The 55,331-nt window shown below is 32.6% G+C and overlaps 5 protein-coding genes across 8 annotated transcripts; 1 reads left to right on the top strand and 4 right to left on the bottom strand.

The window, feature by feature from the left end:
• Nucleotides 1-1,046: 1,046 nt before the first annotated feature.
• Nucleotides 1,047-10,884, bottom strand: LOC131848918 (nucleolar MIF4G domain-containing protein 1 homolog). The gene is made up of 13 exons (XM_059198878.1): nucleotides 10,590-10,884; nucleotides 9,578-9,800; nucleotides 8,698-9,030; nucleotides 7,811-8,115; nucleotides 7,339-7,429; nucleotides 6,422-6,634; nucleotides 5,420-5,541; nucleotides 4,706-4,902; nucleotides 4,011-4,186; nucleotides 3,332-3,516; nucleotides 2,564-2,728; nucleotides 1,561-1,692; nucleotides 1,047-1,343 (listed from the first exon to the last, which is right to left on the bottom strand). Exons 1-13 carry the CDS (start codon nucleotides 10,788-10,790, stop codon nucleotides 1,047-1,049), a joined length of 2,640 nt encoding a protein of 879 aa, XP_059054861.1. The 5' UTR covers nucleotides 10,791-10,884.
• A 908-nt stretch (nucleotides 10,885-11,792) lies between these two features.
• LOC131848920 (outer mitochondrial transmembrane helix translocase) lies at nucleotides 11,793-20,183 on the top strand. Of its 2 annotated transcripts, none has more exons than XM_059198880.1 (8): nucleotides 11,793-12,100; nucleotides 15,257-15,365; nucleotides 15,862-16,006; nucleotides 16,577-16,744; nucleotides 17,363-17,491; nucleotides 18,245-18,384; nucleotides 19,031-19,144; nucleotides 19,762-20,183. In XM_059198880.1, the coding sequence occupies exons 1-8, from the start codon at nucleotides 11,934-11,936 to the stop codon at nucleotides 19,918-19,920; spliced, it is 1,131 nt and encodes a 376-aa protein (XP_059054863.1). In that variant the 5' UTR covers nucleotides 11,793-11,933; the 3' UTR covers nucleotides 19,921-20,183. The 2 variants fall into 2 exon arrangements, with proteins under 2 accessions (XP_059054863.1, XP_059054864.1); XM_059198881.1 differs by having other exon boundaries at nucleotides 15,269-15,365.
• Nucleotides 20,184-25,172: 4,989 nt separating this feature from the next.
• Nucleotides 25,173-39,132, bottom strand: LOC131848910 (uncharacterized). 2 transcript variants are annotated; one of them, XM_059198867.1, is made up of 5 exons: nucleotides 39,077-39,132; nucleotides 31,770-31,951; nucleotides 30,652-31,184; nucleotides 27,055-27,179; nucleotides 25,173-26,534 (listed from the first exon to the last, which is right to left on the bottom strand). In XM_059198867.1, the coding sequence occupies exons 2-5, from the start codon at nucleotides 31,949-31,951 to the stop codon at nucleotides 26,517-26,519; spliced, it is 858 nt and encodes a 285-aa protein (XP_059054850.1). In that variant the 5' UTR covers nucleotides 39,077-39,132; the 3' UTR covers nucleotides 25,173-26,516. The 2 variants fall into 2 exon arrangements, with proteins under 2 accessions (XP_059054850.1, XP_059054849.1); XM_059198866.1 differs by lacking the exon at nucleotides 39,077-39,132 and adding an exon at nucleotides 37,561-37,595.
• A 4,388-nt stretch (nucleotides 39,133-43,520) lies between these two features.
• On the bottom strand, nucleotides 43,521-50,993 carry LOC131848911 (uncharacterized). Of its 2 annotated transcripts, none has more exons than XM_059198869.1 (6): nucleotides 50,919-50,993; nucleotides 48,941-49,098; nucleotides 48,131-48,236; nucleotides 45,387-48,063; nucleotides 45,159-45,302; nucleotides 43,521-45,071 (listed from the first exon to the last, which is right to left on the bottom strand). In XM_059198869.1, the coding sequence occupies exons 2-6, from the start codon at nucleotides 49,086-49,088 to the stop codon at nucleotides 44,829-44,831; spliced, it is 3,318 nt and encodes a 1,105-aa protein (XP_059054852.1). In that variant the 5' UTR covers nucleotides 49,089-49,098; nucleotides 50,919-50,993; the 3' UTR covers nucleotides 43,521-44,828. The 2 variants fall into 2 exon arrangements, with proteins under 2 accessions (XP_059054852.1, XP_059054853.1); XM_059198870.1 differs by having other exon boundaries at nucleotides 45,009-45,085.
• Nucleotides 50,994-51,758: 765 nt separating this feature from the next.
• On the bottom strand, nucleotides 51,759-52,974 carry LOC131848930 (uncharacterized). The gene is made up of 3 exons (XM_059198890.1): nucleotides 52,926-52,974; nucleotides 52,150-52,370; nucleotides 51,759-51,902 (listed from the first exon to the last, which is right to left on the bottom strand). The coding sequence occupies exons 1-3, from the start codon at nucleotides 52,972-52,974 to the stop codon at nucleotides 51,759-51,761; spliced, it is 414 nt and encodes a 137-aa protein (XP_059054873.1).
• Between the last annotated feature and the right edge of the window lie 2,357 nt (nucleotides 52,975-55,331).

Consider the following 55,331-nt stretch of genomic DNA (forward strand, 5'->3'; position numbering starts at 1 on the left):
AAAAAATTCTTGGTAATAACGGAATTAGTGATGTGCGGAATTGTTGAATGTCCACTGATACAGATAAAAATAATTATAGTCAAGATACGCGAATAAGGATATTGTACTTTGCCTTTTTACTTAACAGGTGCGCGTGTACGTAAAACAAGAGTTGTCGCTTATTAATTCACATTATTAATCGCTTGCTTACATTTCAAACTCACTACAATACATCTTTTATATATATTTTTTTAATGTAACTAGACATGAAAAAAATATTAATTTGCAAAAATTTTTATCGTATTTCATTGCTGCCTATAAGCATTTCAAAATCATATAAACGGATTTTTAATAATATAAAAATTCGTTGAAGAGTAAATAAAGGATATAGAGACATGTTCTTTCTCTCGATATCCGGTGGGATACTGTACGGATACGAGTTGAAAAATTCCAGCACATCACTATACCGGATATAATTAATGAAAAACGTGAAACTGCTACTAAATTAATATTAACTGTTAATATAATAAATATATTATACACTCAATTATAAAAAAAAATTTGAAACATTGTCAATTTAAATTTTCTATACATACAAATATTTATTTATATGACGATAATGCTATGGTCCATACCCTGCGCTAACGATGTACGCAGGAGGGTAATCATCACCAGTGGAAGATAATAGGATGAGGATGGAATCAGGTCAGTTAGCCTATAGTGGCAAATTGACCAGGTATTTTACAGAGGAAATTGCTTGGAGGTCTACCTGATATTGTAAATTGCTATCTATGGGGTCATAAGCCACATTACTAAAACCTCCTCCCCTCAGGCCGCCCTTTGTTACGTCTGGTTTGCACAGCTTTGTTTTTTATTTATTTGTACTATTTATGATACTTCATTTCTTACTTCATCATTACATTAAAAATATTTAAAAAAAATGGGCGCCCTGAAAAATGATCTCTTCCAGTTCCTTTTTACCACATCTACCTCGTTCGACTATATAGTCTGATGTTTACAGAGAAGGAATAAAATAAAATACCCTATACAATATATAAAACACTTTATTAAAGTCGTAACTTAGATTCGTGCATCGTTAATATCTTGTCCACTTCGAGAGCTCGCTCTTTCAGTGTTGCCATTTCTTCTGCGTTCAATATATTGCTTTTTTTATTTATATTCTTTATTAGGAAGTGTTGTATAAATAGCCTTATGCTTTCCCTGAACATGTGGAGCTTCGGCGGCTTGGATATTCTGTGGAAGACTTCTAGAGACGATTGTAGATTTTCATTCATTATGATAGCTAATAGTATTTGTCGCATGAACCGGACGCTAGCTTTATTAAGGTCTGAGAATTCGATTATCTGTAAAAGATTTAATTTCTTTTATTATATTTATATTAAAAGAAAAAAATTATTCATCTTTACATATTATAAAACAAAGTCGCCGCTGTTGTCTGTACGCTTATATTTTTTAAATTACGCAACGGATTTTAGTGCAATTTTCAGAAACAGATAGAGTGATTTATGTAAATATGTCATTTATATAATGCATACAATGGGATTACTAGGAAGTTGTTACCTTTAAAACGGAAAGCGGCAGTCCCTTCTCCATGATCAGGTGTATGAGAAACTGCGCCAGACTGACGCTGCTCTGTTTCAATAAACTGTCCAACTCCTTTATCTTGTCCCACACTGAATATTGTATGGAGAGCTGTAATTAGAATTATTGATATATATGAATCATTGTTAAGAAACTCTTTTGATATTAATATATTTAAAATTTATTTTTGTATCCTATAATCAAAAATATAAAAACAAAATTATATAAGATGCCACTTTCACTGGAAAAAATGTGTAATTACAATATAACACACACATTTTTACAACAATTATACACTAGAATGTGTGTAGCTAAACTTCTTTTTGTTGTAAATAATTTTAATTGAAATTCTTCAATTTATTGAACTTTACATAGTATAAAATTAAGTAATTTCCGCTTTCTGTTCGCTTATATCTTTTAAGTGCGCAATGGATTTTAATGTAATTAGCAATAGATAGAGTGCTTTAAGAGGCAAATTTGTATATATAATACATGTGCACCCGTGCGAAGCCCGGGTGGGCAGTTATGATATTTTTTACAGATTAATTACCCATAGTGTTAGTTACAATTTCTTAAAAAGTTAGCAAAACCTAAGAAATCATTTGGAAGTTTCATTGTAATGGGATTGGATTAACAATAATATGACACCTGAAATACAAACAATTTTTTATTTTTATATATATAAAAGAACCTGTATAGAACTGCACTATGTTCTATTATAGAACGTGTTTCTAATACTACACTTACAGGCTCCTATCTGATTTGTCAGGGCAGGGAGTTAATCACGAGTCGTGAAGGTGAGTGTTGACGTACATTGTCAAGAGCCCCTTAGATATACACCCGGTTCACAAATCCCGGGAAATGCTCGCAGTTTACCTCTCTACCACACGGTGAATACCTGGAATACTCAGTACTTCTTTTGATTGCATCAGGAGGTACAAGACTTACTTTGGATTAACATATCATGAATTAAAAAACTTACCTGATATTTCCTATCTGTGTCGCATAATTTTTGTCCTAGAACTGCATAATAAGGATTATAAGTTCTCTCCTGTAGGCAGCAAGCTAGAAGCACATGGACTATCTCTCTCTCTTGTTGCCCCCTTAGGCCTAAGTGCTGGAGCTTTTCAAAGGCATCCATATAGTCCTAAAAATTGACAAATATAAAAATCTTGACTTAAAGATATACAAAGACGGCCTCGGTGGTCTAGCGGTTTAGCACACCGCTTCTGATAGTTGCGAGTTCGATTCCAAATTCCAAAGAAAATTTCATTATGTTTAACAAGATTTACTGCGTCAAATTTAGAGATCAATTGAAGCCTTTTTAGTCATCATTGTAATAAAATCTTTTACGGAATAGTAACACTTATTCAATAAAAAAAATGTTTTCAGACTAGTTGAATATAATAAGTATGTATAATTCTAGGGATTGTAAATGATAATAATATATTCTGTAGGAAAAAAACTTTAAATTCATAGCGCTCACAATATTATGTGATTGCACTAAGAATGAGGGCGTAGCGATTTCTATATTGATTATCGCATGCCTCTTACTTGTTATTGTGTAATTATTTATTTAAAAAAAAACATTTATACAAAAGAGCAACACACAAGTTTCTTGCTCATTCTTCTTGTCAAGACTCTGCGTTAGGAATGAGTGGTAGATTAAAAAAATATGACTATTCAAAAGTGCTCATATTGAGTTTATTTTAATAAGGATTATTTCTATTTCTATAATTTATAATAATACCTCAGCAGACATTATGACACAGAATATGCTTCTCCTGACGTCGGTATTCATCCTCTGCTTCCTTGCTAGTTCTAGAAGCTTCTGGTCTGTGCTGCCAGGTGGTTTCACAGTTGATTTATCTTCTGCCCGCGTGTGATTGCCCTCCCACGCCGAGCCTACCACCCACCATTTTCCTTTCTCGTCCGCTGTAATTTTTATATACAAAAAATCAAGTTACTAAGATTTAATATACCATTAAAAATATTCATGTTATCTACACGTAAATCTCGACGGCCGCAATGGTCTAGCGGTTTAGTACACGGCGTTAATTACAATGGTCGCCGGTTCGATCCTCGTATGGTGCAAACATTTGTATTCATGGGTATGATTGTTTCTATCGGATTGGGTGTTTTCTATGTATATTATGTATGTATTGACAAAAAAAAATTATGTCAGGTGTCTAGTACCAATAACACAAGTTTTGCATTATTTTTTGAAGAAAGAAAAACATTTATTGTCAACTATTATTAACAAATATACCTATTAAATACTTATACGTATTTTACTTTACTTTCTATATAAACAATATACATTATACATACATATACATGTATATATACACGCACATATATACATATATGTATGTATATATACACTGATATTATTTATTGTTATTATAAATAGCAAAGATTTTCCATACCTAGCAACAAATCGTGTAAACTGATCCGCAGAGGCGCTCCGTAGTTGCCTCTTCTAATGGCCACGCGTGCTTGCTTCCGCAGATGTTCGCCATACGTCGGCTCGTAGCCGGGTATTTTGTTCAGGTTATTATTCTTAACCGCCATCAGTACTTCGAGCAGGAATTTTATTCGGGAACTGAAATAAATTCATCATCATCAGTCCACTGCAGTCCACTGCTGGACATAGACCTCTCCCAAGGCCTCCTCTGCCAACCTCTCCACTAGGCACGATTTTCAGCCGTTCCAATTATTACCCGCAACTATATGTATGGCGTCGCTCCACCTAGTTGCAGGGCGTTGTATACTACGTTTGTCAATTCGCGGTCTCCACTCTAGAATACGCCTACACCAGCGAGCATCGGTTCTGCAACTGATATGACTGGCCCACTGTTAGTTCAACTTACAGATACGAAGAGCTATGTCAGTGTCCTTAGTTCTCTGGCGAATTACTTCGTTTCGGAGTTTTTCACTCAGAGGAACTCCAAGCATAGCTCTTTCCATAGCTCGTTGATCGATTTTGAGTTGATGAACCAGTCGTATCGTCAGTGTCTACGTTTAGGCTCCGCACGTCATAACAGGTAGATAAGGTACCTTCAAATAATAATCTAACTCATAGATTACCGTAGCTACATGAACTCTATGAAGATGACGTTACCCATCAGCAGAGCTGGCAGTCAACTTGGCCACCTTCGCCTGTGTCTCGTGTATGAAGTTCTTCAACGCCAACGGTTCTTCCTTCCTCAGCACGCCGCCAACGCTCCGCAGCGCTACCAGCACGCATTCTATATTCTTCTCTGATATTTCATCCAGGAGTCGTCCGAGGATGTCGTATAGTAAACTCGCGTGGTAGATCTGTAATTAAGCTTTTACTTATATAGATACAGCATACATATTACACATACAGCATTCGTTCGCGTGGTAAAAAAAAGCATTTGCTATCTGTGAGTGAAAATACCGTCAAAATAGGTCCAGCCCTTTCAAGAACAAACAGACAGACAAAACTTAATTTTTTTTTTTATTAACTACTCTTTTTTTATTTATTATAAATAATCTCAGGACAATTCACACAGAGCCATCTAGTCTCATGAATACAAATGTTCGTGTCGTGCGAGGAATCGAACACGCCACCATCGGAAGTAAGGCGGTATGCTAAACCGCTAGACCACCGAGACCGTCATTCGTTTTCCCAATATATAAAAGTCGCTGTTGCTGTCTGTCCGTCCCTATGTATGCTTAAAACTTTAAAACTACGCAACGGATTTTGATTCAAGAGGAAGATTTATATATAAAATACATGTACACACGTGCGAAGCGAAGAGTAGATAGTACACATATAAAATAAAACTACAACATTATCCAATTGGTTTACCTTGAAACAATACAAATGTCCCAAACATGAGACTAAGTTATCTAATGTCTTGTCCTCCACAGGTTGCGGTTTTTGCATCATCACGTCAAATTTCTTACACAACTCCTGAAGGAAATGAGCACCTGAAATATTGATTAATAATATATATATATAGAATACAATATATAGAAACTATGCCCGAGACTTCGTCAGCGTGTTGTAACCTTGACCAAATTAAGAAAAAATATTCAATAATATCCAAAAAACTCAAACAAAAAGTTTCATCATTCTAGGTTCAAAATTGACGATAATTTTTATCCCCTATTTTATTTTACCCCCTTAAGGATAAAATAAAAATTTTCAAACTTTGAATGTAATAATTATTTATATCTACTCAACAACCTAAAAAATAAGTTTCAAGATTATAGCTTTAAAAATGACGATAATTCCATACAACCTTTCAAAAAAAGGTGGTAGGAAGACATAAGGGCAGTGGAGAACATGGAGAAGGAAAGCGTTGGTCATAGGAACATGGAGTCTTTAGGAGGAGGCCTATGTCTTAGGACAAGCTGATGAACGAAGCAGTGAAATAATAATAAATGAAACCAACTTCAATTTTACAACAGAATCCCTGTTAAGGAGCTCCGTAACCGTAACCGCAACTATCGGATATCCGATATAAAAAATATCCGTAAACGTAACCGAATCTGAAATAAAAGTTTCGGATAATATCGGATAGGGGCGGAGCCTAATTGAGACATGTTGTGTAATAATTTTATTAGTTATTTGTATTTTACTTTTGAAATTCCTTAAAAAAATAATATTAGCTGAAATTATCCGACACTAACGGATAATCCGAAATAATTTCATATCCGCATCCGTATCCGGTATAATAATCATTCCTATATCTGAAACCTATCCGTATCCGAAATTTCATATCCATAACATCCCTGCTTTACAATCAGCTATATATAAAATAAAAATAAAATAGATAATAGATTATATTTTTATACAGTTACTTACCAATTTCAGTGGCAACATTAGCGTGAAGTATAGACACCAGAGCGGCATGTTCGGCAAGCATTCTGTCGGGCGTGTGAGAGGGCGCCACCGTTGCTTCCATCCACAACTCGGTCAGGGCCGTGTTCACAGAATTTCGACTGTTATTCGAGTATAAGTTCTCTATTGATGTGCACGCCCAGTGGAGATTTGTGCCGGCCAGCTTGTTGAGGACACCTGGAATATAAGGATTTTATACATTACCAGCTGATCCCGCAAACGTTGTTTCGTCATATATTTTATATACATTATTATAAGTCCACGCGATTAATATTTTATTAGTAAACAATGTGCATGGATAAATGAAATTAAAGTGTCTGTTTGTAATTTCAAATTAACAGCTTTACACTACGTGTATATGAAAGTATATACGATAGTTACATAAAAAAATAATAGTTAACATTTTTGTCTGTCTGATTCATTTTGCTAATATCTGAAACAGATCTTAACGGGATTTTCATTTGATATCTAATATTATAAGACATACATAGACAACTTTCATATTACAAATTTTAATAAATAAAAAAAAATAATAAATTCATCTGCTTTTTTGAGATAGAAATAAACAAAATATCGCAGAAATAATAATTTCTGTGATATTTTGTTACAAATTTGCGTTCCGAGCAGGGCAATTCATATAGCGCTATTTAGTCCCAAGTTAAGCAGAGTCTGTATGACGGGTACTGAACAACAAATATTTAAATATGACTATTATACATATTAATAGAAAACCTGGGTGTTTTCTAGCACAAACAATTGTTCTCATGAATACAAAATGTTTGCATTGTGCGAGTAATTGAATCCGCAACCATCGGAAGTAAGTCGGTTTGCTAAACTACTAGACCATGACCATCGAAACTATAAAAGAATACTTAGCATACTTTTGATCTGTCGTTTCAGTAGCGCCAAATCTTTTGCAGACGTTGCATCTTTATTCCTTAAGTGTGGTGGTATGTAAATACCCTTTTCTTCCTGAAATTACATTACAAATATTTGCTACTATAATTTATAAGACAAAATTGAATTAATATGCAATAAATTATACCAATATAAATTCTATTTTCTTTAAAAAATATAAAATCTAATTGTTTTAAGAATGCAATAGCAGAGTTTCAGATGCCTTTATTCCCATAATAGTCTGTCCAATTACTGAGCCATTTACGTTATTTTTTTAATATAATAAGAATGGTAAACAAGGGTATGTATATGTCACATATACATACACTTGTTATCTATACATGCTGTCAATTTAATTTTATGTATGCTATCTAATGCTTGTTAGTGTCAACAATATCTGACAGACAATATTTTACAAAATCTGCCTTGTTTAGATATATCTATAAAAAATATCACCTTTATAACATTTCCTTCTTTGTCCCTCTTCCTACCATAAATATCTTCCCAGACATCAGGTTTTTCTTTTGCACTATCATTATTATGATCAATGTCATCATCACCAGAGAAGTCACCCATGTCATCATCACCTGATAAATGTGACACTTCATCATCACTGAACACTTTACTTAGTTCCTCCTCCGAAATGATCTTCTGATTACTACTAGATTTTACTGATTTTGAATTCTTAATGTTATTTTGTTTGCTGTCTTTAGAAGTTTCATTTTCATTTGGCTTTTTGGACTTTTTTGATTTAGTCTTCACTGAAAATAGAGAGAATATACATTACACATTATACATTACATTCTCTTTTCTGTATAATACAAATACACATTTTATTTGCATTATACAGAAAAGAGAAAAAACATATTTGAACATTTATCAATACATCTGCATAAAGACAATAATAATAAGGCAGCATTACTGCTACAATTTGGGAATAAAATAAATACCAAAATGAGACAAACATGCAATGTTACATTTAAAAACAGTATTAGAAAAATAATAATATGGAATTTCATAATAATATGGAAACAATAAATAATATTCAATATAAACAATACATTCATTTTCTAAAGCTTTTTGTGAAGGTTGAAACAAAAATTAAATTAATTTAAGATGTTATGTATGCTATTGGAAGTGGAAAAATGACATGACAAGCTATGAATATGATTTTTGTTGTGAATATTTACAAAAATGAGGAAATTAATGTGAACACAATAGTTTCAAGGGTAGGTTTTTCAATATATTGCATACAGCCTTACATAATTTAGTTTTGTAAATTAAAGTCAGGATTTTGATAATAAATCAAGTTATGTAGTTTCAATCAACTGTATGTTAGTTACCTTCTGATTCATCAACAGACATTTCTTCTTCCCCTATATCTGACAAATCATCACCACTGTCATATTCACCAATATCATCATCACTATAATCTGATTCCTCATCATCATTGTCAACATCAGATTCTTCACTTGAACTCTCCATAGATTCTTTATCCTTTTTAATGTTACTTTTATTTTTTTCTATTTTATTATTTTCCTTTTTTGTATCAGGTTTATTTCCAGTTACCATTGCTAGATCCTCATCAAAATCGGATTCTCCTTCAACATTAGCTAAATGCTTCTCAGCTGCCACAATCTGCTCTGATGTTGTTCTATCACATATTTCTAAAAGATCTGGCGATTATATGGTTAAGATTAATTAAAATAAGAGTTACAATGATTCATAGAGAAACATTTTATCGATTCACAAATACAGTCCAAGGAGGATTCAAATTTGAAAATAAAGCAAAATTCAGCTATAGAATACAGAAATAAAGGTTCAATTAAGAAAAAACCAGTGTAAGTTAGCACTGTTTGTACCCATTATATTGCACAATTGGACTACTTTTTTTTGTTAAGACTAAAAACAATTTAGTTATTATCTTTGCTTTACTATAATAATAATATACTATCCCTGAACAATTCACACACCGCCACTTAATCCACGGTAAGCAGAGCTTATGTTATGGGTACTAGACAATTGATCTAATATTTTAAATTTTTTTGTATAATATGTACCCAGACCAAAATGTTTGTACCCTGTGAGGAATCAAACCAGAGATAATCACAAGTAAAGTGGCTAGAACACCGAGGCTGTCAGGCAAAGTATTTGACCATTAATAATAATATAAATAAATGATTGATGTTCTACTAACTATCTATGTATGTTTGCAAAGGATACAATCCAGTCCATCATCAGTAAAACGACTAGTTTTATTTTTAGACTTATTAAGTCCTAACTGTTTTTCCAATTTTTTTATGATCTTGTCCTCTTCCTCATTAGCATTAAGAAGTATTTTCCTTCTCTGTTTGTCCATTTGGTCTTTAAGGCGAACAGTTTGTTTCTTTTCTTTTTCTATCTCTTTAGTGAGAATGTCTTGGATGGAAGGTTTATGTTTCTTTGTCTGTAAAAAATAATACTTTTAGATCAGAATAACTATAGTATAGGATTATTTAGATTGCCACCGTACAACTAGATAACTCCGTATAATAATAATAATAATAAATGCCTTTATTTACTGTTAACTTTACAAATTTATACATGTGTTTAGGCAGTACTGTGGTCCTTAGTTTAGTTATTAGTTAGTCTATATTTATTTATTTATTTTTTTCTCCACATCTGATTGTCAACAGTCTGTCATGTGACATAGGCCTCCTCCAAGTATTTCCATAGCGTTCGGTCTCTTGCAATCCAAACTTTCCCTGCTACCTTCCTAATGTCATCTTCCCATCATCAGAAGCAGAGGCAGAAAGACAAAAAGATGGGAAGATATCTCAGAATACAATATCATAAATGAAATAAGAGAAATCTAATAGGAACACCATGGTTACATCTACAACCCTATTTTTAAAAAGGCAATTGTAGTATTATGGTGTCTTTATAAATTTAATAATAATAATAGATTATTGGATTACATACTTAAAATTTCACTCAATTTACGTTTTAAAAATGTAATGATAATAAGCGTTTTATATTTTTCAATATTTTTTATAATACAACAATATTTATTTAAAATTGTAATTTCAAAATATGTACATAAAATAATGGTTAGCTAATGCAATTAGTATATACTAATATAGGCTGAAAACATAGCACAATAGCAGAAAATGTTGATTATAAATAAAAAATTAGGAGTTTATTCAACAGGTATATAGAGTTTAATTTTTTCAATTAAATAAAATTGCTTTATAACCTTGACTTGCTGAACATCTTGTTCATCATCTGCTGGTCTTTTCACAAATCTTCCCGGTTCGTAAGTCACTTTTTCTTTTAGAGTTTTCTTTTTCAAATAATGTTCATGTCGGTGTAACTTTTTCACTTGTCGCTTTTGTTTACGTATAGCTTTCCGGGAATTAACTAAATTCTGATGTGACCCTTTGTTATTGTTCTTCATTTTCTATTATATGTATCATTAGAAAATCTTAAATTAATTAAGTTCATGGAAATAAAATTATAATGTGTAAATAAAATAGAATTGGAGGTTAGGATGTCAAACACCAATGTGTCAGAATTGACAGATTAGAAATGACTGACTGACATATTAATACTATCACCACAGATTATGTAAAGATTTAACAGTGTACAGATATTGACGCTCAATATCGCACAAATATTTCTTTTTTTTTTGTAGTGTATATGATGCTCTGTGATTCCAGATCGGGAAAGTCCACCCAATATAGGGGATTTTTGTGACAAAGAGATAAATTTGGAGAGATAATCCATTTAAAAATAAATAAAAAACTTTAATCATGCTTCATATTAAATCAATAATTTAATAAGAATGATAATGTTTTTATTTCTATTGAAGTTCGTTAGAAGCAATTGAACATGATAGCGCTTTCTAAATTTTGTACAGCGACACCTAGTGAGCACTGAATAAACCAAGTTATCTATTATCATAAATTTCCTACAAACAAACAGAAATTGACTTTAAACTTTTAGTCTACTATAAACTTTATAATTTTCAAACGCAATTTCACCGTTTTGATATAGCCAGCTCACCATTTTATTGATTCAAAATCTCTATTAGACTAACATCAGTCAAATTTTGGAGGGAGAGGAACTGAGGAAATAACTTACTTTTATAATAAACACTATGCTATAAAAAAATAGCGGCTGGCATTAAGCCGCTATTTTTTTAAATATCTAAATTTACTTATGGTTTAATAGCAATTTAAACCAGGATGACTGAATTTCGTCTGTAAGAAGTCATGTTCTGTATGCTAGTACTACTAGTACAGACATTCTTTATTAGGAGAATTTTTCTATTCTAAATGCAAAATTGAGAGGAGTTTGGTTTTGGTAGAAACATGATAATCTGGTAACACTGAGTTTAAAATTTAGCTAAATTTACATACACAACCCTGGAAATACTTAAAAAAAAATTACATTCATCGTGAATTGTCTGATAATGATGAAGAAGAATCCTACTTGAAGGAATATTTCGATAATCTTTAAAAATCGAGGAGTACTTCATCACAGATAACAGTCCACCGATTTATTTTTTGTAATCTTTTTATTTTTATATCTCATTGCGATGGAGGGCTCGGCTTTTACGCGGAATGATGTGTTCCAAATGGCAATTCGAGTTGCCTTTGTATCGGCAGTGACATATTTCTCTATAAAATGGCTTGTGAATCAAATGGACCCGACGTCGAAGAGTCGAAAGAAAGCAGAGGAAAAAGCCCGCGAACAGTTACGCAAGTGAGTATTGATCGTGGAATTACCTCACCATTACCTATTATTACATTTCAAAGAAACATTATAGTAATAAGTTTTTAATTATTAACTTTTCTTTTCTTGCTTGCATTCTATTAACGTGCTTGTTGGAAGAAAGAGAGGAAACAAGATCATTTTATTTTTACTAATTTTCTAACCTATCATAACACTCTCCTTCACAATTCTTAACTTTTGCTATATAACGTTGCTACCAAATTATATTTGTTCACTGCTAGTTATATATTTTGAGATAATAAAGGAATTTCATATCTTGGTAGCAATTATTTATGAAATATAAATTATACTGTACTACATTTTAATACATGTAAATACTGTCTTAGTTAATAAATAAAGATCTTATTTAGGAATTAAAATAGTTTATTGTTTCTGTACAATAACTACCAAACCATGCTGTGACAGAGACATGTTTTTGAAGTCCACTTTACACAAACTGGAGTAATCACATTTATAAGAGTTTTTTATATGAAAAAAAAATTGTGACGTTGTTGACACATTTCAGACAGATAGATATAATTCTATGATTATTATAATGTATATGTATAATTCTATACCCTGTATGTAGTTTGGTTGCTCCCTATGTATTTAAAATTGTATAACTTTATTGTTTATAAGTGAAATGCCTTTAGCATTTCATCTCAACATTCACCTTCACAGCTTGTGTTTCTCTCTCATCCCCAAAGTACAGATCAACTAATAATAGATATCTTCTGGATAATCGCGCTACATCCTAGGTCTTGCCATCATTTACCATCAGATGAGGTAAGACCAAGCGTAATCCCATTATTAATAAAAAAAAAATAAGAATATCCGACTAGTGCAGTCAAAATCATATTCTATCATAGCACTTACTGCAGTTCTAGGCAGGTCAAGATTTTTTAGAAGGTTCTAGACAGTTTGCAATTCATTCAGGAATAGTTGTGAATTATATTTAATCTATTTTGTTGCTGGCTGTAGTGTTGTGTTTACTTAATATTTGATTGCTACATTCAGCAACAAAATATAGTATCACATCACAAATTTCATTTTATTTCTATAGTAATTTTATCATAATATAATTGTATTTTAACATGTTAATCGCCATGTCAATCATGTGTGTCGGAGGCTAAGAAGTTCTCCATGAGCCATGTCCGACATACGCAATTTGGTAGAAAGCACTGTGTTCATAAAAATTTGTGACAATAGGTCAATACTTGTTGTATCTTGTTTGGATGCATCAGACATATAAGATTGACATGTTTGTCATGAAAAAAAGTTTTAATATAGGGTCATGTTAGTCATATATGTGACATAAAAAATAGTGTATTTCTGGGAATTTTGGCAAAAAAAAAATTCTGAGATAAATTAAGTTTTCTTGATAAAATTTTAACTAAATTATCTAATAAACTTAACACAGTCCATGTGAATTTTTTTCTGATATTATCATGGCAATTAACATGTTAATTCTCATGTTATTGTAATTTGTGTTCTATTGGCTACAGTCAGTAACAAAGATCAGTATTAAATAATTTGAAATATTATGCAGTTTAATCATGAATTGCTGTGAAGTATTTCCAATCACTTTTCTTACTGGCTGTAGTAGTTGTCTCTAATTCATATTCTTACTAACTTCAAGGCAATTCTTATTTTTTGTTTGTATACTCACATTGTGGCTATTTTACTAAAAACATTTGCATGTAAACATATGTGTAGGAGTGCCATGAAATCAGTTTTGTAACAAAAATCATTTCTTTTATTTGCTAGTCTTACTTATAATGGGAAGGGTATATTGTCTCTGATATATATATAAGTATAGCTGATAACCTATACTTATATTTCTGTATCTAAATCTATTGTCTATTATTTCTTTTTAATTTCCAATTTAATAATATAATTAAAAAAAAAGAAATCCTGATTTAAAATTAGAATTTTACTGTTCCATAAATAAAAATATTTATTAGCTCATTGGCAATATTGTGTGATTGACCCTTAAACTAGGTAACCATTTAATTATTTTTGATACTTGATAATGAAGATATTACACAACATAGATAGTTAACATGCTTATCTAATATAATTGATATACATAACTGTTTTAAGTAAATAGAAATAAAATAAAACTTATTTCATAATAACAATTTTTTATTGTTCATCTCTCTATTAAAGTTGTAATATAGAGGAATACAAAATATGTTTATATTTATTTATTTATTACATTACATGTGCCTAAAAAGTTTATGTGTAAGTTGTATTTGTGTATGATACTGGCACTTGTAGTTTTTTTATTAGTTTTATCAAAAATGTTCTCTAAACTGTTTGGAATATACTTTTATACTTTATCACCAAGATAACCTAATGTGTGAGTGTGATATAGGTCATTAAATTTCCTAAAGAACTTAATAATGCTTTACTATGCCTATTATGCTCCTACTACTTCAAATTACTCACACTCACTGATAATATAATAGCGTGCAAGCTAGATTGGACCTTATATCCTTTCTAGGAGAATTGATATTTATTCATACTGTGTTAATGCGGAATGCGGTTTTTTGGAAGTAGTTACTGTTAGGTAGTAAGATAGTAAGGATAAATTAAGATATCATGGCATCCTTATAGGAATACAGTTATTATTTTCTCATAGGCTTTTATTTTCAAGTTACTGCAAGCTTTATTGTAGCCTATGTCCTTTGTAGGAGAGTTACTATTTATTTATACCGCGTTATTACGGAATACGGTTTTTTCAAAGTAATTATTGTTAAGTAGTAAGATAAATTAAGATATCATGGCGTCCTTATAGGAATAGAGTGATTATAATTATTTTATTGTACCTTATGTCCTTTGTAGGAGAGTTGCTATTTATTTATATCGCGTTATTGCGGAATGCGGTTTTATGGAACAGTAACTACCTATTATGTAGAGAGATTGCGGTCAAACGCGCTCAAATTTTAATATAAAAAAAAGATAATAAACATAAATTAAAATATTATGGCAATCTTACAGACTTCTTATAAGAATAGAGTCATTTACTCACAACTTATTATTATTTTTGAAATAATACTAAATTATAATTTTACAACCATTATTTATGAAGGAAATAGTGCAATGTTTTTAGAATGGCCACTATATGAGTGTGCATGTGTTAAGATTGTCTTCCAGAGCCGGCCTGGGCGGCAGACACTCGCTGGAGTTGAACAAACTTACTGACCACGAAATGATGATCGCATCCCAGCTCGTGGTGCCTGATGAGATCAATGTAAGTACTTATATTTAAACTGACGCGTTTAGTTCGCGCGCCCGGGCCTTCACCTGTGCTACCAGTCCCCCCTCCGATCGATCCCCCGTCCAATTCACACGGGGTTCGAAATTACGACGGCCTGAGCCGAGGTTCGAACCCCCTACCGGTGCCTTTAGTCGTACCCATCAGACGGAAGTTGGCCTTCAGCCGCTCCATAAGTCCTTTCGCGGGTTTGGAGTCCTATCTGCATTCGTCCCCTATCGTCCGCTGAAGCTGTAAAGGCCAGCTGCGGCCAACAGCATTAGAGTAGTCAGAAAAAAAATCGTTTTTTTATATCGACGATGTGCTCTTTAACCATTTCAGCTATCTAATTATATATAATTGACAATTGTATAAAAAAAACTTGGAAAGGGTTTTACATCAGGAGTTCATAAATAATAATATTATAGTAAAAATCTTGTAAATAAGACCTTCCTAATGACGCCTTATTAAAATTATAATTGAACATCCGCAGGTAAATTGGAAGGACATAGCTGGTCTGGACCACTTAATCCAAGAACTACGGGAGACGGTGATCCTGCCGATACAAAAGCGAGAACTTTTTGCGGACAGTCGCCTCACGCAGCCACCGAAAGGAGTCCTGTTACACGGCCCGCCTGGTACAATTGGTTACTCATAAACTCAACAAGCAAATCAAATCTAACTATCGGTATTCATGTAGGTCTATTACAGACTCTTATGATATGTCAAATCTACCATCACTGGAGTGCTATTAAGCTACGAACAACTGACAAGAAACTCAGTTCTTATGATAGCCTCTTTGTCAGCCTCTGTGGTCCAGCAATTTAGCACACAGCTTTACATCCAATGGTCGCGGGTTCGATTTATCGTTCGGTACAAACATTTGTATTCATGAATATGATTTTTTGTATCGGTCTAGGTATTTTCTATATATATTATGTATGTATTTACAATATAATAAGTATTTATATTAGTTGTTTAGTACCCATAGCACAAGCTCTGTTCATATTTGTTCTAGATTAGGCTGGGTTAATTATCCTGGGTTATTTATTTGGGTTTTTTTATTATTCATAATTTAAAAGAGCCACTCTCTTGTCGGTGAAATTCTTGCCAATTGTAAACGGTTATAAACGAGGCTAGGAAAGAGGAAATAGAAGCATAAGATAATTAGTATCTCTTTGTATATCCTTAAATTGTGTTTTCACCAGGTTGCGGGAAGACCCTGATAGCCAAAGCAACAGCAAAAGAGGCGAACATGAGCTTCATCAATCTGGACGTGTCGCTGTTGACTGACAAATGGTACGGGGAGACTCAGAAGTTGGCTGCCGCTGTATTCAGCCTCGCTGTCAAACTGCAACCCTGCATTGTGTTTATTGGTAAGTTTTCCAATTAAATATAATGAATTGTGGTTTAAGAGAAGCTTGGTGTCCCGCCAGTGTAAACCGTTACCGCAGGCGGGAGCACCATACTGTTATTATCCATAAAAAATACATCGTTAATGTCGGAGTGAAGTTTGAAAGTTTGCATTAATACCTGATGTGTAAAATTAACGAATAATTGTATCTATGGGGCGTAGTTTCGATGAGCTTCCTCCCGCGTACATTTAGATTTTGGAATAAACTACCAGCTGAGGCTATCTAGAGTAAATGTATTTAAGTATTACTATCGATTGTCTAGTACCCATTATACAAGCTCTATGTTAGCTTGGGCCTAGATGGCGCTGCGTGTATTATCCTGAGATATTATTATTATTGTAGTATTTACAAAAAAATATCTAAGTATTTATATCTCTGGTCTAGTATCAATAAGATAAGCTCTGCCTAACTTGGGACTATACGGCGCTGTGAGAATAATCCAATTTTAGTTTTTTTATTGAATATTGATAGCTTATTATTGTTTTAAAAATATTGAAGATAGTGTTGACCATAACTAAGTTTTACATCTTCAGTGGTAATTTTACTCTTGAGTAACGAGTTTGCTATATGTACATGCAGATGAGATGGAATCGTTCCTTCGTACCCGCAATCAGCACGACCACGAGGCGACCGCGATGATGAAGACGCAGTTCATGTCACTGTGGGACGGACTCATCACCGACCCCGGCTGCACCGTCATCATCATGGGTGAGTTTGATTTGATACAGAGATAACACTTGTGACTAACGAGCATGTAAATCTCTTAACCAAGAACAATACGACATCGACCTATTTTGTTTCAGAAAATCCTTGCTTTCTAATATCATTTATTAATGTGGGAAATTTTAGCCGCTTATGAGCGTAAAGTATTTATATAGCATGTAAAATATATATAATTAGCCTTCAAAGGCTAAGTACCTCAGGTATCTTCAAACTCGAATACCTACTGCTATTGGGTGAACTAACGCACAGTCTCTACAGCGAGAAGAATGAGTATGTAAATGTAGATAAAGGAAACGAGAAAACCGCGCGTGTCGTCAGATCGCGCATTACTGCGTCTATCAATCCTGCTTTGGAGCCTTTAATAATGAATTAACATTGCAAATGGCGGACATTTGACTATGGAGCAAAAACAAAATTATAGAGTAATTGATAATTTATAAATCTTAAATGTGTCTCTGGAAAAATAAAATATGTGAACTCTAAAATAGTATTATAAGAGAAACTAAAATGGCATGAATAATGAAAGCCAAAGCGTACACACTACTGATTCGTTCGGGATTTTTTCATCGGACTACTATAATGCTAGGTTAGTTAGCCGCTCCGTAAGTCCTTGCGCAGGTTAGGAGTGCCATCTGCAATCGCCCACTATCGTCCGGTTAAGGTTACAGGCCTGCTGCGTCCAACATCAGTAGAATAGTCCGCAACAAAAAGTAATAACATATTTTGTCTGTGTGTCAGGTGCAACAAACCGGCCTCAGGACTTGGACAAGGCGATCCAGCGCCGCATGCCGGCCACGTTCCACGTGCCGATGCCCAGCGAGACGCAGCGCGAGCGCATCCTACACCTCATACTGCGCTCCGAGCCCGTCGCACCAGACGTACGTACACGCACACTCGTATCTTGTCTCCTCTTATCTCATCTAATATCATCTAATCCCATTTAATATAATCTAATATGAGATTAGTAAAGAAATAAAAATTGTACCCGAATTATCGTAACACGTTTTTTCTAGCTACAATCATATAGTTATTTTTAAGAATATTATAAATAAATAAATTATTCTCCTCATATTTATAAAATAACGTGCATAAAATAAACATTAAAAATGATTACCCTATTAGAAAAAATAGTCGCTATTGAGCGGCTATTTTCTAGCAAAAAAAATAAAGTAACCGCGTTTCATTTAGGCCAGATTAGCAAAATCCCAGATGAGAACTTATAATTTTTAAAGTCACCGGCGGTGTTACCGGTGAAGGATGTTACTAAAACTGGGTATGCTAGAATTAATCTCATGTAATCTCATCTTATCTAATATCATTTAATCAGGGTGAAAGGGGATCGTTAGTAATATGTGCTAATAATCCCTGGACAGTTGTGCCGGGGACCCAACAGGATAAATTTGCTAGTATGGGACTGTCCTGACCTCCTGCTCATCTTATCATCCTCAACTGGTGCCCCGCCAGCGTAAACCAGGTAGTGTTGTGTGAATTGTGCAGGTGTATTATCGTTATTATTATGAACAGATCGAGCTGAAGCGGTTGGCGAGTGCGACAGAAGGGTTCTCCGGGTCGGACCTCCACGAGCTGTGTCGGCAGGCGGCTGTCTACAGGGTGCGGGATCTCGTCAGAGAGGAACAGGTTAGTACTCGATTTAACTGCAATAGATAGATTCAAAAACATCGTGACCGGTATAAACAACCATATTCATTAATACAAATGTTGGTATCGTGTATAACATCGGAAGTCGGCGTACTAAACCCTTATACCATCGATGCTGTCATGAGAAATGTAAAAATTATTGGAACACACATTTTTTATGATAAATATTCATTATACATTTTTCTCAAATTGTAGCCGAATATGAACTGAACTATGTATTTATTTCTAAGAACAATGTAACCTATTCAAAACAAATAAATAAATAAATTATTTAAAATTTTGATTTGCCTAATGGTTTACGCTAGGATATCGACCGGGTGTTTAATATGCATTTAATTACGAAAAAATATATCTATGTGTTTGTATCAGTTAAATAGTACCTGTAACACAAGCTTTAGCTAGCTTAACTTGTATGGCGCTGTGTTCATTGTCCAGGGTTATTAAAAAGCCACGTCCAGTCCTCCCTATCCCTTTTATTTGTACATGTATATTTTCTGTACCTATGTATGCTACGTGTTTATAATAGGTGAATAAAGAATTTATCTATCTATATATGCTAAAAAAAGAGAATAAATATTTTTTAATTTGATTTTCAGTCCAAAACCAATGTGAACGCATCGGACTCCGATGAGGAGTATGTGGACGCAGTGCGCCCCATCACCATGGAGGATCTGCGGCTTTCCCTCAACAAACTCAAGGAGTCCAAGATACAGTGCGGATCCCTCGCGCCCTCCACGCGGATAGAACTCGACTAGGTGTCAGGCTAGTCATTATAAAGATTATAATCGTTAGATAAGGTCACGGATTCAATTCTCAAATGGATAATTTAAGGGATTTTGTCCCCTAAATTATCTGTAAAGTAAACGTAAATGGAAACGATTGTGCGCTAGATTTTTTTAATTATAGCTGGTTTATAAAACCTGAAGAAATCGATCACATAATTAGGGGATTTAGTTCCCTAAATTATTTGTAAAGTAAACGTGAATAGAAAATATCGTCCAGTCAGTTTTTTATTATTAGCTGGTTTTTATAAATTGAACAAATCGTAAAGAGGTGTTCTAAACCTGTTAGCTTATTTCCTTATGTTAAACAGTTCGGTAGATAGGAACACGGATTCAATTGTCGATCGTAAAACTTAGGTGATATAAATGGGAAATACTCTGTTACGTTCTGTTTTTTTTTTATTTTTAGCTCATTCTAGAAACTAATCGTTTTATACTAAAGAAAAAAAGGAATGTTTAAAAGTCTGTTGCAGTTACATAGTTTCTTATTCTATCACAAATTTCGATAACATAATTTAGGGGACAGAACTGTTAAATGGAAAAGACTGTTTACGGTCCGGATTTTAAGTTAGCTGGTTAATAAACTGTTAACACACACAAATCATCGTCCGGTGAAGCTGTAAAGGCCAGCTGCGGCCAACAGTATTAGAATACTCCGACAATAAAAGCATACAAATCGTAGTACTGTTAAAGTATACAGATGTTTTAGACTTTGCTACCATCGTTTGTTATTTACATCAGCTTTTTTTTATTTATTAATATTTTACGGCTCTGGATACAAGTCCTTTTTATAAAGTACATTTCATCAACTTTAAATTGAAAGTGTTGCCACTATTTACTATATATTTGACAACCATACAACTGTTCTATCTGCTTTACTTGCAAAGTAGACAGTGTTTTTTATGGTCGTATCTAACGATTCCAATCTTGATTAAAGTATCTATACATGAAGCGATTACCATAGAATTATGTTATGAGATTATATAAATAATAGTGCATATATAATAGTAGACATACAAGTGAAATTTGAAAGAAACAAAGAAAATAAAGAAACAAAGAAAGGAAATAAAGAAAACATACAATCGAAATTTGCTATCCCTTTTGTCTTACGAGCTGGTTCTCTACGATGATAGTTTCTGTAAAAGTTTATAGTTATAAAAGTATGTTTTTATTTATGTAAATGGGCTTTTTACATAGCTTTTTTTCTTTAAATCAATAATTATAAATTATAAATGACCCAATTACATTTTTTCTGAACAGTTTACTGTCGAATCCGACACTTTCATATTAGCGCTGAAACTGGGCGAAATATCTTTTGGACGATAACCATAGACTAGACATTAGTATCGAGTAGTTTCGAACATAGATGTTCGAATTATCTTACAGATACTAATAAATTGCTCCAAAAAGTATTACAAAGCTTTGTTCTTTAAATAAATAATTATCAATTATTGATCGATAATAAATGACCAAATTACGATTATTTCGACTAGTTTACTGTCGAATCCGAATCTTTCATATTTGCGTCGAAACTGGCCGAAATAGCGTTCGGACGATAACCATAGACTAGACCATAGATGTTCAAATTATAGATACTAATAAATCGCTGCGTGTATAGAGGTCTTTATATTTATTGTTCTTCATGTTTGTCTATTTAATAGGTTAAATATGATTCCTAATGGTGTATTTGTTTGTATATGGATGTTCATCAGTGATACTATCGTGATGCTTGTTGATTCTGGGCCCCGTTTCATGGGTCCATAGTGACATATCGCAGTGCAGTGTATAAGGACTAAACATACATAGGTAAACATATAGATTGTGAATGAGTTTAATATTTGCAAATAGTTTTTTTTATACTACGATAGCGGCGAGCAAATATACGGCCCATAATTAATTTTATGTAGCTTTTTGTACGCAAATCACTGTCTAGGGTGTGACAGTTTAACATACTGCCTCATCTTAAAATGTTCAAAGGTTTGATCCCTGCAGAATACAATCTGTATTTAAATATGACTGTCTGTAACGGTCTGAATATTTTTTTTTTGTAATCTATAAAGACCAAATGTTATCGTTTATTGATGAAAACCTAACGGTAATTTCGCTACTTAAAATATTTTCAAATGAACTGAAATGAAAGTTTAGTCTGGACATTCATAACGACTATATATATCGTTATGAATGTACAGACTAAACTTTCGTCGTAAAAGCTTTGAATGTGCTTCAAAACAATATGATATATAAATTTACATAAAAAAAAATTGAATGTTTCATTTCTCGGCCTTTTGGCTACCATCAAAATGTGTAGTGTAGTGTAATAAATGCATTACAAAGATTTCGAGTCACTTCAATATAAGCAGCTCTGTCACAATCTATATAATAATATGAATGTTTTGTCTCTCATTGAAATTTCTGTGTAGTATATAATATATATTACAGATATAAATGGTGTTAATACTTAAATATATAATTACGAATTGGGAAATTGTTATAGTTATAGAGATTTATTCTATTCACGTAAGTTGAACAAATTGTATATATTTTAAACCTTAAAACTAAACTGCATTAGCTTCAAAATTGTAAATTTTGTAAAATGACTTCAATAGTTTTAACTTTAACTAGAAGGCTACCAGAAGTGAGGATGTCCACTGATCCCCTGGCCTCAAATGATCCAGCAGGATCTGTTAGCGATTAACAACATAGATAAAGCAAAAAGCCAAGAGTGGCGTAAAAGTATCAAAGGGCTCTTTTGGTAAACAAACATACAACCCATCTGATGGTAAATGGGTACCATAGCCTATGAACTCCTGAAACACCAGGGGAGTCACGTGCGCGTTGTCGACCCTTAAGATTGCTGATTCCAAATAAGGAACTAAATAGAATGACTTCAATAGTTTCAACTGTAGAGTCCATTTTCCAATATTAATAATTTTAGTCTTAATGCGGTATAGTATTAAGCGTGCTAGTAGTTTTATTCGTAAAAACTGCTTGTTAATTAGTTAATCAGCTTTGTCGAACTTGTTTCTTACCGATTTTGATAGTTTATCAACAATATATATTATATATTTTTTATAATAATCGCCACTCTTTAATTAGTGAAATATATTTCACAAGTTTTTCATGCTTATGATCACCATATTGATATTATACACTTAAGGTGTAGTCTAGAACTCTCACAATAAGCTTGATGATAATAATCATCATCAAAATGTTCGTGTCATAACATAAATGTCATAAAAGTATAGCAACTTATTGTTCGAATTTCGACATTAATGTCCTGGTAATAAAATCTATATTAGATATAAGACATATAACTTTGGGTGAAACAGTTGTGTACTATTTTGGTCCTATTTAAATGAAGTGATATATTGTATATGTAAATATGTTAACGTGAAATTCAGTTGGTGTTGTGAGTAATAAAGTCTAATAATAAAGATGTTGGAATTATATAAATCTATAACTATATATAGTATGTGCAATAGAGTTATACTGCGTATATACAAATGAAGTGTTAATATATTTTTCAATACCACAAAGGAGGAAACCTGAACACAAGATTTCAGGATTCAACTGTTTCGACTAACAATTATCGTGAAAGAAGAAAACATAATAAGTTCATTAAATTTACATGTAAAAAAATATAACAATGTTAGTGAAGTCGAAACAATTATCCCGAAAACAGAAAAAAAAGTTCTTGTAATTCAGGTATAAATAAAGTTATAACAATATTAGTGAAAAAATGAACACGAGACATAAAAACAATGTAACAATATTTTCCTCGCCGTTTTCTCAGCGTGACTATGATTGACTGGAAATAGCCTATGCCCTTCTCCTTCTCACTGCTGTTATGTTAAAATGTATTATAATTGATTCATTAAAATGTGATAGCATGAACTCATCGCATTTATAATATTAGGGTTATAAAGCACATCAGTTAAGTCCAAATGTACTATAACTTTGCTTTCAAATCGTTAATAAATACAAGCTAAAATCGGATTCTAGTGATGATTAACTATGGTAGCTGTGAAGTAAATTGTAATTGTTTAAATGTATGTGGTGTGCATTTTATCTAGTGTTGGTATGGCGTCGATATCATTAGTGAGAAAGTAAGCGTTAATATAATTTTACTGAAGTAAACTTTATATAAATTAGTCAAAGTGGGTACCTCTATCTCACCTATACAGCCACAGCTGCTTTGTCAGATGTGTTCCGTTTGCAGGTTCGCGTCGCAGTAAAATTAAAGTGTACGCATGCATACTTAACCTGTACGCATATCAAATTCAGCCCTAACGGACGTACGATTGGCGCATTTACAATGAGGGCGGGGCGTAGATATTCAGTACCTATGGTTTTTACCGATGACGACGTTCGATTGGCGCATTTTAATGAGGGCGGTGCGTAGCAGCCAATGAGCCAATCAAACGACTTTATCGGAACGGGATCATCAGTGATGGCCGTGATGCTGCTTAGGCTCTTATCATATAGGCCGTCAGGTTTATCATTCTAGTTGCATAAGAAAGTAATAAATAAGTAATAACATACATTTATAAAATTACAATAAAAGTACATGAAATTTCACTTGTACGCTATTATCAAAGAATCTTCAATCAGAATCAGACCTTTACCGTCGTCTGGTGAAGCTAAAATGCCAGTTACGGCCTTAGAGACAACACCATTAGAGAAATCCGAAAAAAAATGACACTATAGATCTGTCTATTTTTAATGTACTTCAGGAATTTTATAATTTCAAATCTAGTAAAAATTATATATGATATGCGACCCACACCGGCGCCCCCGGGCGCCCCTCCGATCGATCCCCGGTCCAATTCAAACGGGGATCGAAATTACGACGGCCTGAGCCGAGGTTCGAACCCCTAGTGGTGCCCTCAGACTAAAGTCGTATCCGTCAGGCAGGAGTTGGCCTTCAGCCGCTCCATAAGTCCTTCCGCGGGTTTGGAGTGCCATCTGCACTCGCCCCCTAACGTCCGGTGAAGCTGTAAAGGCCAGCTGCTGCCAACAGCATTAGAGTAGTCCAAAAAAAAACGATGTGCTGTACTAATCTGAACTCTGAGAATGTCAACGCCATGCTATATACAGATTAAGCTTTTTTTACTTATTTTTTTTTAATTAGTGTTATAAGAGGGCTAGGTACTGGCTGTGTGTTTAAATTGTTAAGTTTTATATTATGCGCTGAATGTTTGTATATTTGACAAATATATATATATATATATTGAATGGGATTTAGTTGCTTTGGAACTGTATTTAAAGTTCAAATTGGATTGTGACGGTGAGGCGTTATTTAATTACTTATAATATTTAAAATATATACAACAATATTGACTATAAAAAATCTATTACTGCACTATGGTATTAGATACAAAACGGTTAAAACCCAGTCAGTTTACTAGATTAGATTGCTTACATTAATTTGCACAAATAGGATTCGAGTGATAAAAACGTTGTGCCTCGTTTATTAGTTTTTGGTGTGTTATGTCCAATAATTTATATAGCAATTTACATATATATATCCAACTTGCGTACTTACATAATATATGAAACTAAGAAATAATAGAAACAGAGTTATATAATATATATTTTATCGAATTAGGTGTTTTGCAGAAGTCAATTTTATTACGTAATGGATTTATATCATTTTGTTTAATTCCGTTACAACGGTAGCGGAATTAAACAAAATAATATAAATGCATTAAGTAATTATATAATATAATCATTGTTCTTGCTAAATGTAGGCAATATTATTAGACATGAAGTTATTTACAGCATTTTACTATTAGGCTATTAATTCGACACTCATATTGCTCGGATTTTTTTACACGCTGCTGTAGATTTTGTATTAAAGATACATTTGTATAATTTGTTTGTATATAGATATTACCAATATACCGTGATCCTCACACAAAGGAGAAGTTCTATAGTCTATGATATATTGAATTTAAACTTGATCAAATGTGCTTGGAATGAAACGTTTTATGGCATTAGTAAATTGTGTCCTTAGCTACATTTTATTTAAAAAACAGCTTGATTGAGCATTGATATACAATTAATAATACTCATCTAATAATTGAATTAATCTATAAATAAAAATAGAAAAATATATATGTACACAGTAGTTAATATTTTTTAAATAGACTTTTTTTATTTCTTTACATTGCAGAATAATTATTTCCTTCGTGTCTATGCCTTGAACGTTCCATTACGACCACATTGAACACAAGTGTATTTGTATATAGACCCTTACAAATAATGGGTAATACGGAATGTCAAATCGACCTATTTCCGTTTCTCGATTTGAAATTTCGAACACCAATGGCGCGGGATATTGAGTTTTCGCGGTATAATTGTAACTCGGGTTTGATTGGTTACTTGTGCGGTGTGACTGCTTTTGTAGTGATTAGTTAGACCAATAACAGATGCGATTCGAAATTTAAAATGGAAGATTGTAATGGTTGTTTCACGTATCTTTTGCGGTTATTATTTATTATGTAAATAAAGGCAATAAAATTAACGGAGTTAATTTGGTTGTTTTATTAATAATTTTTAAGACTGCTTCATCCCCAGTGTAGCATCTGAAAAAAAAATATATAAATGCATAGACAATTTATATAAAACTAGCTGACTTATTTGACATTTGTCATTATATTTCGCCCAATTTACGTCTACAATCTTTTTCAATTATAACCTATTTGTTATTATAATGTAGGTATAAGCTATATTACTGTAAAATTTCATCAAAATTCATTCAGTAGTTTTTCCGTGAAAGAGTAACATCCATCCATACATACATACTTACAAACTTTCGCGTTTATAATATTAGTAAGATTATATTATTAAATGTAAATATTGTAATAATGTATTAGTAAGTGCAATTCTAGAAACTTCGTTTTAAAATATATTTAAGATTAATTAGATACGTCATATCATAACTTTTTATTAAAAAAAGAAAGTTACGCGGTTCCCAAATAAATGGGATAAGGAAGAAGCAGATCATGATGAAGAGACTACCTATATTTTTTATAATACATAGCTATACATAGTATGTACGCATAAAAAATACTAAGATATTATTGTATGATCATGAAGACGTACCTTTTTTAATTTATGCGGTCTGATTTTTTTCTTATTTTTCCGGCGGGTCTTTTTCTTCTTTCGTGACCTCGTGACTGGCGGTGACTGTGGTGGGTGCGCTCTATGGTGCAGCTGATGCGGTAGACCTTGGATGAGATGGCCAGTTTTAACATACATAATATGTATTTAACTTATTCTAATGCCGGTTGATGACAATTCTTAAGCGACTATGAAGTTTCTTTATCTATACATATAAATAAAATTGGAGTGCCTGTTTGTAATATTGAAATAACCGTATTTTTTTACATACATATATGAATATAAATACGATACATACACCAAAATAACAATTTTTGTCTGTCTGTCTTTTTGTTCCGGATAATCTCTGAAATGGCTGGACCGATTTTGACGGGACTTTTTTCAGCAGGTAGGTGATGTAATAAGGAGTAACTTTTATTTTAGAAAAAATATTTTATGTCAGAAAAATAAAGTTAAATTCCACGCGGACGAAGTCGCGTGTACAGCTAGTTTAATCTATCGGCAAAATCTATAAATGGTCGTAATCCAAAACCCATAAACATAAACTCTTATAGTTGTGTTGGCTAGATCATTTTTATTTATTTGCCTACTACAATATCAAACAAAATCAAATTAAAATATCTTTATTCATGTAGGTCTAAGTATGTAAACTTATGTAAAATCTACCGTCAGGAGTGCATTCGAGCTAAGAAGAATTGAAGAACTCGCCTCTTATTATTTTCAAATGAGCTTGTACACAAATAGAAATTTATTTTTAAATTAAATTAGGGAGATTATCGATGACTATGACTACCAGCATATTATTATGTTATTGTATTATTGTCAAAAGGAAATAATGTAATTAGTGGTCGTAACCCGATCAGGCCAGCCCCACAGGCAACACCCGTTTACTAGCATGACGCTGGAGCCTGATTTACTTATCTTACCAATTACTTACAATAATAATTAGATACTAGAATGATTGAAAAAGCTAAGATGATGGTGTTCAAGTGTGCCCAGGGATAGCGGATTATTAGTAACTAGCTGTTCCCGCGACTTCGTCCGCGTGGAAACTAACTTTATTTTTCTAAAATAAAAGTAGCCTAAGTTACTCCTTATAAGGGACTTTTTTTGACAGGTAGCTGATGTACTACCTGTCAAAAAAAGTCTCGTCAAAATTGGTTCAGCCATATCAGAGATAAGCAGGAACAGACAGACAGCCAAACAAAAATTGTAAAAAATGATATTTTAGTGTATGTATATACACTAAAATACATACATACATACATAACATATTTATATTCATATGCATGTAATAAAAAACGGTCATTTCAATATTACAAACAGACACTGCAATTTTATTTATATGTACCTATAGGTTGTTGTGAAATACTGGTCCCATTGATACCAGGTGGGTATTTTTTTATATCATACTAATCTTATTATCCTCTACTGTTTCCCGCTACTACTCGTATATATCGTTGGCGTAGTCAAACGCACCATTCCATTGTCATCCATTAAAAAAAGTATGCCAGTAACTCAATGACAATTCGTGGTAAAGTTATCGAGTAAATCAGTAAACCCATAGACAATGAAGTCTCCCTGTTCAAATGTCCATCTCGAATGTGCCGATAAATTAAAGAATAGACTATCCAAGTGCTTATACGTATTAAGTTTATTTATTTATATTCTGTTCTTTCTCAGTAAACTATTTAGCAAATTATTTGAGTAGTATTTATACTGATGGCTTTATGGTCTAGCTTTTAGTACCTACACCGCCTTACTTGCTATTGCAAATTATTTGAGTACTATTTATACTGATGGCTTTATGGTCTAGCTTTTAGTACACCGCCTTACTTCCTATTGTCGCGGGTTAGATTCCTCGCATAGACAAAAATTTGTATGATTATGATTGTGATTGTAATGGATGTAAATAAATGAGTATGATTGTATTGGTCTGGGAGTTTCCTATGTTATTAATATATTTACTTGAATATTGAATTTACAAAACTAAGATGTATTTAATTATTCTATCAATTGTCTAATACTCATAACACAAGCTCTACTTAACTTAGGACTAGATGACGTGAATTGTCGTCGAGTCATTATTATTATAATCTTAAAAAATCTTTCTCAAGTAGGTAATTTGCCATTAACCATAGTAATTATGAAACAAAATAGATTTTCTCAAAAAAAATATATTATTATAATTACCTTATTAGTACTGTTAAAGGTATATAGCATCTGTAGCAGCCTTTACACGGACGTTCTTTCATGCCCATACAGGAAGGCGCCCGATTTAAAAAAATGAGAAAGGTGCGCGCACGCTTATATGAGTGATTTTATTTTTTGCAATCAGTTTTTCACTGCTTTAACGCTGTGATTGACTGTTGTTTTTTAAATTTGATATTATTCAGTTATTATTTACCATAGACACTTAAAATTTATAATATATCAAAAAATGTATAATTAGGTATTTGCCTCTGATGTCCGCCATTTTGGAATGATAATTATTTATTATAAAAAAGGCGCGAAAAACGCACGATAGTAGTACGCGTTTTCCTTGACTACCTTTATATGCACACTTTTTCCTGCGTGAAAGAGCTTACGTGTAAAGGCTAATATTTTTGTGAATCTACATTCTAAACGTGGCGGTAGATTAAAAAAGGCACTTTTGTACAAATTATTACACTTAGTTAATTTTATGTGAATATATATTATTATTTAATACTTAATTTTTTATTCATTACAAATATTGTACAATTGGCGAGCTTATTGCCATAATAAATAATGTTACATTATCTAATAGCTAACCTATATGTAGATAATCATCTAATCTGTGTGTAAGTAGATAAGAAAAATGAAAAAGTAATAAAATTAAATAGAAATAAAATTGACATACGATTAAAAATTAATTAACTTTATTAATGACAAAATATCTTACAAATAGTTGTTTTTATAATTGTCGAACAAAAAAAGACATATTCAGTTTCTACCAACTTCAGTCCTAACTGTACAAAAGCCTATGATTTTTTCTTACTTATAATAAGTTACCTAATACCTATAACCATAAGGCATTAAGGAATTGACTATAAATAATACTGGTATATCTACCTAATAAAATGCAGATACTTCACTGTATGGCTAAAATCTTATCTAATATTTTAATAATACAATAAATTATTAACCCTGCACATATCACATAGGGCTATCTAATCTAACAATATAAACAAACAGTCAAGAATGTTTGTTACGCGGGGTTCGAACCCGCGACAATCAATTAATATTAAAAATAAAGAGGGGTTTAAATTTTTTTTACTACAGTGGTGGCAAACAACCATATTGCCCATCTGATGGTAGGTAAACAGTAGGTATATTTTTGGTAACAGATATGGTAAAAAAAAATACTTAACCAAAATTAAGAATTAATTTATTTATAGCTGTATAAATAAATAACATAAGCATATAAAAAAAATAGAGATACCTACAAGAATTGCATAAGTGTTAAGCCAGAAATGGTCGTTAGTCAAATAAATAAATAAATATTAGGTCATGTTTATTCTTTTTCTATATGATTGTCGATTTCCTTATCACGCTTACCTTGACCATCGAAATATCCGTTCCTCAAATAATACAGCAACGGGTATGGGATATCTTCAAATTCTTCAGGTGGTGTATCCACACCTTGAGTTTTAGATACACCAATAGATATATCGGAACACGCGAAGAACTGCTCTTGGTTCCCGCATCCAAGAGCCTGGGTGCCATTGTTGCAATCTCCCCAATTGTTCCCGGCTGTATACCTCCATTGCAGCACGCAATGATCACAAACCAATCCACTGGGAAGACGATAATTAACCTCGTATTTTGAGCTTCCTCTGTCCGGACGGTATGAATTCCCACCCTCTTCTAACTCGAGGACATGTTCGTCGAAGCATTCCTGATCGTTTCGCGAGGGGTCTGGGCAGAGTTTGAACTCCCAGTAGCCGCGGTGGGAGGCGGTCATGTCGACTGTTGTCGTAAAAACGGATCCTGGTAGGTAATGTTCTACGATCACACCGTCGCCATAAACGCCGCCAAGTTCATGGGCTCGGGGAGTGGGTGCATCGTACGGGTCTCCACAGATACCGCATCTGGACAGACAATTTATTTTGCTATTATTTTATATTTAATAACAGAGATAAATACACTTACTAAGCAAACTCTATTTCTCACTTAGTGATTACTTAAGTGACAAACATACAAGGCATTAGATGTTCATGGATGTTCAATTTAATATTAGACACACTCAAATAGTCTGAATTTACATTTATTATTTTATATTTACATTGATTATTTTTTCATTGCCTACCTTAGGTAGTGAAAAACTAACAAAATAATTGTTTAACTCGGCTAGCTATAGAGTTACGACATAGTATTATTCTATACTAGCTGACCGGCGGAACTTTTCCTAAATTACATTTACTTGACATTTATCATTACATTGCGCCCAATTTGCATAATATCTTTTTAAATTATAGTCTGTGTGTTATTCTGATGTATAAGCTATATTAGTGGATAGTTTCAATAAAATCCGTTCATTAGTTTTTGCGTGAAACAGTAACAAACATCCATCCATCCATACCCACAAACTTTTGCGTTTATAATATTAGTACCTAAAGTTTTATTTTTTAAAATATTGGAAATTCTCTAATAGTTCTACCCGTGCATATACTCACTTGCCACCATTGACCGACCACTGATGGGAAAATCCACCGCAATTGAGTCCATCATCGTCATAGTTGGGCTTCGTTGGGAAGCCGTATCGCCAGGCTGACGCTCTAGAAGGAGGCTGCAAGACCCTGCCGTGACTGTGTACATAAGCCACTGACGCTGACAGCAGCAGAAGAGCGCACCACATCTGAAAAAAAAAGTGAATTGGAAACAAGCTGATGGTAAACATAATACAAAGTTCTAACAGCACTATGTACACCAGAAGGTACCCGTTGTAAGTTGTATCTCTCATGCCATTCGCAATGAGATGCTATTTGACTTTAAATGTATTAATTTTATTATAATATTATAACCGTTTACAGAATAGTTCTTTGCCTCACTTGGTAAATAAGTATACGATCCATCTGTTGATAAATGTTTACCATGGACTACAGGCGTCTGATACACCAGGGGTGTAACGTGCGTAATGACACAGATAATATAATATTGTAATGTACGATCTTAATTGGTGATGCCGGCCGGTAGAAAGGTATACGGACCATTCTAGATTTGCACATATCCTAAAAATATAAGGTTGAAAATTTCAAAGTAATCTTTTTCAAACTTCTAGGTGAATTACCTAGTTTTAATTTTAATTTCGAAATTTTTCGTAAAGATTCATTTCGTTTTTAAATTTATTATTAAAGTTTTATTATTGTACTAGATACATAAAATAATAAATATACATGAACTAATACAAAATACGGTCTTTTCGCTGAAACCTACCTTTGAGTTGAGAAAGTGATAAGAAAGAATATTTGTTTAATACGAAAACCCAACGTGTTAAATATTTGTCAAATAGAAATGCAGACAGCTGACAAATGCACTGCAGATTATCATGTATGTATGATTATCAGGAAATATGGGTCAAGAACTTGGCCTAAATAAATATGTATGAATACAATACATTGCTATATTATTTGCACAGCTGTGGTTAATAGTTTTGTAATAATTAGTTTTTAGAGTTCCGCGACAATACTTAGAAACAGAAATAAAGACTTTTCCGAATTTTTGAAACAAGACAGCCAATTCCTTCTCAATAAAAATTTATTATATTTATATATAAATTTATATCGGTACTTTAATTCATGTTACTAGCATAAATCGGGAAGTTTATCTGTCTGTCTGTTACCTTTACACAACTAAACGGCTGAATGGATTTTAATGACAGATATGATTATAGATGGTATCATAACAACGTACGTATCTTTTATCTCAAAAAAACATATATAATGGTAAAAATAAGGGATGAAATATTAAGGCTTATGCATACGGAATCGCGGGTAACAGCTAGTATGTAGTATTTTAAATCCAATATAATTGTAAAAAAATATCAGTCATATAATATTTTTTTACAATTATATTGTAATTAAAATACTGCATGCATTTAAAAGTGCTTTTATTAATTTTACTTGAATAAAAATTATTTTCATGTTAACTTCTAATGATTAAAATAATGAACATTAAAAATAAACACCTACTTTGAATCGGCAATTAAATTTAATAATTATAATGAAATATAATTATTCTCCTCTTCTAAAAATCGTTCCCGTACTGCCGCGTTTTCAGCGCGAAATGTTTAATATGAATATTTAGGCCTTATTTCGTTTATATACCCAGTAATTAGTCATTGAAGTAATTTGTTATCTGCGAATCTGAGATATAAAGATAACGGGATATATAAAGAAAAAGCGCATTCAATATTATTGTAACCTTATCTATTAGATATTTAGATAATATTATCAAAAAGATGATGATTGAATGTGAGAAATTAACATGGAAAATTTGCTTTATAATTTATACTAGTATAGTTATAAATAGAACTCCTAAATCGATAACTTTCGAGTCATTCCGAACGATCCACTGATCAATTTGATGATCGAAATTACGACAGCCTAAGCCGTGATTCCAACCCCTAGCAGTGTCCTCAGACTAAAGTCGTATCCGCCAGGCAGGAGTTGGCCTTCAGCCACTCCATAAGTTTTTCCATGGATTTGGAGTGCCATCATCACTTACCTGCTATAGTTCTGTGAAGCTGTAAAGGCCAGCTGCATCCAACAACATTGGAATAGTTCGAAAAACCTCTAAGCCAAAGATTCATAACTGCTTGTAGGCATAGGTAGACACATTTTTCTGGTGATAGGCATAGTCATCTTGCCTAGGTACCTCTGTCTCACCTATTTCTTAAATTTTGTTATCAAGTTTGTTCCGTGTTCCAGTTTAAAGCTGAGGCATGACAGTGAAATTATAGGGTACGCAATGACACTGAAATCGCAGAGTGTGAGTACTGCAAGCGTCTTGACGACCTGATGTCAATTTTTTTCGGACTATTCTAATGCTGTTGGCCGCAGCTGACCTTTACAGCTTCACCGGACGATAGGGGACGAGTGCAGATGGCAATCCAAACCCGCAGAAGGATTTATGGAGCGGCTGAAGGTTAACTCCCACCTGACGGATTCGAATTTTTATTCTGAGGGCACTACCAGGGGTTTGAATATCGGCTCTGGCCGTCGTCATTTCGATCCCCGTTTGAATTGGACGGGGGATCGATAGGAGGGGATGATGTCGATGTTGCTGTTCACGTATATATATAGGATGTAGCGGTTATCATAGTGATACAGCCTACAGGTTGAAAATAGTACGTTTTAAAGTTTAGACGTAAATAAATATAAACATATATAACACAAGATATCTATACAGGATATTGTAGATAAGAAACAACAGAAATAACCTGGTTAGCTTCTATCGGAAAATCTAATTCAAGTCGTCTAATCATAGATATAAATTAGACAATAGATTTTAGCACTTTAGATAAACTAATGCTACAGAAATATATCATTAAAATTAACAAAACTAAAAGTAGAGGACTGAAACATTCTGCTTTTATTTATGATCTCTTTAGTTTTTAAATAATTTATATGTTTGACTAGCTGCACCCGCGATTTCGTCCGCGTGGAATTTAACTTTCTTTTTCTAAAATAAAAGTAGCCTATGTTACTCTTCATCACATCAGCCACCTGCCAATAAAAATCCCGTCAAAATCGGTCCAGCTATTTCAGAGATTAGCCAGAACAAACAGACCGACAGACAGACAGACAAAAATAGTAAAAAAAAATATTTTGGTTCATGTACCGTATTAATATTCATATACATGTAGTATAAAACGGTTATTTCAATATTAGGTACATACAGACACTCCGATTTTATTTATATATATAGAATATAGATAAGGTCATCTGCCACCACGATTTTTAATTATATATTTCCATACAATTTTTTTTCTATAGAGACGATTACTTTTTTACAATCATCCTTGCCTTTATCCCATTGTTTGGAGTCGGCGCAGTATATAAACAAAAGACTACTTCTTTATATGTATAAAAATAAAAATTTTACAATTTACAAATTATATTTGCTACGAGATATTTCTATATTTTTTTAACAATTTATTTATTTCAGGTTACTAATATAATATATACTATAATATGGGCCATATTATAAATACCTTATTGACTAACATACATATGAATTAATAATATTGTACAAATATAGTATACAGTTGACTGGCTGGAGCTTATAACCGTTAGAAATATTAAAATTGTATTTTTTTTTGATAATATAATGTATGAGGGATTATAAGAGTTGAAAGCATATAACTAATAAATTCTTAGAATAGAATAGAATAGAATATCATTTATTCAAATAAACTTAATATAAGCACTTTTGAATAGTCATAACAATGGTTTTTTTTTAATCTACCGCTTACTGCATTAAATAACATTTTCCTTTAGAAATTGCAAATATTCGGCGCATATTATTTATAACGGAAATCGTAATTATGATAATTAGATATCAATAACACAAGTTACACAATGTCGGTAACAAAAAAAAAAAGAAAACAAGGAAAATATAATGTTTACAAATCTGTTAATATGTAGCTTATCTGTTATCGTGAACGAAGGGACTCAACAATTATTATGATTGGTACTATTTCTTCCTAAAGACGGCTGTTTTTAGGAAAAAATAGTACTTATATTGAATATGTATAGAAAGAAAAACAGATTGTAAAGAATGACAATATACATATAATACTTTCTACTAAAATTAAATTTAATTTTAGTAGTAGTATACTATATCTTCATATAGTCTAAAATGAAGTGGCGCTCGCTCTCTCTTTGCTTAGATCTTTTGAATTAACAATGGATTTTAATGCAGTTTTTAGCAGTAGATAGAGTGACTTAAGACCAAAGTTTATACGTATATATACATGTAGTTAGATTTAAATAAAAGTATTAGACATATAAAAACCACAAATGATATATAAAAAGATGCGTCCTGCACAAGAATGTTTGGTAATTGTATTGGAAATAGCAATACTCCTTGACTTTGCAATTATTGCAGAGATCTCTATTTTTTTCCAAACTAGTACTGGGTAAATACAATATATTTCCCTTTATGGTACAGTTGAATGAATTTAATAACAATAATACCCTTGGACGATTCACATAACGTCATCTAATCCTATGGTAAGCAGAGCTTGTAATTTCGGTAGATGTTAGAGCTATTTGGTGGAGGATTAGGATCTGTTAGGTGTTACTAGACAGCTGATATACTTATGTAAATACTTAGATAATTTTTTCTAAATACATACATAAATAATATATATAGAAAACACTCACAAACAAATCACAAACAATCACACTCATGAATACAAATTTGTACCGAACCCGCGACCATCAGACGTAATGTGTTGTGCTAAACCACTAGATCACTGAGTACTTTTTATGTTTATCTTTCAAATAATAAATCAGATCTTTCGGATAATCAAATAATAGATAAAAATAATTATATAATAACATTTTAATGGCTTAGTAACACCAAATGAAAAATATACTAATTAATATATATATCAAATTTGATTATCAATGAAAATATATAATAATACCTTCCGTTAAAGTTAAAGATCAGTTTATATGTTTACGATTATAAATATCATACTATTTATACTATACGTCTATTTATACATATAAATAAAAATGCTGTGTCTATTTGTAATATATAATAGAAATAACCGTTTTTTTACTACATGCATATGAACATAAATACGGTACATATAAAAAAAATATTTTAACAATTTTGTGGCTAATCTTTGAATCTTTTTGGCAGGTAGCTGATGTAATAAGGAGTAACTTAGGCTACTTTTATTTTAGAAAATGAGGTTAAATTCCACACGGACAAAGTCGCGGGAACAGCTAGTCTAGTCTGTAATATAAGTACATTAGGTTAATTGATAAACAATGTAGATGAGTCTAATTGTTATTGTTCTAGTAACATCTATAGATAATATAATATAAATAGCACATACGTATAAATAACTTCTAATAATATAAATAATAATAATAGTCTCAGGACAATTCACGCAGCGCCATCTAGATCCAAGTTAAGCTAGCTAGAGGCTGTGTTATGACTATGTAGGTCGCGGTTTCGAGTCCCCGCCATGTACAAATATTTGTATTCGTAACTTTAATTGTGTTGATCTAGATATTTCCTATGTATATATAGTACTTACAAAAAATATGTATTTAAGTTTTTATATCAGTTATCTAGTACCCATAACGTAAGCTCTGCTCAGCTTGGTTGGTACTAAATGGAGCTGCGTAAAAAAGATATCAGGTCTCTACCCTAACCCCGTCAGTAATAACCCCCCTATCCCTTCCGGTAGGTACTTAGCATATATACATAATGTAAAATACTTACAATATATAAAATAGAAGTCTGCAATTCTTGTGGCATTCGTTACTTGGTGTTTATTAACGAGATTAAACATTTAGATGCAATCATCCTATCAATTATTGAACGATATAAACATATCACTGTATTCGTTTATTAATTTAAAATCACTTTATCATATTCGACACTTAATCAATTACGTAATCACAACATACACGAGTTAATAAACTCCACCTTAAATTATGAACAAAATAATTCGGTTGCGTACTTATTAAAAAACATTTGCGTATCACTATTTTTTAGAAACGTTAATAATTCGTTAGATGAAGTATTTCGGCATCTAAAACGCTCCGTGCAAGACTGAAGGAAACAGTTTTCCGCTGCAATTGCCCTTTCTCCGATAGATCGCAACTTTCACCTAAAATCCACAGCTGTGACAAATTAATGTGTAATTTATTGATATTAGAACCGCTTCTATTTAAATAATGTAATTGTTATTTTTTTAACATTGTCACAGACTTGTCTATGATAGGAATGCAATTTTTTTTCTAACTGTAATAGTATAAAAGAGTACGGCCTATTTGATGGTAAATGTCAATTATGGTTTATAAAAGAACTTGTATCCAGAGCCGTAAAATATATTAATAAAAAAAATACATTAAAGAGTGTAGTGCAATGATATTTTTAATTTGTGGCCATTCTGGAGATTATTTTTATTTCTGTTATTTAACAGAAATAAAAATAATCTTTATTTAAATAAACTTAGTATAAGCACTTTTGAATAGTCATATTATTTTGATTCTGCCACTCGTTAGGAAAACAGATTCATCAGAAGCAGAATGAGCATGAAACTTGTGTGTTCCTCTTTTAAATAAATCTTGTTCAGCATTACAATTTTTATAACTTTGTGTGAATACAAATGCCAAGTAAAAAATAAAAAAATACTTGAGTAACTAAATAAATCAGTCACAACTATCAAAACAGACCTGTCCCTACAAGCAGCACCTAACTAATTTCACAGACTTACAATTATAATAATTTGTATTATTATAATTTAACATTAACAAAAAGAGCTTTGTATATTATTAAAAAGCTTTTTTTAATAGGGGGGTTTGTGCTATAGTCTGGTACTTGGACCTGTAGCACTGCGACCTACATAGATCTATTTTACTCGCCCTTTGTCAGAGTGCAGGGGCAAGAATTGAAGAATATTCTTAGGAGCGTTGGTTTTTATCCAAAACATAATTTCTTTTTCTCTTCTCTTTTAGCGTATATTAATCTACTGCAAGGGTCTTCAACCCGCGGCCCGTGGGCAGCTTGCGGCCCGCCGATGTGTTTTCTGCGGCCCGCCATGCGCCAACAGCATAGGCAATAACGACAACAATTAAGTAATTAAAAGTACCTTTAATATAAAAAAAAACCTTATAAAAAAAAAAGATGCGGCCCGCTATGCATAGAAAAAATTTTTTGGCCCTTGATTTGTCAAACGTTGAAGACCGCTGGTATACTACTAGACGTATGCTTCTTGCAAAACAAAGCTTACGTCTCTTTTAAACTTGATATTGGCAAGGAATCACTGTCCTATACGATGGAAGCCTTATAATAATAATATAAAGAAGAAAAAACACAGTTAACAAGACAAGTAGACGCAAGACGCAAGACGCAGAAGACACTCGCAAAGTCTACCTCTGATAAGTCACCTGAGTCACCTCACATTACTTACATTTTCACAGTCCTATACTCTCACTTTCTTAAACAATGTCCGTAAATGAGATTCAAATGAGAATCTTTCATCGTTTTACATTGTTTAACTGTATACACTCCATAATAATCAGTCGGCTATTTTATATTCCGGGAAGGTAAGTGTAGAAATCATTGTTACTAATACTAGTTACTCATACAATTATTCATTCAAAATATGTGAAAGCGATTATCAGTAGTGTGCCAAGTTATTGCCCCTTTTGTAATGATGATTCAAATTATTGATGACATAAATGAAATAAAATGTGTTTGTTGAATAACTAGTTCCTTTGATATCATTATTTACTTTCTGTTCACTTTAAAAAAAATATAATTCCAGATCACAAAAAGTTTTGGGCTGAATAGATATAGTTCTTCAATTACGTTGTTCACTTTTTAAATTAATTTAAAAAGCAAAAATTTTTGGAATAAATATGTAGATATTGTTCTGGGGTACATTATTCAGTCCATTCGTTATTCACTCATCTATTACGACCTAATATTTAAGGCACAAACCCCGATTTACTACGTATACTAGTAAATAGTAAAAGTACTATAAACATAGTCGTAATATATCTGTATTTAACGGCCTCGGGGGTGTAACGGTTGAGCACACCATCTTACTTCCGATGGCGTCGAGTTCGATTTCTCGCACGGTACAAACACTCACGAGTATGATTGTTTATATAGGCATGGGTTTTTGTATGGTATGGTATATATGGTATATATTAATATGGTAGATATTAATAAAGAAACGTAATTTTAAAATTTGCATCAGATGTCTAGCCTGCTACCTAACTACTTTGCGACTAGATGGCGCTGTATGAATTGTCCTGAAATATAATTATTATTATAACACTGCTTCTATGCTTTAATTATTTTTCTTCATAAAGAGCTTGGCTAGATACTTTAGTAGTCTCAGCTGTACATGAACGGCCCAGATGAGAAGTAATGTAGCGAATAGAGTCTCACAGACAAGGCCCAAGAAAAATATTTCAAGAAACTTTGACACAGCATGCTTTAAATCTAAGCCTCTACCTACCTCTACCCTCTAACCTCTAAAAAGTATTACTTTTTATTCAGGGTGTGATAAGTTTAGCGGTTATGTTATGCCATATATGCTGTATTACGTGTTGCTTTATTCGTGTAGCAGCACCATCAGGAACAGGTAGGTGAAGTAATAGGATAGGTTGTGGCTATGTACATATTTATGTTGTGGAAGTATTTACAAGTTATATATAAGAGGTAAATTTACAAGAGGATTTGTTTCCGAATGACAAAATTGTATTTGTTTTATACCACTATGGTGGCAAACAAGCTTACGGCCCATCTGATGGTAAATGGTTACCGTAGCCTATGGACGTCTGAAACACCAGGGTTGTTACGTGCGTGTTGCCGACGATTAAGAAACCTTTATATACCCTTCTTAAACACCCTATGCTATGGTCAAGTGAGAAAACCTCGTAGGTAATTCATTCCACAATCTAAGTGTACGCGGGAGGAGGCTCCTCTGAAACAGCAAAGTAATTTATCTAGTTCCACCGTAACTAGGTAACGATGTTCCTGCGTGATGATAGTAAATTACCCAAATCAGTAAGACTAATTTTACATTATAAGGGTAATAGTTTTATTTTATTCTATTCTATTTTAACAGATTTTATTTCTCTATACTGCAACTCTATACGACGCAATAAAAATCCAAACGCTAATTCATATCTCGTTTGCCACAGTAGATAGTTATTAATTATTATAAAAAGATAATTATAATAATTAATAACCGCAAAATATCAGACCATCGGACTGCGCAATAAGACATTGCTTATCTGTATCAGCATTGAACTCGGCCACGAAATAGATACGCTGTAATAAAAAAAAAGATACTGCCAGAGTATGTTGCAGTTGAAATATAGCGGAATTAGTGAATTATTTGTCCTTTAGGTTAAAACCACACAGAGCTAGTCTATTTTCACTGCTTCAGGACAACGAAACCAGTACGTAACGTAACTTAGTGATTATATTATCAGATAACACTGTGGAGTACAGTTAAGTTTTCTTTTTTCAATTCTATTACTTGTTTCTTATATATGTTCATCTTTTATTGTATTCTTGGAAAAGATAAGAAAAAATGAAAAAATGTCTATTACTTTAATAAACAATTTGATTACAATAATACAGTGTTGTGCTGACCTAGTAAGAATAGCAAAGTCTGTGTCAGGTACATTACTCTCTCCTATATACATTTAGTGAAAACTTATTAATTTGAAATTACAGACTTAAATTTTATTTATTTGTATTTGTATGGTTTGCTCTTAGCCTTACCTTGCCAGGTGGAAAATAATGGCGGCGAGAGCTAGAATGTAGTGCGATTTCCTAGAAGATACTTATTCAATATATAGCTAGGAGTTGTATTCTTCACGAATAGATCTAGCAATTTCTCTGCCATATCATACGAAACAGCGTACAAAATAAGCTGATTGGCAGCTTAAATAGGTGAGGAGATAAAGATACACATGCAAATGGCTTTTTACAAAGTATACCATGAAAAGTTGCATTGTCAAATAATTGACATTTGGTAACAAGGTCATAATAAAGTACTCAGTAATTCTTAGATCAGAAAACAAATAGCAATAGAATAAAATAGAAAATAATTTATTGAAATAAACTTAATTCCAGCACTTTTGAATAGTCATAATTTTTTTTTTAATCTACCGCACATTCAGAATGCTGTCTCATCACAAGAAGAATGGACAAGAAACTTCCGTGTTGCTCTTTTAAATAATTTTGAATAACTTTACATTTTAAGTGAATGAATGTAAGTGTGAATACAAACTATCAACTACCACTAATTTATTAGGGTCAAATATTAAAGACACAATAAGATTAAATCAGTCGTATTGATTGAAGCAGACCAATCACTACAAGCAGCACTCGTTCACGAGTGTGACGTTTGAGCCAGCCATCACTGCGCTCGATCATATTGTAAGGAGTCCTATGATCTTTATTCAAATAGTAATATTGTTTCATTTTGATTCTACCGCTCTTTCGGAAAGCACACTCTTCACAAGAAGAACGATCAAAAAAATTGCGTGTTGCTCTCTTATGTAAATGTTGTTTATCACTACAAATTTAGGATTTTGTGTGAATATAAGTTGGCAGACAAAGCAAGATTGATAGAATAACTATGTAATATCCACTTGATGAAACAAAATAAATCAGTGACAGTCATCAAAGCAGACCAGTCCCTACAAGCAACTTGCGTTCACGAGTATGATCATTGTTCTCAACCATAAATGAATAGTAAAATTTTATAACTATTTACAAGTGAGGGGATGTTTCTTAGTAATGTGGATTAAGAACCCATTGCTGATAATGTACCATATCAGATTGACCTCCACGCGGTTCCCCTGGTAACCATCGTGATAAGTTCCTGGTGAATTTGCCTCGGTCGGCTATCTGACCTGACCTCATGCACATCTTATCATCCTCTACTGGTGCGCCGTCAGCGTAAACCGTTAGCGCAGGCGGGTGCAGTATTCCATTATCATCAATAGAAAAACTGTTTATAAGTAATAAAATAATCATGACTTGAAGTTCAAATTGTGAGAGCGTAGTGATTAACCATGAAGAAGCAATTTGATACTGTCCGAATTATTCTTTATAACTTAGGGAAAGTGCAGTTACTATATCTACCTAGCCCTACGATGTACTTCATTTTTTATTAAACCCATTGCTAGACGTAAATCATCATTGGCTTGCCTTTACTCCATTACTTGGGGTCAGTGCAGTATGTTATCTTCTTCTACTAATCCCTTCGGCCGCCATATCTGACCTTTCATTTTATATACATCATCATTCACACAATTCATCCATTATTTATTAAAATATACTTTCCAAAACAAAAGTAGTATAAGATACATAACATTAGTAATAGGTGAGAGAAAGTCCCGTCAAAGTCGGTCCAGCCGTTTCCGGGATTAGTAAGAATGGAGAATTTTTTTAAAATTAATATTAGTAAGAACCGTTATATACTTTCATATGGATTTAGTAAAAAGCGATGATATTGGAAATTACAAACAGACACTTAATTTTTATATATTCGTATAGATATTGTTCTTTGACAAAGTGCAAAACCTGCAATACTCATATTTTGCGTTACAATGATTTTAAAATAACTCTGGGCACCTTTCTTGTGTTAAGTATAAAAATATCAGTTGGTATTAGAAGAGAGAGAAATAAATCAAAAGCCATACGAAACAACTCTTTTATTATCGTAGGAGTTCCTTGCCATAATTTTAGGTAAATAAGTTAAATAATAAAATCACAACTTAATGAATACTTAAAATTAAATCGAACGTCATAAAGGCAATTTGAAATTTAGAAATTTTCACAACTCTCAAAGAACACTCGCCGAAATAAGAATCGAAACAGACGTCGGAAGCGATTCACTTATTCTCTATGGCAGGTAAAACGGACTCAAAAATTAATTAAAAAATATTAAATAACATGAAACACCAAATGAACAAATGATAAAAATAAAATTGTACGTGCTATTTATAAAGTCTACGATGCAAAATGTAAACGATGGTCACGAGAAGTTTAATATTAATATTGTCTTTATTTTCATAAACAAAATAATTGTGGTCCAGGTGACATTTAGTTAGAATCCACCATCACTTCAAACTTCTCATGAGATAATGTTAAACTAAGATTACTGTTTTGATTGTGTTTTACAACTTGTGAACTATTCGAGAACTTAAATGTTTTCATATTATATGTTACAGCTTATTTTTGTCTATATACATATTAACTAATTCATGTGAATTATATAATAATTAATTAAGCGTGAAAACGATTCCAATTATCAACTTTTGCCTAAACATAGAATCACAGATAGATGCATAAAAAATAATTGATAAAGCAATCTCTGGTAGTGAGTTTTGGTAATACTATAATTATAAAAAGAAAATGGCTTTGATGTATATTCGAATACAAATGCCGTCCATTAACCTAGAGGGTCAAAGAAAAAGTAACTCATTTGACATCGCATCAAAACACAAAATTGTTTTTCTGCATACAAAATCAACGCGGCTTATTAGAAATGAATAAATGAAGAAGAAAATTAAATTATAATCTATATGAAAATAAGAAAAGAATATGTGAATTAATATAGAGAAAAATCATATTTGCCCCATTTAAGTAGGAAAAAAGTCCATTCCAAAACATTGGCAAGCACTTACACATTAAGTTAATAATCTTATGCATTAGTTCTGGTAAGTTCACTGACATTTGTTTAAAGGATATTTCACTGCTTGACTAGAAGGTTTTTTAATTGAATTTTAATCAGTCAATATGCTATATCGTTGCAAACAATTGATTTCATTAAATCATTTTAATAGATTGTCAAAATTATTAGAGGAAAAATAAAAAAGAAATAAAGAGAGTACGTAAAAAATAAACTTCCAAAAACTCAAGCGTGGTTCATGTCTAGCTACTTATTATTAAATATCTCCCTATCTAGAATTGGTGCTTGTAAATTTACCGAAAAATTTAACGAGCTACTTTTTATCATCTCCATTGCTAAGTAGATCATTTTTCTTATTAATACGGTCGTTCTTGGTTTCTGTAGTCTTTGTGCCAATATTTTTGTCATCCTTCTTGTTTGTTGCACCATGTTGTTCTGTATTGTCTACGGATTTGTGTTTGTGCTCCCATTTATTCTGAAATTCTTCATGTAACAATTTCTCAAAATCGTTTGATATTTTGTTTATATTTTTCTTCATTGTCGAGTCTGGATAGCTCTAAACAAATATTACTAATTAAATATTTCTTATAGGTACTTCATAAAATAATGTAATAAAATAAATGTTTATAAATGTGGAAGATACCTTTAAATACAGACGAACATTGTTGAAAATACGCCTAAAGTCTTGGACTACTTGTTCATATTCAGTATAGGAAGAATTCTGCAGTTTGGTTGTAATATCGTGAAGACACATAGGATATTTTACAACTTCATAAAATCTCGGAGCCTGAAATTAAACACCACATAGTTACAAAATGTTTGCAAAGTAGAGTTTATTTGAAAATTATATAATTATAATGCAGATACTAACAAGTTTTAAGTCCATGTCGTGTTGAATAAAAGTAGCCTCATTGGTTTTTGATAAATTACTTAATATTGCCTCAAATTTCTTGACTGTACTTGTTGGTAAAGGTTTTTTTTTCTTTGGATGATACCACGTACCTGGTACAGTAAGTTTTGACTTGTTTGATTTTTTCTGAATATCGTCTCTAACGTAATTTCCCGTTTGATCAAAATTAAGATATCGCATATTATTCTTTGCTTCTATAGTCTTGTTGGATTCTTCTACCTGTTCGTCATTTTCAATTGGCTTAGGATCAGGATCGAGCAGTTTAGAAATATCTTCGGTAAATGTAGGTAAATCTTGATCTGTTGTTGATGTATAATCTTGTTTTGTTATTACTTCTTGATTCCATAAATTAGAGATATCTTTTGGCATATAAATATTTGAGGATATACCACTAACCCAAGCGTCAGATTGCTCCATAATTAGTTTAACTTGATTGATGTCATCAGGGAAATCGCCTGTATACCCAATACCCAAACCTAAAGCATCATATAATCTAGCAGAATCTGATTTCGAACCTTCATGTATAAAATCCATCAATCTTGGAGCTGACTGTTTTGCAGCTTCCCAAGCACGGTCGGAAGTCATGGAATTCAAAAAATCTAATGGGTCTCGAATACCTGCTCCCGGAATTCCAAATCGGTGTATAATTTTTTGATCTTCACCCAATATGTCTTCAGTACGTCTTGGCATCATACAGGGCCAAGATTCGAGATTGTATTTAGGCTGAGGTGCTAGAGATACGGAGGGAAATGGGACATTCAATTTTAAACTTGTTACATCATCAATAACAGAATTGTCAAATATTATTTCTGGAGAAGCACCTGGTACAAAAGAATCAGATGGCTTTATAGGCACTTTGTAGCTACCAGGTTTCATATAAACTTTAGACATCTCGTGAAACTCATCATTTTCAGGATCAATAAATTGCACGGGGCCAGAGATATTATTTGCAAACGTCACAACATTCGATGCAATCGGCATGCTGTGAGTGTGATGAGTTATAAAATCGTTAGGTTCTTTTTGGACCATCTGACCCCACGCCGCAAAAAAATCATTCTCTTCTTTAGTATCGCCGCAGCTATTATTTTTTTGTACAAAACATGCTCGCATATCAGGTGCTGTTGCCATGCTCGGTATCAATGTTTTCTCCACATGACTCAAAGGAATCATTTTTGCTTTTAACTCCATCTCCCTCCGTTGTAGTATATCACATGGTGTATTTCCTATCACAGATTGACCTGGAGCCTTACCAAGTTCTGCGTCCATTTTATGTTTTAATTGATTATATAATTCTTTTTGATCTGCATGACACATGTTCTCTAGTGCTCGAATGTCCGATATATTAGTAATAGTCCAAGACTGACGAGCTTTTGTTTCACGTATACTGCATGGGTCACATTTATAATGCGGTTTTTGGTAACTATCTATGTTACATTGATCATTTAAAGGATAAAAATTATGTGAATTTGGAGGGGGTACAACAGGAAATTTTTTAAAAGATACTCCAGATCTTGATGGCCATGGAGCTTCATTATAGTTTTGAGTAGTTACTTGGTTTTGGTTTTGTACCCATGGAGGTTGTACAACGTTGAAAGGTTGTGGTGAGATATTTACAGGTCTTGGAGTACTTACGTGTGGCTTGACGGCATGAAATTTATTTTGATTTTGATGTCGAGGTGCGGCTGAGTTCGTGGCATAATAGTTATGTGTAAAGCTTTTTTGCTCCATGGTAAAACCGTGATCGAGGCACTTGAAAGTTTTATAAATATGAGTCAACATCTCTTTTGTTACTGCTTGCCATTGTACAAAACATTCTCTTATATTTGGGCTGTAATATTTATTTTCGATTCTAGAAAAAGTATCGTGTTTTTCACTAAGCAGTTCTTTTACTCCTTTCCAACCATCTAAAATTCTGACAAACGAAAAAATAAAGTTCTTTATAACCCAAGGTATACCTTGAGAATGCAGATTGGCAACAGCACTGTCAGGTTTTTGAACATTAGATCTTGTTTTAGCACAAATCGAATGTATGTTTTTGAAACATGGTCTATTATGATGAGCAATTGCAATATTTTCAGCATCTGTACAGGCTTCTATGGCTAATTGAACTATTTGATTAGGTATCTGATCATGTATGACGATTTTGTCTAAAGCTGTTAGTAATATATCCGAGGATCCTGAAGGTTTGTTTTTATCCTCGTCACTTACTTGTTTGTAGTTTTGCTTTTGACTACAGTCAGTTTTTGCAGACGAATCTGGAATGTTACAAAGTTCAGACACCATTCTTTCACCTTCAACAAAAAAGTCGAGACTCGAAGTAGACTCTGAAGTTAAGTTTCTATCTTGATTTCTTTGACGATCAATATCTAAGCTGGATTCTTTGTATCTCTCATGGTAACGTGAGTCAACACTAAATGCAGTACGTTTTTCCTGACCTTTAACAATCTTCTTTTTAGCTCCAGTACCTATTGGTTCTTGATTAGAGACAGACCAAGAGCTTTGAGAGCGTCTGTCAGCATTCAAAGGTCTGTCACCTGGTGCACCAGGACCGCTGTAATTTGGTGAAGATGGATCGAAAACAAGGCCCACTAAAGGAGAATTTGGAGGAGAACTAAACGTAGGAGCTGATTGGTTATATCTGAAAATTTTGAATATAATTAGTTTTATACAAAATCCTAATAATTTAAAAGTTTGCAAATAAATACCGTGTGTTCTGATACTGCTGATTTGAAGTAGTTGCTTCGTAAATTCCAGTCGCGACCCTGCAGTATGTTGCCATATTTGATTCAGACAGGTCTTTGCTGGAACAACCTAAACATGCCAATTTCCATTATATTATTTAGTACTATCGATATTATAACTTTTAGTTAGTAATACAGAAAATTTTGTTTATTTAAATGAATCGTTTACGTTATTACGAAGTAGTTTATTTCTACTATATTTCTATTTTCTTACGTCTATAAAGTCGTAAAAAAGTAGTGAGGCGAAAACTATTTGTCTATTTGTGTGTTACAAGGTAGTATGACTGGATGAGTTGTGATGAATTTGTTGTTATATAAATCAAAATACAATGCAAAAAAAAATACTTGTAAATATACCAGCGAAAAGGTTTAATAATCACATTTATATCAATTAATTAATACCAAATAATAGATTGCGACGTATAAATGCTTTATTTCTAATTGATGTTTCATCATTAATATATGTAATATTCATGATAATGAATGTATGGCGATCTAAAAATGTACAGGGTACTACTAATAAATATAAAATGAAAGGCATTATCAACTCTCTTTGGCATGGCGAAAGCACCGCTTGACATGCCCACATATCTCTGTTCCGAGACAAACGCCGTCTTTAGAATTTAGATTTATATTCAGAGCTTCCATTACTGGAGACTCAGGAATATAAATTACCGCAAGTGTTAGCTAAATTTGAACTTAGGATTTTGTGGTCAACGTTACTGATATTAGATTAGAAAATGACTAATTAGACTGACCAAGGCATTAACTCACCATATCCTTTTTGCTGCATCATAGAGTACTGATGCGAAGGTGGGTACGCATCGGTCTGGTGCTGCACCCCTCGATCTCGGTTTCCCTCGGCTGCTCCGTCGCGGTATTCACCGGATTTGGTTGACGTGCCGCCACCATATTCTTGCATTTGGCTTGGACTTCTTAACGGAAAAGTTTCAAAAAATATATTACTATGAGGAGAGATATTTTTTACTCTGTGGTTTTCCTATCTGCTGGTAGTATATGGTAAAGCTTATAATAAAAGGACTGTCCACATTTGTTTTTGTATTTATAGTATTCATCTGGATTTCCTAAGTATCATTATAGCATCTTCAGCCGCCAAGCAGAGCTTGTTTTGTAAACTGTTTCGACAGTGATATTACAAGTTGAAAAGCATTACATCGTAGTCTTTCGGAAACGCAAGGGAAGTATCACGCACGTCACATGATATGATGATGTTAATTACAGGGTGTGAGATGATATAATTTGTTAGTATAGACAGGTCTGTTCTGATAACTATGACTGATTTAGTTTATTACTCAAGTGTAATAAGTATAGCAACTGGCAGTTTGTATGCACAGAAAATCACTTAAAAACGTAATTCTGAACAACATTTATTTAAAAAAGCAACACGAATGTTTCTTGCTCAGTCTTTCTATGATGATCCTGCATTCCGAATAAGTGGTAGAATAAAAAATATGACTATACAAAAGTGGTTATATTAAGTTTATTTGCTTAAAGATTATTACTATTTACAGTCCTCTATTATGGCAATGTATGAGTGGTGTTATTTAACGTGATATGCGTCGTGCTGTTCAAATGTATAGTTGATGGTAGCTCTTACCATCATGTCGGCCATCAGATAGTTTACCATTCTAGTAACAAAGAAAAGGAAGTCCACACCAATACTACAAATGTGGAAGTGTGTCTTTCTGTCTGTTTATCTTTTGACGACTAAACGGATGATTTCTGATCTTGACGAAATATGACGTAAAGATATCACGTTGGCCATAAAGCAGGCAGTCAATATTTACTTTGTCTTTAGAAGTGCGTTTTCTAAAGACAAACTATTTTTCAATACTGCGTTAATCAGTGTCCATAGTGAGGCGGATGAACGAAGTTGCGAGTAGAAGCTAGTTATAATAGGCATAATGTTTTAATTCCCGAAAACAAATAAAAAATAGAAAAATTATTACTTTTTGAAGTACAACAAGAAGACTATCCGGTTCGTACTTATCAATCTCACTATTATTATAAATGCAAAACTTGAGTGTGGATGGATATTTGGTACTTTTTCACGCAAAAACTACTCAATGTATTTTGATGAAACTTTACAGTAATATAGCTTTTACATCAGACACAAGGCTATAATTTAACAAGATATGTAAATTGGGGAAAAAATAATGATAAATGTCAAGTAAGTGTGTTGCAAACGAAGTTTCGCGAGTCAGCTAGCATTTTATAAAACTATGGAAGCAACAACCGGCTACAAAACAAAGTTAAATTATAAATATTTTCATGATTTTTTATTATAAAATACAAAATTCATGAAAACGTCCAGAATTAGACCATTACTTTTAAGATATGGTAATTACTGAATTTCAAACTTCAAAAATGGAAATCCGGCCGCTTATATAACCTGATGATTGCATAGAATTTCCTGATTACTGATTAGATGTTTGGTCTCGAGTTCTGAAAATTTTGGTCAACAATGACATAATGGATGCAGATCTAGTTGGTCCCAGTGAAATGATGGCATACCTTATTTCATCTCAATTCTCTACATCGCTTATTTATATAGCTTGATAAATTTATTATCCTTATTTAAATAACTTTTAAAAGTTTTAAGCATATATTGCTACTGCTTTAATATATTTTAAATCATGAAAATTAATCACTACTTCAACAAAATCACTTAACACTACATTTTTAAATTTATCACCTTTTCCTTCTGTAACAAGTAGCAAATTAAACTTACTGTCGATCCTTATTTGTATCCTTTTAAAGGAGATTCCTTAGCCTTTGGAACATATTTAAAAAAAACGAAGTAGCTCTTGTCAAATATTTTATTCTTACGAATTAACCGTTATGATTTTAATAGACTTAGTTACGGGGCACTACCTCTCTTATTTTCTAAATATTTTTCTCTATAAATGAAGTTATTTCATGATCATTTCACTGCTATAGATGTTCTATGTCCGATGTACGACTTGCCAAATAATTGAAACCAACCATATGATTCGGTTCATTTGTTTCTGTCATTCGGCTTTTGCTTTTCTGAGACGAAAAAATAGCCAATATCAAACGAAATCTCTATGTAGTCCAACAAGTCTCTATGTAGTGTAGAACGTTAATATAATAAATTATCAAATTATAAGATGCTACGTGTGTTACTATGCAAAATAATTTGCGAAAAACGCAGTCGAAATGTGTTTGAAAAAGTTTTGTATTGGATAGGTATATTGTTTAAGTAGTCTAAAACCATCATCGCATTAATGCCTTTAAAATGAGAATAGTTTGGAGCACGACGTTTGGATAGTTTCAAAGTCTATAATGGATATAGGTGTAAATTTATTATGTTTTATCTTCTTTTTCAGCATATTATATTAGTTCACTGCTGGACCTCCTCATGCATAATTTTATACCTTCTTCGGTCTTCCTGGCATCTTTCTGATATCAGACAGACAGAGATATATTGGATTTTATAATATTAGTAATGATTACTATATCGTATTTTTTTAATTACTGTATATTATAATTTAATTTCACATAGATTTACATATTTATTTTTATTAAAAATATAAAAAATCATTGGCATTTATATTTTACAAAAAAACACTAATGTAGTCGGCAGTAGAAGATATAGCCTCGCTTTAGTTTTCTCCGAGCTATTGCAGAAGTCCTCAGTACAGGAGCACACTTCCTGCCTTCCACCATACCCCGAACGGTGGTAACAAGTGCCCTAGAACGAAGAGAATAAATTAAAAAAAAAAACAATATTATTACTATCTTAAGCAAATAAATAACCAAGAACTGTCATGTCATTTTTTTACAGAGTTAGAGGAAGTCCAAAAACTTTTGAGAAAGTCGTAGACGTGGATAAGAAAAGAGATATTTGACAGTTTCGGTAGTCTAGCGGTTAGCACATCTTCTCTCTTCACATGGTCGTAGGTATGATTCCCGCAATGTCGACCCTAATAATAATATACCTTGTATTTGGTTTCGTCCCAGCCACAACTTCTAATCACTCGGCTGCTTGGCAACTGTCCATTGATTCCATATTCCACATGCTGGACAATCTTCCTGCAGAGTGTATGCGAGACACCGCGCCCGTGTTCCGAGCAGTTCCTCTTCAGACTGTCAGGCAGCTGTGTCTCTGAACAGTGCGAGTTGGTAGCACTATTGCATTCGTAACACATTATGGTGGTACCTGCAATATGTTTGATGTTTAGGTATTTGAAAAGAATAACGTAAAGTTCCCTTTACACGACATATCCTTTCACACACATGTCTCATTTGATACATATCTTTCGTACATTTTTTCTTATATATCGATGTAAGAAGAAGGCTGAAGAATTAGGTACGTTCTTTGATTGAACGTTAAGTTTTAAAACACATTACTTAATAGCTAATTTCTTGATAAAGTTTACAGGTCTTAAATAACACGCAAATAACCATGTAACCATGCAAAATAATTCACAATGAACTCACAATTAAACAGAAGTAATAAGAATCAGCTTTTACAACTTAAGAAGATATATTTTTAAAAGTTACCTATTAATATACTATTTAATATCACATGAGTATTGATATATAATGAAAAAAACCATAGAGTATAGAACGCCAATGATTTTCTTGATTGTTGAAAATGTTTTCAGAATGAATAGCAATAATAGAAGCAGTAATAAGAAACAGCGAAACATATCTCTTTACATTTTAAAATTTAGGTTGATCACATAACTAATGTAATTTATTAAATACTTACCGTAATGAAAAAATCCAGAGAGTATAAGAATGCCAATGATTTTCTTCATTGTTCAAAATGTTCCGACGCCCAGCAACAAACTGATTACGACGCATGGATCATTCTGACTTGACCATGTCCTACACATCGTTAGACCCACAAGTTCCTGTTTACAATTACAGTATACTAGATTCGATTTGTCTGTCAGTAACAGATATAAGATATTAGGAGACAACTAATATAAGATATTCGTGATACCGATGTCATATTCTTTCATATGTGTGTATATGAAAAAATAATAATAATATGATAAATGTAATGTACAAGACTGAGTTTACCTCTAAGAAGAGATTTTTTCCAGGAAACCTAGTTTACTAGGTAATATATTAATAATATTTTTTATTTATTTATATATTAAAGATAAGTACAGGTACATTTATTTTTACACATTGACTCGCCAAACTGTAGAACAGTTTGTTGCTAAGATACAGTTTTCTTAATACTTACCTACCTATACACATAAATTTAACACACGTTTTTACAAAAATTTAAGAATAATCTACACTATACAACAACACACTACATTACAATTTATATCTAAAAATGCCCTTTTTAATTTCGACTTCAGTACTTATCTACTTAAATTAGAATTTTATTATAACCCATCTAAATTGCTATATATTTTTGGAATAAAAAATCCCGTTGTTCTTTTCCTGTTATAATTGATAGCTCTGGGTTCAACAAATTTACTCTGCGTGTTATTTCTCGTATTATATGTAGATATTTATATTATAGGACAATGTGTTCACAGCACAGATCAGCCATACATACGTCTACGAAAAAATGAGATATTAAGATATTGTCTTATATATAATAATAATTATAAAAATGAATATTAATTGTGTAAACAAGTTACTGAATAGGCCTTATGCTTGTTTCTTACCATTGTGGTATAAAAAAATATTAAGTCCAAATTATTATAAAATAATTTGCAGTTAGGTAATGTGTATTCCATTCGATGTTAGACACTGAAATTATTTTTATGCAATTTTATATAAATTAAAGAGACTTGGTAGATAGTATGACGAATGTATGTGCTGACTCGTTGCAGATTTTTTCTTGATAGCATCTTCTTGAATTACACATTGGGTAGTCCAATAGGATATATAGAATAGTAGGTTTATTTACGTGGTAGGGTAACTCAGGTAACTATTTCCCAATATATTCTATGATTCTATTATAACAAACAAAAGAGCCTATGTAAACTCGAAGAACAATACCTTAGGGAACTACTGAAGGTGATGTTCCGCATAAAGGGTAAGCAGTAGGATCAATAGTAAGAAATAAGACAATTATATTATAGGTTACTACTGTGAGTAAGACCTTAAATAATAGCTCTTACTCAAATGGTCATGTCATAAGGGAAGGTGATATTTGCTTTGTGTATGTTTGTGTATGTATTTGAGTATATTCTTGGGTTCCAGGGGTAATTTTTCTTGTCATCTAGGGTTTTATATACAGGATTGTTAAGATATAGATATCTAGTATATCTTTTTTTTTACGACGATGGTGGTAAACAAGCATACGGCCGATCAAACAAACGGTTATATGTACTATATGTATGTAGCCTATGGACGCCTGAAATACCTGATCTGTCACGTGCGCATTGCCGACACAGTCTTAAAAAACTCTCATGTGCCTCGTATATCATATTATATTTACATTCTTTTTGTATTTCTATTTATTCGTATTTCCCATTGACATACTATATTTTGCTATGTCTATTAATAATCATTTTGGTATTATTTTCCTTTCTCTCCATATAATCTAACACATAGTCCACCTTTTTTTTTTCGTGGGGAAATGTTCCAGTAATGAAACGTCCGCCTTCATGAAGGGGTGCGGACGAATACTGTGGAAGCCGACCCACCAAAACCCCCCGGTTTTGTTGTTCCGCTCATACACGATTAGTCGCCGACGTCTCGGGCTCGCTTCCGCATTCGGCCGAGACGCGGCCGCATTCTCCAATTAAGGAGCCGCCTCCGAGTGTGGGGCACGCGGACAACTCCGCGCCCACCCTCACAGATCACTCGCCTCCTTGGAGCTTCGGATGCCCCTACATCCTCCACTCCCAGTGTCCAACTTGGGGCTTCAGGTGGAAAAACACCTAACTCATGCTAGGTCATTCTTGACTCTCAAACCTATACTTATTACATTCACAACAAACACATTCTTACTTCATATTTCATTTTTCAATCATATACCTACATCGATTTATAAAATGTATATATTTTTTTTATTTAATTTCGTCATATGAAGTTATCTAAAAATATTATGATTTTTTTTTATTAAATCATGGACGGAATTATGGATAAAGGCTAATAGGTATAGTTTTTAGAATAATATTACCAACGTTCGTTAGGAACG

Source organism: Achroia grisella, unplaced genomic scaffold (assembly GCF_030625045.1).
Source record: "Achroia grisella isolate CSIRO2021 unplaced genomic scaffold, CSIRO_AGI_Agris_v1 utg6026, whole genome shotgun sequence".
NCBI lineage: Eukaryota > Metazoa > Arthropoda > Insecta > Lepidoptera > Pyralidae > Achroia > Achroia grisella.

Bases quoted from the DNA above. Each gene is read 5' to 3' on its own strand.
- LOC131848918 (XM_059198878.1), bottom strand. From the start codon at position 10,790: ATGAAGAACAATAACAAAGGGTCACATCAGAATTTAGTTAATTCCCGG. The intron at 9,801-10,589 runs GTTATAAAGCAA...TATTTTTTACAG, and splicing joins AAGATGTTCAGCAAGTCAAG to ACAAAGAAACATAAACCTTC. The intron at 6,635-7,338 runs GTATGCTAAGTA...CTTATATTCCAG, and splicing joins ACTGAAACGACAGATCAAAA to GTGTCCTCAACAAGCTGGCC.
- LOC131848920 (XM_059198880.1), top strand. From the start codon at position 11,934: ATGGAGGGCTCGGCTTTTACGCGGAATGATGTGTTCCAAATGGCAATT. The intron at 16,007-16,576 runs GTACAATTGGTT...TGTTTTCACCAG, and splicing joins CCTGTTACACGGCCCGCCTG to GTTGCGGGAAGACCCTGATA. The intron at 19,145-19,761 runs GTTAGTACTCGA...TTTGATTTTCAG, and splicing joins ATCTCGTCAGAGAGGAACAG to TCCAAAACCAATGTGAACGC.
- LOC131848910 (XM_059198867.1), bottom strand. From the start codon at position 31,951: ATGTGGTGCGCTCTTCTGCTGCTGTCAGCGTCAGTGGCTTATGTACAC. The intron at 31,185-31,769 runs GTGAGTATATGC...TTGTCTGTCCAG, and splicing joins TGGTCGGTCAATGGTGGCAA to ATGCGGTATCTGTGGAGACC. The intron at 27,180-30,651 runs GTAAGCGTGATA...ATCTCATCCAAG, and splicing joins CGGATATTTCGATGGTCAAG to GTCTACCGCATCAGCTGCAC.
- LOC131848911 (XM_059198869.1), bottom strand. From the start codon at position 49,088: ATGCAAGAATATGGTGGCGGCACGTCAACCAAATCCGGTGAATACCGC. The intron at 48,237-48,940 runs GTGAGTTAATGC...TGGCATGTTTAG, and splicing joins GATGCAGCAAAAAGGATATG to GTTGTTCCAGCAAAGACCTG. The intron at 48,064-48,130 runs GTATTTATTTGC...CAAAATTTTCAG, and splicing joins CAGCAGTATCAGAACACACG to ATATAACCAATCAGCTCCTA.
- LOC131848930 (XM_059198890.1), bottom strand. From the start codon at position 52,974: ATGAAGAAAATCATTGGCATTCTTATACTCTCTGGATTTTTTCATTAC. The intron at 52,371-52,925 runs GTAAGTATTTAA...AACATATTGCAG, and splicing joins CTCTGGATTTTTTCATTACG to GTACCACCATAATGTGTTAC. The intron at 51,903-52,149 runs GTATATTATTAT...TCTTCGTTCTAG, and splicing joins GGGACGAAACCAAATACAAG to GGCACTTGTTACCACCGTTC.